This window comes from Schistosoma haematobium, chromosome 4 (assembly GCF_000699445.3).
Source record: "Schistosoma haematobium chromosome 4, whole genome shotgun sequence".
Taxonomy (NCBI): Eukaryota; Metazoa; Platyhelminthes; class Trematoda; order Strigeidida; family Schistosomatidae; genus Schistosoma; species Schistosoma haematobium.
Window position 1 is genome coordinate 40,582,879 of NC_067199.1, and position 72,089 is coordinate 40,654,967.

At 36.9% G+C, this 72,089-nt stretch overlaps 2 protein-coding genes across 3 annotated transcripts; one reads left to right on the forward strand and one right to left on the reverse strand.

Annotated features, from left to right (window-relative positions):
• Positions 1-1,569: 1,569 nt before the first annotated feature.
• HSPD1_1 (60 kDa heat shock protein, mitochondrial) lies at positions 1,570-4,833 on the forward strand (the record flags this gene model as incomplete). Of its 2 annotated transcripts, none has more annotated exons than XM_012944759.3 (5): positions 1,570-2,169; positions 2,204-2,566; positions 2,644-3,064; positions 4,298-4,476; positions 4,553-4,833. In XM_012944759.3, 5 exons carry the CDS (start codon positions 1,570-1,572, stop codon positions 4,706-4,708), a joined length of 1,719 nt encoding a protein of 572 aa, XP_012800213.1. In that variant the 3' UTR covers positions 4,709-4,833. The 2 variants fall into 2 exon arrangements, with proteins under 2 accessions (XP_012800213.1, XP_051067006.1); XM_051216416.1 differs by having other exon boundaries at positions 1,808-2,169; positions 4,298-4,513.
• Positions 4,834-8,569: 3,736 nt separating this feature from the next.
• On the reverse strand, positions 8,570-47,299 carry SCYL2 (SCY1-like protein 2; the record flags this gene model as incomplete). The annotated part of the gene is made up of 14 exons (XM_051219393.1): positions 8,570-9,397; positions 14,731-14,794; positions 16,129-16,351; positions 22,290-22,422; positions 25,661-25,774; positions 29,018-29,140; positions 29,999-30,175; positions 33,407-33,532; positions 36,607-36,723; positions 39,786-39,911; positions 43,953-44,195; positions 45,509-45,808; positions 45,841-45,996; positions 47,297-47,299. The coding sequence occupies 14 exons, from the start codon at positions 47,297-47,299 to the stop codon at positions 8,570-8,572; spliced, it is 2,733 nt and encodes a 910-aa protein (XP_051067007.1).
• Positions 47,300-72,089: the final 24,790 nt, after the last annotated feature.

Here is a 72,089-nt window from a genome sequence, read left to right on the forward strand (position 1 = left end):
TCGTATATCATCGTCGACTTAAATCACGTTAGTCAATAACGGAATTCAGATAAGTCAATTAACGAGAATGGCCTTTGAATATATATATTTTGTATGTAAAGTGAATGTAATAGAACAGAGCAAAATGACGCACAGAGAAGATGGCTGGAAAGCCAACTCTATTTTAGTCAAGCGTTACTCAATATTTATAGTCAGACAAAATAAAGCTACAGACATGTGATTAATGGAATAAAAAGGGCATACACATGTACGCTCATATAAAAACAATCAAGACTGACCAGCGAATAATTGACAAGGTCAACATATGACTCAAGTAGAATGAATAGATTGGTTTGTCCAAAAAGTAGAATAAAGTATATGGGCTTAAAATAATGACTGACACTACAGTTTCTCAAACTTATAAACTCTGGATTTCTGCTGAATCTTTATATCACTGTGTGCAAGAAACTTTGTGTTAACTTAGCTGTTGGAATTCCAATCACAAAATCATGATAGCAACATGGAAAAATTGGAAGAGGTGTAGCGGTAAATAAATCCCCCAAATAAATAGCTCTGTAAGTTTTCGACACTGGATGCTGACCACATTAGTTTTAATGGACTGAAGGCGCTCGGTCATGCATCCGCACCAGAATACGAGTGGGAACGCCGTTCTCAACTTCTATTACAAACACTAGCCAGATTAGATCAGTCGATCCTCAATATATTGATAACCTATCAAATATATCTTCGAAACTCATCGTTTCTGTCTCTTGATTTCACTTGGTGGGTACACTTCATATTAGGTGTTACTGGTTAAAGCGTTGTCAAATTCCAAATACCTTTTGCATCTTCAACATCTAAAAGTGAGAAGCTAGTAAAACTCTAACTTTAAGCATTATGAGCTACCCCATCTCGAATGCCCTCCCAGTCCAAGTGACGAAAGTCCTCTCAGTGGCTGGTTTCAAGAGGAGAATCAACAAACACGTATCACCTCCGGATTACCATCCCCGTCTTGAGCTAGTTGTAGCAGATGGAAGTCTCATAACTTATCTACCATTTTAATCATCACACACCAGCTTTTCCCATCTTTCCTTTTACAATTCTAGCCCGCTTTTTCAACTGCACTTCGGTTCGTCCACCCTGTCTACGCGACTAATTAATCGATCGATTTGTTCCTCCTAGCTTTCATTCATTCAAATTTTCTTCATTATTATTCACGTTGCGAGGAAGGAACTTCTTCGCTGGTAATATGACAGCCGATGGTCTGGTAAACTTAACTGCTACAAACTCACACTCAAAACACAAGATACACAAATACACAAAATAACCACCGAAGTGACTAAAACTAAAGGAGTTGAGGGGCTAGACTAACGCCTATTGGACGTTACTAAGGAATTGAAGACATTGTAAGAAATATAGTTAGTGAAAAAACAAATCGGTTTACAAGAGCTGGTCACAAATGTGTCAGGTATTGGTACATGCCTAAATTGTTCAATAGGGTGTATTTGTTTGAATGCTTCTCTAGTTACTTGTAGCTTCTCGGACGTTCCAGACATTAGTGGCGTGGTTTTGTGCTATTTACCGGTGACAATGCTCCGAGCGTTTGCTACATTTCGTGGTACATTGGCTCCTGCTCGACACAGAATTATTCAAAGGTCTTATGCTAAGGAGGTTAAATTTGGAGCTGACGCGAGATCAGCTATGTTGGTTGGCGTCGACATACTCGCGGATGCTGTTGCAGTAACCATGGGCCCTAAAGGTCGTAACGTTATAATAGAAAGCTCGTGGAAATCTCCCAAAATTACCAAAGATGGAGTGACCGTTGCCAAAGGCATTGAGCTGAAGGATAAGTTTCAGAATATTGGAGCCAAATTGGTACAGGATGTTGCTAACAACACTAATGAAGAGGCTGGAGATGGTACGACAACAGCTACTGTTTTGGCTCGAGCGATAGCTAAAGAAGGTTTTGAAAAGATCAGCAAGGGTGCGAATCCCATTGAGTTCCGAAGAGGTGTTATGTCTGCCGTTGATGCTGTCGTTAAAGAGCTCAAGTCTTTGTCAAAGCCAATATCAACCCCAGAGGAAATAGCCCAAGTCGCAACTATATCAGCCAACGGTGACAAGGCGATTGGTGACCTAATTGCTACTGCTATGAAGAAGGTTGGGAATGACGGTACTATAACTGTCAAGGTAAGCATAATTTTCATCTACTTGAACAACTTAGGACGGTAAAACGCTGCATGATGAGCTGGAGTTCATCGAGGGCATGAAATTTGATCGTGGCTACATTTCTCCATACTTCCTCAACACTGAAAAGGGGGCGCGATGCGAGTTCCAAGATGCTTTCGTATTGTTTTCTGAGAAAAAGATCAATAGCATTCAAACATTATTGCCAGCTCTTGAATTGTGTCATCAACAAAAGCGACCACTACTTATAATCGCCGAAGATGTCGAGGGTGAGGCTCTTACAGCTCTTGTACTTAACCGTCTGAAACTGGGTCTGCAAGTTTGCGCAGTGAAGGCACCGGGTTTCGGCGACAACCGTAAAAATACTCTTAAAGACATGGCAGTGGCGACTGGTGGACTGGTAAGTTCTTTTCATGTTGCATTTTCTAGATCTTTAGTTGACATGGAAATTAATATTTCTATTTCTATCTTATATAGGTATTCGGCGACGAAGCAGATATGTTCAAGTTGGAAGATGTGCAGCTGCAAGATTTGGGACGTGTGGCCGAGGTCGTAGTGACTAAAGACGATTGTCTGTTGATGCGTGGTCGTGGTAGTAAGACGGATGTCGACAAACGCATCGCGCAAATCAAAGAAGAAATGGAAGCTTCTAACAGTGAATATGAAAAAGAAAAAATGCATGAACGTCTAGCAAAGCTGTCTAACGGTGTTGCGGTCATCAAGGTTGGTGGAAGTAGTGAGGTAGAAGTTAGTGAAAAGAAGGATCGGTACACTGACGCACTTAACGCAACAAGGGCAGCAATTGAGGAAGGAATAGTTCCTGGTGGTGGTACTGCTTTACTTCGCTGTATTCCAGTCTTAAAATCTCTGGAGACCAAAAATGAAGATCAACGCACAGGTTAGTAAATTGTTCGCTAAATTATTGATATGTTGACAGTCAAGAAATAGACGATTACATAGTGATGAAAGGTACTTAAGTCTAGCTTAAGGGCCTACGTACCGGTCTTGGTACAGCGTGGCAGCGAAGTGACGAGTTGTTAGGATGAAAGGTTGCACTTGTTATTTTGTCTCATTGCTTTGTGTAAACGTTCATCTTACCATACTCTTGTCGATATATTGCTTTGCTCATTGTCAATGTCATCCTGTAATAATGTGATGACAAAATTATTAGCTCACCAGGTTTCCCTTGTGGTCAAGGTGAAGCATACGCTTGAGGGCGTCTAAATTGCTCAAGTGTTAATCCCACAATTATATGAGTGTTTTTAATCGGTTTGAGTGTTGCGTGACTGCGAAGTCGTGTGTCAAACGAACCGTAAACAAAATATCATTAAAACCTTTGTGCAGCCATTCGTAATTATGGTTGTTTGGGTATAATGAAACAATGTGATAGTTGGTCTGTAGGTTTGTGGCCGAAAAGCTACATGTCGTCAGACCAAACATCAAGTTTACGCAACCAGCGTCTTGTTTTTTCGTGGTTGTGCAACAAATGCATATGGTTAGTTTGTTTCCTATGAGTTGGGTTGTACACTTTTTTCACGGTAGTGCAATGAAGTGCGTGTTACAAGGTACTGATGTTTGTTTGTAATCAACTCAGTAGGTGTGTTGGTGCTGCTTTCACCCTCATTACTGTTCTGTCTGAATATGTAGGCAATATTTCCGGCTCATATCGAAGCCACAAGGTTTTCCTTGTGGTCAAAGTGAAGCCTAAATTTAAGGGTGTCTGAATTGCTTAATAGTGTTAAGCACGCACCTATATGAATGTCTTTATTCGGTTTGAGTGTTGCATGACTGAGAAGTCATGTGTCAAACGAACCGTAAACAAAATATCATTAAAACCCTTGTGCAGCCATTCGTAATTATGGTTGTTTGGGTATAATGAAACAACGTATTTATTGAATTGTGTGCTTGTAACTGTAAGACGTTTCTTCGGAATGTTTGTTTATCGCTCAACGTTTTAGCGTGATGCATTGTAACTTCGTAATATCACCATTAGGTCGATTTATGCGCAATGAATAAACTTTACTTTTTATAATACTGTAATAGCTTATCTCATATTTTCGCGGATGTGTGTTATGTTTTTTGCTGCAGTGCAATTTTTAGTTAGTCTTATGATTCAGTTTTGTGTTTCTAGGTGTTCAAATAGTTTTGCGTGCACTTTCAACTCCCTGTTATACCATTGCACATAATGCCGGGGTCAACGCGTCTGTTGTTGTAGAAAAAGTCATGGGCATGGGCCCAAATATGGGTTATGACGCTCAGAATGATGTCTATGTCGACATGATCAATGCTGGGATTATTGATCCCACGAAGGTAAGTACATATCCTTAAGAAATTTTGGTGAATCTGGGTATGACCTGTTAAATTAATTTCAACCTCTTCCATTTAGGTCGTTCGAACTGCTTTGGTTGACGCAGCTGGCGTTGCTTCTTTATTGACAACTGCAGAGACCGTAGTAACTGATTTACCGAAAGAAGAGTCAGGAGCAAATGTTGCAGGAATGGGCGGAATGGGAGGTATGGGTGGCATGGGTGGTATGATGTAGTAGCGAACTACACATATTTTGCATTTTGACGATGTTTTTACATTGTAGTTGGTTAATTTTCGTAGATATTCCACTTGTTCAAAGTCCCTAATTTTCCCTCAAATATACATAATTGATTTGATTAATGTCGTTATGCTTCTACAGCCTTGAACATGACTTGCACTTGTAAAGGTCGAATTTCGTTTACAGAAGTATGCGTACAATTCTGCGTTTTTGTGCGACGAGGTCCAGGGATTTGTTAGTCGACGTATAACATGGCGTTTGTTGTGTGATTTCTACGTAGTCTGCCGTATATTAAATTATTTCCGCATTTAAGTTGACTTGGGAGGACTGTCCTGTCTTTATCCACTGTTTTGCCGGTATATGTAACCCGCCTAAGCGACTTCTGCTGTGTTGTTTTTTAGGGTTTTGCGGTTGTATTTAACTGGAAATGTTAAGTTTCATGTCTTGACGTAAGGGTGTAGGCCTAGCATACTTTGTGCGTTTCATTCACGACGGTGAGCTCACGTTTGACCAGATCAGGAAGCTCGGTTGAGGGTTATGCTAACATGTGGCGGTGTCGTTTCCGCCCCTCGAACGGAAGATGGGTTTACCGCGCGGTGATCCGCTTGTCCTTCAGTTGGTGCATAGTAGCCACCAAGAACAGAATATACGGGGTTGCAATTATTTGTTTGAACACATTTTGGTAGGGACTGGCACCGAATGCATATGTGTCACACTTCCTTGGGTTTGTGTGAGGGCTGGGGTACTGCCCGGGCGCCAAAATCAGACTTCCGCTTCTCATCCTATCAGTTTCGTAAATAACCTTGCAGCAAGTAGACAGTGAGTAGTACTTCCCTGGCAGTTGCTGTATACGCATGACCATGTAAGATTATTTGAAGAGGGAGAGCGAACTCTCCCCACCCTCGGCCATATAAGGGCATTTGCGTGCAGTGCTTATGTATATGTACTAGCAAATAGGCAATGTTGATGTAATACTGAATTATTTATTCGAACACACAAATATTAGTACAAGGGGGGTGCCATATATATATGCCATACACAACGAGAATGGGAAGAGAAAAAAGGTAAGGTGAGTATAGGAAATATATGACGCCACAGATTAGTGTGTTGAGTGTAGTAATAATAATAGGGGAAAAGGAAAGGTATAACCAGGAGGATTCTTTCAGTTATGGATGATAACCACTTTTTTGAACAAAGTAAAATGTTACAGCCGGATCGCCACTGACTTCTGTTCTGAGCCATATATTATAACGTCTCTAGCCACTGTGTTGCACCATCTCTCAGACCCCAGCCGGGGGGTCGTGAAGGACCAACAGAAGCCAGCCCTTTGCAGCTTCCTTTCATACCACGACACCATTTCGTGCACTGACCACCTCCGCTTTTTCCAACCAGTCCCAGAACCGGCAAATAATGCACGACGTAGAACATGTTCAAGCCACCGAGGTCGGTGTTTCAAGATGGTGACACGAATTACATTATTGTCTCCGTGCCCGAACACACGATGCTGAACCTCTGCATTACTAACATGGTGTTGCCACTGGATGTCAGCAGTCCTTCGGAGACAACGATGATCAAACACAGAGTCGTCTAACATCCTCAATTCGGAGAGGCCAGGTTTCACAAGCATGGCGGAAAACTGCTCTCACTGACGCGTTGTAGATCCGACCTTTCACAGCCAGACTGGCATCACGAAGGCGCCAAAGGTGGCCTAGGGCATGATCAGAGTCCAGATAAGTACTCCAAAATGAGCGGCAGTCTTTTACACAATCACGCCAGCGGGAGCTGATCGCGATGTGATCAATCTGAGTCCAGGCTTGAGATGCAGAGGGAGGACGCCAGGTGGCACATCGGCAATGACTGTGCCGGAAGTTAGTGCTAACCAGAAACAGGTTGTGGTCTTTGCACAGTTGCAGTAGACGGTCCATGTTATCTGTCCTGCGACCAACAAGTTGAGAGGGAGGACGGGCCCTCCCCATTCTTGGCCGTACCAGAGCATTTAGGGGCTTTACGTATGGTATGCCAGTTTGCGAGGTAGTAAAGTCATGGATTTGACTGTTCTGCGTTGTATCCTCAGCCTGTGGGCTGATTAATTGGCTCAGAATTGATCGCAACAACGTATATGTATTCACTCTATCTATAGTTTAGTCCCTTATGTTTCCTACGGCTACCCATATCGTTGTACCATGGGGTTTGGCCTGATAATCTCATCTCGCTGTGTTGGTATAGTTTGATAACTCGAATTAATGTATATAAGTCCCGGGTTATACGTTACAAGTCACATTTTGATCATGTGTAAGATACCTGTATAATCTTCCGTTTAGGTGTTTTGCGATGTACATGCAAACGTGAGAATTTTTGGAAGAAAAAAACCAGTGGGGTCTTGTAAATGAGAATCCTGTTGAGCTGACAGTGAGATAAGACTATAGCGCAGTTGTCGAGATAAACAGCATCTGTTAAGTTGGAATCCCTTTTGAATGTAACTTTTATCAGTGATTCGAAATACAACTCGGCAAGTAAAAGCTTAACGGAATGTTTTCCTTTAGGAGTATTGCAAATTGTCTGTGCACTTTGAAGTAGATTATCTGAATTATAATCCTCAGTGCAGTGTGGTTGTTATTCGAACTCTAATTTAGTTACCTAGCAGGAAAAAATTAAATTTTCTAGTTATGATGTCGTGGTTAAGGTCTTGTGAGCCTAGTTTTATATGTACACTGCTAATGAGTCCGTGAATATTCACAAAATAGCTGTCTAGTAACCCAATTTTGTCAAGGTTTCTTTTAGATAAATTCGATTCCCTATTTTACGGACAAACGATACTTATTTATTCATCACGATGTTTATATTTATAAACGAGGAAAGAAAGCCCTGTCCTATTAGGGTTGTATTTTACAAAATCCTATCTTATAATTTGTTTAAGAGATTATAGTAAGCCCATTGAAATATTGTCTACTCAGTGTAATTTAGATATTTAATTCACTATGTAAAATTATGTGTGACTCAGATTGAGTCCATGTTTGGACATCAGTCTTTATCTACTCTCTTATTGTTTGTAAACACAGACAATCAGTAATTTATTTGCAAACAGTTAACACTCATAAATATATATGGGTTTTTTCAACACTCTCACACTCGCTTCCCTGTGTGCTAGTGGAGTTTTACTAATCATTAATAACATACAATTTTTACAACTGGTGTACTGGCTTTTGAATAGTCTCGAGTCAAATCATTCTCCTAGTAAGGAGATTTAGCCTGATTAAATAATCAGTTAACGGGATACTGTTTATTGGAGTCAGATATATAGAGAAATTAACCTCTACAAGATAACAGATATTTGATCAAAACAAATTCGAATCAAAGGACAAGGTAAGATATTACTTGAAAAAAAGTAAACAAACTAGGTCACCGTGCAAATAATTATTTAAAAAAATCAAGTATTGCATTTTTCACATAAGAAGATTAAAACAAAACAAAACCACATTTGAAAGACATTAATACTTCACATACTTACACAAACCAAATACAGACACGGGGTAGGAAAAAAATGATGGGAGTAAGTATATTAATAAAAAATACAAACAGAACATGGGCAGTCACAAGAATATCACAATAGAAATGAGAAGGTGATGGTAATGAAGAAGCTATCATAGCTTCCTATATCATCTACCTATACATAACATGCTGAGTAGAAACAGTTGTATTGATGCAACATAGACCATTACATTTAGGTCCGCGTACTTATCTACCTACACCTAAGAATTTGTTTAAAGTTACATGATAATATGTACATATATGAAAGAGAATAATTAATAATTCCTTGTGTTCTTGTTTTATTCGTTTGTAAAAATAATGAATTCATTGTCAGCTTAATAAATCATCTATGTCACTTTTGGATAATGGTTTTATTAGACTATTAGAATTTGATATATTTTGACTAAGCATTGTTGTTGGCATTGTAATTGATGATGTTGTCGGTAATAATTGATATGTAATTGCATTTGGAACAGCTTGTTGTTGAACATGTCTCATCACGTTAGACATTGCTGGATAAAGTGGTATAGCATTTAATGGGTTACAATTATTACTACTAGTGAATGGAATAATTGAATTAGGTAAAATAGTTGATTGTAACTGTTCAACATTATTATTCGAATGATGATATAGAGAGTTGCTATTGTTATTGAAAACACCGTTCTGTTCATATGATTGGTGTTGAATAGTTGGTGGTGTGATTAAAGCTAAAGGTATGCCTGTACCTATACGATTTGATTGTGTAGTAGATTTATTCATCATATCAGATGTGCTATTGATTGCATTCACATTATATGATATTAAAGTATTTGTTATATCAATAGGTTTTGGTTTATTCATTGTCGTCGTTGTCATCAACTTCATTGGTCCAGCGCCAGTAGCAGGTTGTAGTAATGATGGTGCTGATGTTAAATTAGACGATAAACGTTCAATTTGATCTTGTTTAGCAGCTAACTGACGTTTTTGTTCTAAGCTTAGATTAGTACTTTCATTGGTTATCGAACCATTGACTCCTTGAATTGACGATGTCGTTCCTGTAGATGATTTAGGCGATGTATTGTTACTGTTATTTGAATTTACAGTTAAAGCTGTTGGTAAAGGACTACGTTTTACGTATTGATCAGTATCATCTAAATAAGCGCAAATTATCCGAGTCATCTAGTCAAAATAAATAAATACAAACAGTAAACCATAACATCGAACTAAGAATAATGACGAATTAACAATTAGCTTCAGTGTTAGTAATTATCGACTATGCATAAATTATTATCCATCTAAATGACTTTAATCAGGATCTTACTTACAGTAGTCCAAGAACAAAGTTGTTTTCATGGAAACAGTAGCAAGATAAAGCAAAAGTAGAAAGTTTAGATCGAAATTTTAGCGCCACAAAAAATCTTAATTTTCACACAATGATCTGACTATTAGGTAGCGTGCTAATATTCTAAAATGTTTGTTGAACAGCTCAGGCAAATAAGAAAATAAGTCTTGTTGGAGAATGAAGGTTTAAAATCCCAGTCAAGCAATTCAATTTTAGAAAAATCCTCTCGGTCAACTTCCATATAGTTCATCTTTAATAGGATTAGCCATTTTGGTTCATTCTGTCTCAATATATTAGAATTCACGAATCGTACAAACTGAAGAAAACCTCTGTGTTTATATTCAAAATTTGCTAGGCATAGTAGTTAACTTCGCTAGTTTTATAAACAAAGAATGGTCTAACATTGATGAGGGGCGAGGCAAAATAAAAAATTGAACAAAGAACGAGGAGAATCTCAAACCGTGTAAACTCAATTGAACATAATTCTTCTATACAATTAAGAATCTGGTAGTGAACAGTTCTAACTTCAATTCATTGTATGCATAGTGGAGTGATTATTCAACGTGATCATTCAATAGCTATAGTTGTCTCACTTTCAATACGCTTGACGATTCCTCACCGACCACAGCTTTCCAGTGAACAAATAGGTGTCTAAGAGTACGAAGAACAGTAATTCCTACCCTTTCATTTTGTTTAGATTAAAACCCACAATTCTCAGTGGTTATTCAACTGATGTAAACAATCCGACAACTTACTATTTTCCAAACAGAATGAACAAAATATACTTAACTAATTGATTGCAGCAATCAACTTGACAATAATGACGATAAATTATGAATTATATAGTGAGGATAAATCACTAGCTATTGAATGTCAAATAACTACTCTGTGTAAAACAATCAGACAGATCACTTAACTTCTTAGTAGACTTTATAAGAAATCTTCTAAAGATTTGGTAAACTAATATTATAACTTTTATTTTACCACTATGATCCTTTGTAATTTTAATAGTTTTTGCATTACTAACCCCTACTGAAGATTAACTCATCATAGGAAATTCTTTAAAGTTACCCATTTTCTCATAAAGTAAACATGAAAAAAACTCAGTGGAAATTTTCTTTTCGATGAAATCATTTAATTAAGCTTTATATTTGCATTTATAGTTGTTTGAGAAATATAGTCTACAAGAAAAACGAAGAGATTGCATCATACGGTGATTTAAGATTTCAGATATCAAAAGGAGGTTGTGTAATGGTCAAGGGGTTAGAGAAGATATAGAGGGATGAAAATAGTTTATAAATCAGAAATATTAGATAAAACTGTCCACCTGAACGAAATGAAGAAAAATGAGAAACATATAGGTCATAATAACAATTGAATAGTAAGCATGAAATATTGTTCGAGGAAAATAATAAATGATTATAGTTTAAAAAATACAGGATAAAAAACATACTGTAGAAGGGAATTAGGACCAAGGAAGGATCAGAGGTGGGACGTACCGCTTTTCTACGCGAAGATTAAGCTTGAATTGGTGGGTAAATAACGCCCGAGCAGTGTATGACTTTTTGGTTCAATATCCTTTTGATCCAATTCTTGTGATTGTAAAAGACGACTCTTTTGGAGCAAAGTGCCCAGAGTTGATCAGGTGCTTCTGCTTTGAGCTTCGCACTCCCCTTTTAAAAGCCATCTCGGGTAATATTATGAAACGTGTTTGAAAAGTGATCGCTTTGTGCGGCCAATGTAACCTGCCCCATAAGAGCAAGTAAATTTATAGATGCACATTGATGTGGCTTAAAACGGAGGTTAAACCTTAACACAATCGTGAATGGTGGGCCGGCATGAGAACACAATACGAAGCTTAGCTGAATGGGTTTTATTGCGGGATTTCGAAGTCGTTAATTTAGGATTTCAACAGCCATATCTCCTCTAAATACGATATTCACTAAGAGTTTTATTTTGAATTATTAGTGCTCTTTCTGGACGCCTTGGCGTTAAGTTCACATAGAGGAATCTCAGTGGACAGCCAGTTCTAACGAGTGTCTGTCGAATTTGAAGTAGTTCGTCATCTCTTGTGTCATGAGAACATATACTTCTAGTCCTCGAAGATAAAGTGTGAATTAAGTTTCTCTTTATACCCAATGGGACTCAGATATGGAAATTCGTATACTGACCATTCCAGGTTGGCTTTTTATAGATAAGTCTTTACAAATAACCAACTGGTTTTCGTTACAACAGGACAACAAAGAGATGAAATTCATTTTTTGCCTATGCTTTCAATGTAAATTCAATTTTGTGATGACATTTATTGAATTGATTCAAGGTTTCGTTGAGGTCCGTATTTTATTTACAAATAATGAAAGTGTCATCTATGTATCTCCCTTATCAATGAAATCTCTCAATTATTGGTTGAAGTACCGTATTTTCCAGATTACCTATGAAACAACTAGTCAAGAGAGGGACCATTGATGACTTCATGGTAACTCCATCAGTTTATCTATAGAAATTATTATTAAACCTAAAGAGAACATTGAGAGTACATCGAAGAAGAAATCTCTTCTATTTGTCTATAGGCATATTTTTATCGAACTATAAATACGGATGTACAGATTAAGTGAATGTTTTCATCGAAAAGATAATTTTTTTTTCGCTGAATTCTCTTTATTTTAATACTCTAAAGTTCTTTTGAGTTCTGTCGTCGTGACTACTAGTGGAATTTAATAGTATTGGGAATGCGAGATACAAATATTACAGATGACACGGGATAACTGTTGCAATCCTTCAATTTCTGCTGAAATTACAAATTGAAATCAATGAATGAACTCTAAATTAATGGTTAGAAAGTATCATATTCAATGTGAGACTTAAACGTTCTGGGTTTTTGTATGACAGGATTGAAAAGGTAAACTTTCATACTTTTACTCGTTGTGATTTTTGTACAACATTTCCGTTTTTTCTTTAAATTCAATTCGATAATTATTCAGTATAATATTTATTTTGTTTATCCAGTATAATTCATTCGGTATAATATTAATTCAATTGTGTAATGATTGTTTAAGATACAATATTCTTGTATTTAATTAACATGGACTATGCTCAGCATGACATCGTTCGTTATAGCTCTGGATATTTGTTTTTCATTTATGTGATTTTATTCTAATTAATAATCAAAATAGGTGTACAAACCAATATATAATAATGAGTGTATCTTCGACTAGGGTTGTCGTCGTGTTTTATAGCGAATAAATCTTCATTTGTACCAGTCTTCTTGTTCTTACTTCGTGTTGTGAGAATTGCAGTGGTTTCTCGTTTTTTTCCAAGTATAAATAATAAGCGATTCTGACAACAATTAACGACGATCAGTTATAAAAGTTTGTGACAGGGTCAATTTACAAGTTTCAGTTTTTAATATAACTGTCTGGTTCCAATTGTAACTTAGATTTCAGTTCAATTTAAACCAAATCCTGTTTCCTCAATTATAAATATACTTCCGCTTTTATTTATCAAGTCGCTGTTACAACAAACGATGCGGTCAGTGGTATAAGAACATGTCAATTTCAGTCGCAGAAGTACAATCAATGCTTCAGTTTAGTAAAGATGTGTTCATCAAATCTCATTTAATACTCATCAGTGCATTGAAGGAACATATGCGTAAATAATCAAATCTGTAATTGGACTTAAAAACTGTAGATATATTTTACCGAGATAACTGGTACATTTCCTGCTGCAATAAGGAATAGTTTTGTGATTGAAGAGGTCAACAAATCCTTTAATAAGGTTAACTCTAGGTAATTTTCAAAGGTTCTTTTATTAGATTCATCTCATTCTAATTATCCAGTTACGTCGAATGAAATTCAAAATCATTGTGAGTCAATCAATTTCTTATCAAATTTCTAATGGTATCATATCAGGTGCTGACTATCCTAGTGACTCATTAGTTTCTAATAAAGTCCTTAATGAATTTGAGAAAAATATTTCAAATGAATCAAATTCTGGAGATATCATAAAAAATGTTGCTTGTTCTCACAATGTACTTGTTTCTAGTGAAGACCTTAGTCAATATGAAACACAAATCCTCAATAGTTTCAAATCTAATTATAGTTTTGATGGTCTCATATCAAATGTTATTTATCCTCGCAATCCATTCACTCCTAGTTAGTGTGAGAAATATGTTTTAAATGAGTCACATTTTAATAGCATTTCAGATGTTATTGTAGATATTGGGTGATCTCATACCTTATACATATCCCGGAGAATCTTCACTCAAAGCTATAACAAATGATTTGATATAAAAAGTATTTGTGAAGCAGTCCTGAAACCAGAATGCCCAGGAGTGATGTTCACACAGTAGGAAAATTTGAATTTATTCCCCAAGTCTAACAGTCCGAAATTCGGGGTAAGGCTTGATGCATGTGGTGGTAGAAATGAGGATTTATGTAAGATGAAAGCTGCTGAACTAGACGTTGGCTTAAAAGTTCATGATTACCTTAGGAAAATGAGGTCAAATGAAGATAAAAACTGTGTGAATTTCATCTTGCCAAAAATATTACGTATGATCAAACCGTGTTTTTGGGAAATTGTTTGATGAGCAATCATCAGATTCCAGTATTCGTTATAGTCATCTACAAATACCCAGCGAATCTTATGATATTTATCTTGCTTATTCGGACAAAGTGCATGTCACATACAAAAAAGTAAACTATGTTTCAACAACTCAAAGTCAGTCCAATATCAATATACCTGTACGTAGAATGCAGCCGCATACTGATCCTAATGAGTATGAAGCAAATACGAATGTCCCGTTCACATGTTTTGGAGACAAAGCGAGTCTACATGAATCACATACATTGTTACTGACAAACTGAAATGTAAAATGTGCTTATTCATATTATGAATGGAATAATGGCATCGTATTTTTACATATGAAAGTTGAAAGCACTACCATGTATAGTACTACACATACAGGTAGAGATCATATAAAAAGATCTTTCAAACATTATGCATACCAGTCGTAACAGATTTGAACTCGAATCAGGTCATCAGTACATATTGATGTAGAGTCTGAATCTATTAGCGAACACTTGAGATCCGTAGTCCGTGAAGAATACTAAAATTCAAAAAACACTTGACTGAAAACACTGACTGTAGTTTAAATTCTATAGAACGAACTTACCAAATCTGAACAGGAATTGGATGTGGCCCAGACACTTTCATCGATATTACCAATTCTTATCATGCTATAAAAGTAGGGGAGAAAGAAGTATAAACATGGTCAATATGGAAGAGACGAGAATATTCATTGTAAGAGAAAGTTAGAACCAACATAGAGCCTGAAACAAATGTACGATAGTCTAGGTTGTTGCTCGTAAAGTTATAGTTTTAAAATAAACAACTGAAAAGTAATACACAGTCACTGTTAATGTGATATGAAATACACTAACTAAAATGTGCAATTGCATTCTTCCTTAAATACTTTACATTCATTTGGACAGAAAAATCATTACGAGGTACTCAAGTTTTAACTGAAAAATTATTAGTATCGAGCAAAAGCTGCAACCTGTTGATGTACATTAGAATGGAAAATTGATCGAATGATTTAGCTAACTGATGTGAACTAACAAGAAAAAGAATTATTCCAACTATGTAACAGTATGATTAACAATGTCCTATTTCATTGATCAACAATATATAATTTATTCATACTTAATTAAGCCTTTTTCTATCATGCTATTAGGCTTGAAGAACGTAGTAATTTTAATTATAGTTTATCTGCTGTAGTGTACGCTACTTATGTTGACAGATATAAGTAGTATGTGACACCAATCAGAAGTGGAATGCCTGTCAGCAGAAGATTGATAAGATCCAATTGAAGAGAACAAGAATCCAAACAGAGAGCAACTGTTATAACAACAGAATTGAAGGAATGATGAAGCATGTAAAGGAAAACTCAGAGAAAATGTGCAAATAATGTATTTAGTGTATGGTTTTCATATTTTACGAAGGCAATCTGTGATTTTGTATTCAACAATAAATTGGTTTTCCCCACCTGAGTTCTCGTTCATTACAAGTGGACGAAAATAACATACTTGAACTAGATTATAAATCAGGAGTTTGATTGCTGCATCTCTGGTGATTGATGAAGGAATGTGTAAGAAAACTAGGATCCTAACCAGTTAGAGATATAAATTTACCAGTATTTATATGGAATAATCACTAAGACCTATGATGCACTGAATACTATCTTATAGAAATTACTCAATAATGTGAAAATTTCGATATTTTCAAGAGCTCTGATAACTGATTAAACCGAAAATACTGAACAAACATAAAACAATGAGGTTGAAGAAAACAGGTTAAAATTAAAATGATTGATTACAAGGGTTTGACGTTGTGTAAATGACGCTAAAATACGAATGATCCTCAGAGGCTCTAACGAGCTCGTCCTAGAAGCAGTTTGTATGCCTTGGTTTTTTAACTAATTATGTAAATGATACATCAATGTTTAATGGTCACAATTACTTTCAATTCATAAATTCGGATAAAATCCAAATATATTCTTCTTTTTCCTTACCTGTCCTCATCAGTTGCAGCGCCATGCAATTGCTCTAATTTAGCATATTGTTCACGTTCCAAATATGAACACATATCTCGTATTAATGATGCATAAGCGCTGTATTGCTTTAAATTTAAACTGCTTTCAATGGATAATGGGATAAGATAAGGCAATACTTTATTAGCTAGTTTTTCTCGACTGATGCCAAGTTTTTCATGACTAAATGCTAAGCGATATATACCTGTATAATAGGGTGGGGGAAGAGACAAACATAAAGAAACCTGTAGTTAGCAAACAAAGTTTCAATATTTATGTACACTAGTATTATTTAGCATAAAACCGAGATAAAGTGATGATTGTAGGAAGAGACCTAATGTATCAACAATGTTTATCGGGGTTGGTATTTGAACGGAGCGAATATTGGAGTAACCGTAACTTTTGGAACTATTTTAAGTTGAGTAATTATTTACATTTTTACTCTGTAATTTTTAAGTAACTAAATTATATCTGTATATACACTAGATTGTAAGTTTCCACTAAACCCACTAACTATTGCTACATATTTTACTATTCATTAATTAATGCTAATTAACGATTCACCTTTTGCTCTATATTCGGTCACTTATGACTTGGTTGTGAATTGTTATGTTTGAAGAGATTACCAGTTCACTTAATATGAAAACAGAACGAAGACTCTGTGAAACAATGACAGATAAGCTAGATATCCCATCGCGACCCTGTCCAGCTAACTAGAGAGAGAAGTCTAAGTTTAGAAGAGGGAAGCACGAACAACCACGACAAGTCTAGTTGGAAACACACTCATTTATATCTTGATCCATACACCCATTTTTGATTAATAATTAGGATGAAATCACATATATGATAAATAATTGGGGTTATAACAAATCATATGATGAGTATAATTCATGTTAGATTAATACAAGAATATCGTTATGATATACCGAATAAAATGTCATACTGGAAAAACAAAACAAATACTACATTGAGTAATCCATACATTGAATTAAAACGGGACTAATGTGGAATAAAAATCATAATGAGATCAATATAATTTTGACTTTTCATCACGTCATATCATGAATAAAGTATGACTTCTTATTTGGGGTTCTTTTTCGTCTGATGATTCATGTGTGCAAATTGCAACGTGTCACAAAGTGTTGGGTCGCAAGAACCATCATCATAAAGAATGAATCTCTATCCAAACCCTGGGCAAGATTCAAGAAAAGAAGAATAAGAAGATAGCAATTAACAACAGCCGAACAAGAGCAGTGTGGGCCGGAGCACAAGCTGAATATAAAGGAGCAAACGAGATAGTGAAGAATAGCATTAGAGCCGACAAGACCTAGCAGCGACAGCAGGAAAAGCTTCAAGAGAAGGAAATATGAGACAACCATATGACACAAATAAGAAACTGGAACGGAAATATAATGAACCAGAGAGACCAGTGAATGACAGAGAAGGCAAGCCAATGAATGAGATTCAAGAACAGGGGAAAAGGTGGATAGAACACTTTGAGGAACTCTCAAATAGACCAGCTCCATTGAACCGACCACACGTCGAAGTAGCACACACAGACGTCCCTATAAATGTCACCCCACCAATGATCGAAGAAACCAGGATAGCCATCAGGTAAAGCAGCAGGAGCTGACAACATACCAGCTGAAGCGCTGGAGTCAGACGTCGAAGTAACTGAAGACGTGCTTCGCACTCTATTTAGAAAGATTTAGAAAGAGGAACAAGTGCCACTGGCAGACTGCAAAGAAGGATACCTCATCAAGATACCAAAGAAAAAAATCTGAGAAAATTTGAGAACTACAGAGGTATCACAATACTGTCAGTACCAGGAAAGGTTTTCAACAGATTGGTGCTGAACTGGAAGAAAGACTCAGTAGACGCCCAACTTCGAGATCAACAGACCTGATTTCGTAAGGATCTGTCGTGCACAGACAAAATCGCGACAATACGGATCATTATTGTGCAGTCAATTAAATGTGATTCGTCGCTAAACATCAACCTTCTCGACTATGAGAAGGCGTTTGACAGTGTGGGTAGCAGGACATTATGGAAACTTCTTCGACACTATGGAGTGCCTGAGAAGATCGTCAACATCGTATGCCATTCATACGATGGACTACAGTGCAAAGTTGTGCATAGAGGACAGCCGACAGATGCATTCAAAATGAGGACTGGAGTCAGGCAAGACTGCTTACTCTCCCCCTTCCTATTTCTTTTGGTGGTCGACTGGATTATGAGGACCTCGACATTTGTGGTAAAACACGGAATCAACTGGAAGATTTGAACTTCGCAAATCACCAGATGAGATGTGGAAACTTTCATATGCCTGGTCAGCATCATTGATGAACAAGGAGGATTTGATGAAAATATAAAGTCGTGGATTGCCAAAACAAGGACAGAGCTCTTACAATTGAAAAGCATGTGGAACTCAGAACAACTGTCAGCCAACATCAAAGCTAGAATCCTCAATACGAAAGTCAAGATAGTTATACGGGGTTGAAACTTGGAGGTCTACTAAGTAAAGTAAGTTGGACAATGATGAAGTATTAATGCAAATAAGCTACAGAGTGATTGAATGAGAAAGATATGATCTAAAGTCTCCAATTATTGTATAAAATTACTATGAGGACCCAAACGAAATATCTCACTTTCCAAAATGACTGAGAGCATCAATTCATGATTTCATGAACAAATTTACTGTCTAGGTTTGGTTGAAGCAAACAGTTTTCCAAGCTGTTTCTTTACTATATAGGAGTGCACGTGGGTTCACCTATAACACAACTTTAAATCACCTCAGTAGATCTAGGATAAAGGCTTCTTCATTCGGTTTACTACATTTAACTAATCCCATTTACTTAGCCCTAGCTTTACTTACTTGATTCTAACATATGCTATTTATTTATTTATTTGAACACATAAATATTGGTACAAGAGAGCGCCAATATATATGCGCCACACAAAACAATGAGAATTCGAAGAGAAATAGAAAAAAAAGAGAACAATAACGAAGAGATTGGTGTAAGGTAGTGTGGTGGTAATGAGGGAACGCAAAGGTACAATCGGAACAAATCTTTCAGGTAAGGGAGACACAACCACATTTTACGAAGAAAGTAAAAGATTACAGCAGGATCGCCACTGGCTTCTATTCTGAGCCATATCTGATAACGTCTCTAGCCACTGTGTGGCACCATCTCTCGGACCCCAACCAGGGAGTCGTGAAGGACCAACACAAGCCAGTCCTTTGCAGCTTTCTTTCATACCACTACACCACGTCATGCACTGACCACCTCTCCGCTTCTTCCAACCAGTCCCAGAGTCGGCAAATAATGCACGACGTGTAATTCTCTGGGACGACATCCGTAGAACATGTCCAAGCCACCGAAGTCGGTGTTTCAAGATGGTGACACCAATTGAATTATCATGTCTGTGCCCGAACACACGATGCCGAACCTCCGCATTACTGACATGGTGTTGCCACTGAATGTCAGCAATCCTTCGGAGACAACGATGATCGAACACAGAAAGTCGTCTAACGTCCTCAACTAGGAGAGGCCAGGTTTCACAAGCATAGAGCAAAACTGCTCTCACCGACGCGTTGTAGATCCGACCTTTTACAGCCAGACTAACATCACGAAGGCGCCAAAGGTGGCCCAGATTGGCATAAGCCGCTCTGGCTTTCACTATTCGTGCATTGATCTCATCACTCACACCCCCACCAGCACTTATGCAGCTACCCAGATACACGAACTTCTCGACTACGTCTATCTGCTCACCATCCAGGGTGAGTACAGGATTGGAATCCTGCCAGTCTTGTAGAAGTACTTTGCACTTCGAAGGTGCAAAGCACATACCATACCTACGGACACTGATTGCCAACTGATTAAGTGCGGATTGCATGCCTTGGGCATTATCGCACAGTAAGACAATATCGTCCGCATACTCAAGGTCGAGAAGTCTTTCTCCAGGCAACAGATCCACACCACCATTACTTACATTCATCAGAGCTGTTTCCAGAATGTCATCGATGGCAAAGTTGAAGAGGAATGGTGAGATTGGGCAACCCTGCCTAACCCCACTACTCGAATGGAAGAATGGAGAGAGGTGGTTGTATGCCCTCACTCTGCCTGAGGTGTTTGTATATAGGGCTTTCAGGATGTTAATAAACTTCTCAGGCACACCCTTCTTCAATAGACAATCCCAGAGAACAGCCCTGTCCAACGAATCGAAGGCAGCCCTGATATCAAGAAACACTACGATTGTTGGCCTTTGATAAGTATGGCGGTGTTCTAACATTTGGCGGAGGGTGAAGATATGATCAATACATCCTCGACCAGAACGAAACTCAGCCTGCTCCTCGCGAGTCAATCTTTCTCGGGTTTTGAACAACCTACGAAGTATGACGGAAGCCAATAGCTTGGACGCAATCAGAAGTAGACTTATCCCCCGATAGTTGTTACAGGAACGACGTGAACCCTTTTTAAAGATAGGGATAACTATCGACTCATTCCAGGACGTTGGTACGCTCTCTAGTTCCCAAAGCTTGGTAAACAACGTCGTCAATTCCTTAGTCAAAAAGTCACCACCATCTTTAAAAAGAGCCGGAGGTAAGTCATCTGGGCCAGGTGATTTGTAACGGTTCAAGAGTTGGAGTTCCTTGCGGACTTCCTCCTCGTTTGGTGGCTCAGTCGTCACCGGCCATGGAGGGCAGGACAGTCTGACCGATGTTGCCGGAGCAGCAGGCCAGTTGAACTGCCCTTCGAAAAATTCTGCCCATAGTCCAAGACGTCGATGGATGTTAGTGATTGGCATCCCATCATCCTCGCAGATTATTTCACTCACACCAGACTTCTTGCGGCCAGTGACTCGGATGAGTTGGAAGAGCTTCCGGTAGTTACCAGATGCAGCTGCTGCTTCCAGCTCATTAGCACGCTTCGACCACCAGGCTTCTCGGTCCTTACGCAAGCTTTGCCCAATTTCCTTAAGTAACATCCTTCGTTTATGGTCAAACTCACGGTCACCCGGAGTAGACCGACGGGCTTCAATGAGTTGTAAGGAATCTGCAGAAACCCAGTGCTTATAAGCGGGACGTTTCGCGAACCCACAACTGACTGTACCTGCTATTTTCATGGCGTCATGCAATTGCAACCAATGCTCATCTATACTTTCCGGTGGAGTGGTAGCTAGCCTAGAGGCTAGCCCTGGTACGGCCGAGAGTGGGGAAAGTCCGCTCTCCTTATCGAAATACTCTCACACGGCCGCGCGTATACAGCCTCTGCCAGGGAAGTCCTACTCATTGCCTTCTCGTGGCGGGGGTGTTGTTTACGAAAATGAGAGGACGAAAAGCGAATGTCCGGCGCTTTAACCGGATCACAAATCAATGGTGGACATGGGCTCCAGTATCCTGCGGGAACAAATGGCGTATGAACCAATCGTTGGTCACCGGCTACCATGGGATTGCATCTCCTTACGATGCTCCACTGCCTTGTGGGTTAGACCTTTAGGTCAAAGGCTCGGGGAGTGGCCCCTAAGAAGCGACCTGCTTCGGTCTGGGCACCCGGGCAGTATCACAGCCCACACACAAATGATGAACTCTCTATGCCTAACATACGCTAGAGACATTTTAAAGGCATCAACAGTCAAATACTAACAACCTATGATTTTCCTAAACCTTAAAAGATATTTAATGATCACGAGGTAATATAGAGGGAACTTCTGAACAGTATACTCATCTTTTAGTAGGTGTACAAATAGATTTTAAGAGTATTGCATTTAGAGAATGTAAAGACTACCCGACGCACGATTTTAAGTCATTTACTGAGATGGCCGCATTACAATTCAGTAGATAGAATTCCTTTAACACTTAAGACCAGAAAACTTGGTGATGCTTAATACTTAGAGATCGATTAATTTAACCAAGTCAGTTCTATATGAAGTCAGTCACGATCCATAAAGCTCATAAGGAACCAGATGGAGTAACATCTGAATCCCATGGGAATCACCAGTTCACACAGATGAGTACCAACCAGCATGAAACTCTGCAGAAAAAGAGAGTTTGATACACTGAACAATGCAATAGATATATAATTCGATAAATATAGTTTAAAAAGAACAATTATTAGCTTTAAAAGAAATAGTGAACTTGCCCAGTATAGCTATCAAAACAGTTGGTTCACGTGATTTAATTTGTTGTAAAAATGGGAGAATATCATCCATTACAATCCATTTGTCTAAATGATCTAGTAATTTTCCAATGCAGAGAAGACAATTCATACGTGTCTACAATGAAACGAAAGTGGATGATATATATAAGGACCTAGATTTATGGGTTAAACAAATAAAGAACAATCTACGGAAAATTTCAACCAACAAATAACGTTAGCTAGAGTATCTATTTAAAATGTGGAACCCATCTCATCTGGGGTCGTGGTGCTCACAATCGTAAAAGGTTTAGGATTGGATCATAATAAATATTCAGGGCATCGTAGTTCCCAGTGGTTTTCTAGCTAACATCAGTTCATCATGAAAATTAAATACAAATCATAAGAATGTTTGTACAAAAATTACTCCTCGATAATGATAATAACAATAATAATTAAAATAACCATATACTCATCATTGACTAGTTTTAGGATACAGTTCTTAAAATTTCGATGGAAAGCTGTGACCTGTGAAGTTAAAGACATCTGAAGTATAACGATATCTTATCAATGACAGTAAGCGGGGATTGTACTATATCAAAAATTTAATGAGTTTGAGTATTTAGATCAATAACAGCTTATCATATATAGGGAATAAACTACAGAGAACGTTGAGTAATTACGGAAAGTGGTACTAATCAACTAGTCTCTATATGGATACATAAAAAATTTCCTTGGTTCTGCTTTCCACATATTTTAACGTTTAATAAATATTATAGAAGAAATGAATAAGCGGGACATGAAATACATAAATGTTCTTTTTAACTACATACAGAATGATAATATCTAGTCTACCTAATGCTTTAACGTAATAGATTCATTAGAAAATAATTCATAGAAAAGAAATTGACAGTAGTTATCGGTTTAGAATTAATCCGTTAATTAACTTATAATATATTGATAAGAGTGGTTAGCTTCATCACAGAAGTAGCAGAGATAGGGGAGGGGGGGAATAAAATTATGATATCGATAAGTGGGAGTACAATAAAAGCCGCAATCAGAGAGCAGAAAAACCAAACAAAGGATACGTGATTATTCGATTGTAGATCCGTAGAGTAATATTTAAGACACTCGGGTATGCAACCAATGGGGTTGTAGCTTAAAATCTCACTATACTAGTTTGGACTACTGTACTCGGTCAGCGTACCTAATAATCTCATATACAGCAAAGTGTCGTACACGAATTTGTACTTAATTAGTGAGTCACACTAGTTGAAATTCATTTGATTTAAAAGATAAATTATGCACTATATATAACTGATTGATCACTGAGTAGTGGCTAATGTCATGCTTGTCCAGTCATTTAGTGCTGATCGAATTCCATAGATTAAGTTGCAACGTAGTCGACAGGCTAAGTGACTCAGTATCACCCAAACTCTTTTGAGAAGTTAGGTAGTTGAATATGGTAGGTATGAAACCTTTGACTTGGGTTTCGTGCTAAATGACGCTTGTCAGCAAGGCGTACCTGTGATCGTGACTGTATTTCAACAGCAAATGCAATATGATGCAGTGTAATATCATTAAGGAAACTGAATAGTCAGAGAGAAAACGAATGTAACACTTTTTACTGGCTTACAACAATCGATTAGAGGAGTTACATAATGTTTTAATATGAATCTGGTGAATTTTGTCTAGTTCAGCAGAACCTAATACTTGTTCATGCGATTTATATTTTACATAGAATATACGTATCTATATATCCAAAGGTGTGTAGTGTGTGAAATTACATAAAATAATGGAAAATACACACCATTGTTTACATATAAAGTGGAGTATTTAACACTTGTCACCTGTGAAGTAGGAGAGATTTCTGTTTATCAACAGACGGACGTATATACTGAGCAGTAGTTCGTTCTGTTCTGCTTAATGGCTTTGAATAGTACACTTTAAGAGTGTAAGATATACGTAGGTAACTAATGTTTGATTACAGATCCCTTCGGATTATAGCTCGCATATGTTGGGACCACCGAGTGAGCATGTTGAGTTTAGACACAGGATACTGAGCAAAGATGGTGAATCGATTGGTGAGTCTTCATCAACTGAGGCTGTTGGGATATGTATTATGTACGTCTTATCACCGTGTATCTCGCATGCAATGTGGTCTGGTGCAGGAGCAGGTTAGAAGAAAGCTAGGGGTATCAGTCCGTGAACTCATTAACTATTGGACTGAGTCATATATGTAGGTGTTGACTGCCTACTTGTTGGGAATGTCAGATCCCCAGAACTCACTTGGTAAATGCCTTATTTTTGTAATTCTATTTTAAAAATTTGAATTTTTACCTTCATGTCGTATTTCCCATTTGGGAGGATCTTAAACACTACCGGTTCGTTGTCTTTTATTATGCTATTTTGTAACGCTTCCCAAAGACATTTAGATGTATATATACGCTTGATCTGTGCTTGTTGTCTTTCGTGCTTCTGGTTGCTTTTGGAATATATTTCCATCTTGAGAACTTGGACTTCTCTCTCTAGCTAGCTGGGCTGGGTCGCGATGGAATAGCTAGTTTATCTGTCATTGTGTCAAAGAGTCTTCGTTCCGTTCTCAGATCAGGTGAACTTGTAATCTCTCAAAACATAGCGCCACTTGAGATTGGGATCTACACAATCTTCGTTCCTAAAGTTTCGAGACACTGAGTGACATAACTCAGAATCGATTTCCATGGTGCAGAAGCATTCATTCTTTGTTTTTCCTTGGACCATAAGTTTTAAACTTATCATGACATTGTATAGGCCTAATCTTTTCTACTACTAATATTGCTGTTACTACTGCTACTACTACTCTAATTATTGTCTGGCTAATTTCATCGCACAGCTTCAGTCAGAGACGTTACCACTGACCTATCCGGGCCGCGACCAACCTTCTGTAGGACTGAGATGTGATCATAATAGATTGATCGCTGGGTGGTGATCAATGTCATGTGTGTCAAGTCCATTATTTTTATTATTACTATTACTACTACTATTATTATTACTATTTATTATTATTATTACTATTATTATTATTATTATTATTATTATTACTATTACTACTACTATTATTATTACTATTTATTATTATTATTACTATTATTATTATAGTGGTATATCAAATTAACGCAACAAACAGTAGAAAAATTATTTGAGGACATTTATAATAAATTAGCTTCAATTATAATCCAATGTATTCTATATGCATAGGTTAGTAACAAGTCGATCACACAAAACATTAAAGTATGTAAACTACACAATGATCCTTGAAGTACTTTAATTATTCGTTATTTAGCTAATATTAACGGTGATAATGATAATAAATCACAATAAATCTTTAAGACACTTACAGATAAATATTCTGTGGATAAACATAAACGTTGTATTCGAGGAATGAGAGAATTTCTTAATACAGTCAAGTCCATTGCTTTTCCAATAGTTGGTAAAGATTTAAGACATAATTCCTAGAATATAATGACGACAACACAACAGATAAAACATCTATACAAAAATAGGTTCTTAATAATTAAACAAATACTAGTGGTTAGGATACAAATATTTGAAGATTAGTATTGTTTGAGAATCGTTTCCAACATGTTGTAGTGGACTATTTTCGAGATAATTTCTAAGTCTTCGTATATCACTCATCCTGATAACTGTTACTAAATAACCCCCAACGGTGAATACATCTCAGAAGACAATACGAAGCGTTGACTACAGTTTATTATGGAACTGAGTAGATCACTAAGTGACAAGCACACAAAGGGAATTCGAACAGAAATGCGAATGTTAGCGAGCAAATTAAGAGTCGAATGAATTGATAAGATTCAAAGATATATATAAACGTTGCCTCCACTGGGCTTACCTGTTTCTCTGTTGAGAGGTTTGTGATAATTCGGGACAAGAAGACAAGTTCACATTTTCTCTAAATCAGTGTAAAGTTCCATAACATTAATTTTACTCCCAGTGTGACATTTTTACATTGGGTTTATAATTAGTAATGGGAACCACTACAGTTCCCAGGACGGAAGGTAAACACAAAAGGCCGGCGCAAAATGAATATTTATTGACTCTCTATAAACACGTTCGCAAAACAAGTAGTTCGAAACCCGTCATCATTTAACTAAATATTCCTGGTTCCTTGATACCTCTCCAAACTACATGCTAGAGCTCGCAATGTTCGGAACCTATGTCAAGTAGGCCAATAGGCCTCTTTAGATAGGATTTTAGATGTTGCTTTAGAACAGGTCTGCGCCAGCGCCTGAACTAGTGATCGGGAGCGGCGTATTTGAGCACACCGACCATTTTACATACCTCAGAAGTTTCATCAGCATTGATAGGTTGGCATGTGATATAGTCACGGAAAGAATCCAGGAAGCCTGATTAGCCTTTGAGGATTTGTGTTGTCTGTAACGTAGTCGAGGCACCCACCTACCAACTAAACGACTACTACGCTATGCAGCAGACCACTCCGTTCTAATTTATGGGTATGAAATATGCCCTTTAAAATAGAGGATATTCTCAGTTTACTAGTATTCGATCACAGGTGTCTTCGAAACATTAATTGTGTATCTTGGAACCGACGAGTGAGCAGTATTAATGTCAGGCTTAGAATAATAGGTAAAGATGAAAAACTGGTTGATTAAGTGCCAAGTTTTCACCAACTAAGGTGACTGATACATGTGTCACGTACTCTCACCCACCGTCTACTTCGACCAGCGATGTCGCTTAGAGCATGAGTACGTTGGAAGAAACCTAGGGGTTGCCAAACAAAAAGACTGTATTAGTCCATCAAGACACTAACTATTGAACTCAGACATGTCAACACATGAAGACTTACGAGTTTTGGTATGCGGAATTATTGTAAACAATGGTCGGAAACTTGAATGACACGGCTCAAAATCGTTTACAATGATCCAGGTGCATTAACACCTTTTCTCTCCCTATATTTCAATTTTCTAAATTCTTCATAATTTTTTTCTATCATCTCACTAATTTAGATCTCCTCGAATCGTATCTTCGACACTGATATTCCTTACTACTATTATCACCGTAACTACCTCTACTACCCTAAGATTCATCCTGACAACTAGACCTCGCTATGCTAACGGGCTATGACAACTTGAACCGATGTACGCATAAGCCAGGTTCTAAGTTCTGTTTGACTGACTGATGGATGTAGTGCCTCAACTTTCCAGACAAAAGCTGGTAGCAGAATGAAGTAAAAACCTCTTAATCCCTTGAATATGTTAACCGACAAGAAACCCCGAAAAATGTTGATATCACGTTAAGGAAGTTATGAGTTTAAAGAAGCCGAACCAAATAAGAATAAACCCACATGGACGATACTACCGCCAATACTTCGAAAAAAGGATGGTTTTGGAACGGAGAAGGGTAACTGGAGAAGATAGAACTCATATAATTACTATAGGGTAAGTTATTACATCTATTTTTACCATGTAATTGTTAAGTAATTTATTCAAGGTGTTTCCATATTGTCCTATTTGTGTGCTTTTATTTAATGAGTTAACAGATGATATACGTTATAACATTCAAAAATTATTATTTATTAATTGCGGAACTACTGCTGATTTTTGTGTTACTTTTGACTTAGTTGTATATAAACTATGAATTTTTATTTCTGGTGTGCTGTGCTCATGTAATGAATGTATATAACTCTATGAGTGCTTGGGTCATAATAATCGGTTTTTCGGCATGCTGTGTATAACTTCTGATTGGCTGTTAGGGTAAGGGGAAGCTGAGTACTGGAACAGTTGGAATAGGTATTCTTGCGGTCAATCATGGTTATTTTTTGTCAGGTGAATCATGTTCATGGTTAAACAAACGTCACAAAACTAATAGGCGTACAACGTACTAGTATAAGCAGATATATTTTGATTCAGTTTGGTGGAGTTTTTGTATGATTTTGGAGGTCATTTTCATCTTAAAAAGCCATGTACTGAAGATTAAAGCATATTGAACAGTTCTTCCATTTAATTGTGAGACTTTCATCACGCAAGTTCACTCAAGACTGTACTCATTTTCGATCCAAGATCTTGTGAACAGCAAAATACTATTCAGATACTAAGTCGCAAAGCTAGTTTAAATGTTCAACTTCAATAACCAAATAATACTAGTGATACGTTTCAATAGCCGAAATAAAGTGCTTTTATCACAGAAAAGCAGGGTCTAGAGTTTGGACCGTTAAATGATACTTGGAAAGAATCAGTTAATCAAATAATTCGTAATCAATCCTATTGAGATGAACAAACTGATTAACCGTGTTAGGTATAGAAGAATAATCTATACATTATTTACATCCCACTGTTGATTATATTAACATTAGTAAACAGAAGTAGTGAATCTTGTCAGGTATAATAAAACCAATAAAACCTTTCATAGTTGAGTTTGTAACCTTGATCCAGACTGGAAAGAAGAGAAAAAACTTACAGAAGTATTCATTCATTAATAAATCTTCGAAAAACTTGCATAGTTTAATGCAGCTCTAATAGGTCCGATGGAAAATAATTAAAACGTTATTAACGTAATTTTCACTCAAAAAGGTTTGATTATGAAGCTTAAATTATCATTCTTGACATCGTCGGTGCTTATTCTGTATGAAGAAGATTCATATTACCTGATAGATTATAGATGTATGATAATAATAAAATGAGTATATAGAAAGGAATAAAACAAGATGAACTAACCTGTATCATCTTATTGTCAATATCCAAAGCTAACTGTAACATTGGTAGAACATAATTACGAAACTCTTTGATTGGGAATTTCTCACTTAATATATGTATATTTTGTAAAAATATTAAGATAATCTGAAATAGAAAAGAAGTTTAACATAAGGGGAAGAGAAGAGGAAATAAACAAAGTAGAAAGACAAGCATTTGGGTTTGAAAGTCACTTAGATCAGTTGAATATCAGTCTCTTAATAGCCGTTTGAAGAAATATGAAATATGAATTAGCCTCGGTTAAAAAGCGTATAATAAGCAAATAGATAAATAAAATTACGGGAAACTAAAGCAAAAATCATCATTTTTCAAAATGAGTAATATTGAATTTAGAAATGTGGACTACTGGATCCAAACCCAGTAGTTTCAATGGTTAAGCACTTGTCGAGAGCTAAAGGCTGGGTTCACCCTCCTCAGGAATCCCGTTTTGAGGTGAAATGGCTGTTTGGTGTTTTATGATTTTTAAAGATACCCTAAATGGGATCAGTCTGTGACGAACACCATGCACAAGTAAATTTAATCTACAGAAAACCCCTCTTTATTAACACAGAAAGTTGTTTTGCGCAAATATACCTTCAATGTATATAATATGATATCACATTATAGTACTTATGAGTAGTCAAACTATTTGCCATACATTTTTTCTAAAACATAATTTTTCGACTTTAGATAAAAACATTGCTGTTCTAAGGTTCCTGTAAGATACTTCTGCTTGATTTTATGTTATAATGTAATAATACAATGGTCAAACATAGGGAATCAAAGACAATTCTCATCTCATCGTAACATAATTAGTGCAATAGGGTGTACACCTTAACAAATCACATGAACCTGAATAGTAAAGTTTAAAAATTCCTGATTACTTATACTTATCAAGAGATTATTGTTGTTCAACGTCATTTCACTTTCTGATTCAGTTTACATTCAGTTGAAATACAAACTTACTTGAATAGGTTCTTTCATTGACATTACAGGAATAAGACGTGGTAGCATATATTGAATAAACTCGTCTTGTGTAACTAAATCCAAAATTTGTAAAACAGCTGGGAGAATAAATGGTACCATATGTGGATTGGAAAAATCTTCAGCGATTTGTGGAAAAACACGAAACAGACATAAACGCTAAGAATAAAAAATAATATATGTATATGAATAACAGACATGGATACAGTGAAGTCATTACATAAGAATCATAGAAAATTCATTTTATCTAGTTAGTTCCCTTTGGTGAACTTTTGTAAAGGAATAAACATTAAACGTGATCAGATGAAGTGAGTTCATTTCGTGTAATATGAAGTATTGATTTGTATAGATAAACAAAATGTTTTACAAATGTAATTTCGGGTGTTATTATTATTATTGTTATTATTATTAATGGCTTTATTCGATATTATATTTTGATACAATATAGAATTCTCAGCACAAGTTCGTATAGTTCACCCATGAAAAGTAATTATAATTACTTCTTGAATTCTATATATATATATATATATATATATATATATATATATATATATATATATAGTTCCTTAAAGTATAGACTAGTTTTTACGACTCATCTATCAAGAGCCCAGGAGAAATATATATTGTTTACCAATGTAAACTATGATGTTAGAATAAATAAATATTTTTAATATCCCAATGAGTAGAAAATTTAGATTTTTCTACAAATTTTACTTATTTATAACAGTCTACCCAATGCTCAATTTATTCGAAATTATCAAATCAGACCTTGGTAATGATACCTATGATGTTAGAAATTATAATGTTGGACTTAGTGACTCGTCATGGATTGCTGACTGGAATTGGATGGAAGAATATGGGAGACGATCAGTTTATGACATAGAGCCGGAGTATGAAAGATTGCGTAGAACTTATGAGTTAGGGTTCTGGAGATGGTGCAACTCAATGGCTTGAGAACCCATTAGAAATATCTCAAAGTGGAAAACAATGAGAATCCTGCTGTAGTTTTCCTTTACATTTTTTACGAAAATAAAAAGGACTCCTTCGACTGAAAATGTTTTTCGGTCATATTGTTAACTGAATGATGTCTTCTGTAGCGTCATTTTTTCCATGTATTAAAGCTTCCTCCTTTGTGTTCTCTTCAATTGAATGCCTTTTGTTTTTTTATTAACAATGTTATTTCCGTAGGCTGTGTGGCGCTACCTTGTTTTTGTGCCCAGTTGTATCACATTTTATGCATATTAAATGTGTATTTAAAACTGGCTGAGAAAGGAAATCCGATTAACAACTAGCAGACATTATTATTTAGTCAGAAATTAGATCAACAGACAGCAAATAGTTGCGGCGTTTATAGATATTTGTTGGCTAAAATATGGTGAATATTCAAAAATTTTAAATTGTCTGCATAATCCAAGTAGTTGTAGTTCAGTGAGGAAATACTTCAGGATTTGCAAGTATCTTCGAGATTTAAAATAAACCGTGCTGTGGTGTGAATCATGTGATTTTTTACTAAACTTGATGAACTGAATCATAAAGTGCACAACGCGTAAATCACACAATTATTTGAGACAAATACATCTGCTATTTCATCATGCCCGATTAATTATATCACGTGATACAACCACCAATTACAGACACTGACTTATACGACCAGGCTAATGACACAACAACCTTTACGAGCAGTCTAGAATTTTTATTGGTCCTCTGAAATAGTAGCTTCTCTCCTAACACCACCGGTTCAGTCCAGAAGGTCAATATCAGCCTCCGCGATACGAACCATATATTTCAGACATACTGGGTTTATATACAAACAAACCAGAGCGCATCGTATCATAAAATAGAAAATAACAGTCATACAACATCAAGTCAAAAAGTGGCTGTGATTGTGATAAACTGTTACCAATAAATTGGGAATAACTTAAGGATAGTTATTCGTATAATCGTAGTCAATAAGTCAAATAAAAGCTTATAATAAAAGGAATATGAACACACATATAATATAGTTACTTAATAGTAATAATATATACATGCCTCCAAATGCTCTGGTACGGCCGAGAGTGGGGAGAGTCAGCTCTCCCTCTCGAAATGCTCTCACATGGTCACGTGCATACAACCATTGCCAGGGAAGTCCTACTCACTGCCTTCTCGCAGCATTAATGTTGTTTATGTAATTGAGAAGACGAAAAGCGAATGTCCGGCGATTCCACTGGTCGGTGGACACGGAGGAACTATTCAAGGGAGTTGGGAAACCCTGATTCCAAACCAATGGTGAACATGGGCTCCAGTATCCTGAAGGACGACATGATGTGTGAACCAATCGTCGGTCACCGGCTACCATGAGACTGCATCTCCTGACGTTGCTCCACTGCCTTGTGGATCGAACTTTTAGATCGAAGGCTCTGAGTGTGACCCCCTAAGACAACGACCTGCTTCGGTTTGGGCACCCGGGCAGTATCCCAGCCCTCACACAAATCGAATGTTTTATGTGGCACATATCCACTTAATGCCTCCTTGTACCAGTGTTTATAAGTTTAAATAAAAGAAAGTATATATATATATATATATATATATATATATATATATATATATATATATATATATATATGACAGCCTGTAAATAATTCCTAGTAGTTACCATTCCCTTATTCTTTGTACGGATATAACAACATCAAATAAGTATTTATTGAATAATCTGTCCAAAAGACATTAGTATAACAACTGACAAAATGAAATGGCACTATCTTGTCCAAATATAATCAGATTGATCCATGACAACAAAACATTCGGTAGGTAAGTAACCACTGTTATGAGAGGCGATTCAACTGTGAATTAGAAACTTTCGAAACTATTACTGTACAATTTTATTTATGAATATATTGACTGCATGTTTACCAAGTATTTTGGTTTGTTTAGTTTCGTATTACCCTAGTTCCAAGCTTTTATTTGGACCGTAAATTGTTGTCATAGCATTTTCCACTCATAAACTAGAACCGATTATTTGTGTACTCTGCACTCCGTTTTCCCCATTATTAATGTTATTGTTCCATGTTATTTATGTTACTCAATTAGTCTGCTACGTATGTATATAGATGAATATCTGAAACATAATAACGATTTTGAGACTTGTGATCATAGGTCTAGTGTTCTTCCTATTTGTTCAGAGCTAGTTAGAGTTACGTTAACCGTCAAGCATATAGTATCAGTCCTCCTCGTGCTTGCTGTGTATTGGTTGGTGCTAGGACAACAAATATGTTTGCCCATTATCCAGTCATCTTCGAAACACATAATAAATAGTAGTATTATATACTTTATAATGATACTGTAGCTATATTTTAAAGTTGGGCTCAACGATATGTAGAAAACTATCACCCACTCATAAGAATAACTCACTTTTGGCAAAGTATGAATAGAATTTGGCAAAGATTTATAAAACTGTGATCTAGATAAATTATCCAATTGATACATATTATCCACACTTCGTAAAACTGACATTGATGCGTCTTCAAAATATGTTGTCTAAAAAATACCACAAAAAAACATCATGTATGAAATAAGTATTGGGAAGATCATATAGCTAAGAATTTTAATGTGACGGTGTGTCACGAAGAAACACTTGTCAATAAACAATGAAGACATTTTGATATACCCTAAATTTATGGTGAGATATTCTTAGCCAGCATTTCTTAAAAAAAACAAAGATAGGATAGTCTCTTCCACCCAGTCCCTACATAATCTAAAAAATAGGCACTGCTAAGATCTACTGCAGACCGAAATTCATTGAAATAAATAAATGTCTATTGCTCATAGATACGTTTACAGTATCCTTGAAGGTAGCTTAAAGGTTTTTGTTTTCAAAACGTAACCAATAAATCAGGAATGAACATTACAGAGTACACAGTGAGTTGGAGAGGTTCGGTGAAGATAAATGGATAAATAAATTTCTAAAAAAAAACAATAAAATGATACATGCTGTAGGCGAATTACAAAGACTTCACAGTCCACAACATATATGGTATCTAGATATGTTAAGCCTGAACACCGGATATTGTTAATATTGAGTTCCTTAACTGACTAACATCCTATAAAACCTCATCAGCAAATCATTCAAGAGGTCGGATATGATTGATATTTCATTTCACGGCAAGTTTAGTTACGGAGGTTATTTACATTATTAAGTCCAACCACAGAGTATTAGTGACCTCTAAGCAGAATTTCAAAATGAGAAATATTTGTAAATTCGGCTGATTAGATTATAAAATAACATAAATAGTTGACTTATGGAGTTTAAAAAGAAATGTTGATTGGGTTAATCTATTTTGGATATTTTTCGGTTTTAATAAAGTTTCCAGAGCTGGGAATTGACATTTTCTAAGACAGTTATTTTAATCTCGCCGAAAAAGCTGTTGTTAAACATTGTATACACATTATTTCAGTAAAATACTTTAATATTTTACTCTGACTGTACTACTATGATATGAAAAATATCAGTCATCATAAGAACATATCGCTAGAAACTAAAACAGGTGTGAAAAATCCAGAAAAGTATATTATTAGCCCAGAACAAATTACTTGTCAGCTGACTATCGACTTTCCCATCGAATCATAAGGGAGTGGAATTCATTACCTCAGCATGTGGTTGGGGCTCCATTCGTCGACTATTTCAAAAGAAAGTCGGATGAACTGAGAGACCATCATTACTAGAACTAACACCGGCCATCAAGCCTCCTGTCCTTTCCAAATTGAAACTGAAATTTGTGAGCAGTTGTACCAAGTTAAAAATTAAATGAGAAACTATTTTATCTTATATGAGATAACTGGAGGGGATATATGAAGAGGGGAAGTAACTCATTTACCAATTACATAATGATGTAATCGAATTTGAGCTACATTTGTTATGTGTGTTTTAGTGATTTCTGTCATAAACCCAAACAGAATTAGACAAAGAGGAGTTTAAACCTACAAGTCTAACAGTTCAAAACCCTCCGTTTTAATTCTCAAACCACCACTTCGCTTTTATTCCAAGTTGTAAAAAAAAGATGAACAATCATCTCGTGCTCATATAATATTAGTTGGTTCATCAAAACCTATCGATGATCTGTTTGAAGTTAATTTTAAACCACTTTAGTCAGTAGTATGTTTGAATTAATGCTAATCACTTACATGTAAAAGTATATTATATACATAAAGAAGAAATACATTTTCTCACAAATTTCTATGCACCATTAGATGACCAACAATTCAAATAAATAATAAAACACGATAAAAATAAGAAAAATGAGAACAATTCAATATTAATATCTTTATGGTCAGTCAGTTACAACGTAGGACCAGGCACATTCATGCATCGGTCCAAGTTGCCACACCTCATCACCACAGCAAGACGGACATCGGATTCATAGAAGTAGTTAATTCAGAGGTGGTAATATATAAAAGAAAGATTGCATATAAGGATATAGTACAGGAAGAAAGAATTAGTTTGTAGAAAGAAAGATATGAAGCGATTTTTAATCTCACGGTTTAAGGGAAGACAAAGAGTATATACACCTACGCCATTGTGATTGATTTTGAGCCATGTCACCCAGAGTCTCCAACCATTAGTTACGATAGTCACGCGGACCCCAACCAAGTAGTCTGCATCTAGCTATCTTTATGGTCTTGAAATAGAACAGTGATTAATTCATGTTTAAATGAAATTCAAAATATCTGTTAGTAAACTAAATATGTCAAATTCTAGTGATTGAGAAACAGTGCTTCCATGTTTTCAATAGTGATCTAACTTAGATCGACTCATGAATTCAAATGTGAAAATACTACAATCTCCATAAATCACCTTACTGAAAATAAAATACGTCACTCGTTCAATTTTGACTCAACTGTTAAGTGGTACTTCACACATAAACATAGGTTCAAGAAGGCACCAAATAGATATGCGCCACATAAAACATTCGATTTGTGTGAGGGCTGAGATACTGCCCGGGTGCCCAAACCGAAGCAGGTCGTTGTCTTAGGGGGTCACACTCAGAGCCTTCGATCTAAAAGTTCGATCCACAAGGCAGTGGAGCAACGTCAGGAGATGCAGTCTCATGGTAGCCGGTGACCGACGATTGGTTCACACATCATGTCGTCCTTCAGGATACTGGAGCCCATGTTCACCATTGGTTTGGAATCAGGGTTTACCAACTCCCTTGAATAGTTCCTCCGTGTCCACCGACCGGTGGAATTGCCGGACATTCGCTTTTCGTCTTCTCAATTACATAAACAACATTAATGCTGCGAGAAGGCAGTGAGTAGGACTTCCCTGGCAATGGTTGTATGCACGTGACCATGTGAGAGCATTTCGAGAGGGAGAGCTGACTCTCCCCACTCTCGGCCGTACCAGGGCATTCGGGAGCAAGTAGTACTACAACTTATAGGAAGAGATATTATTGACAATTCATTTAATAAATCTATCTGTATATTGATTATAAAATTTTCGAATAGATTGTAGTTTTTTTAAGAAGGAATCATATTATTTGGAAAGAATGAAAAGATTATTTCATGAATAAGGAATATATATGAAAAATGAATTAGTTATTGTACATAAATCTTACTCTTAAAAATTGTACAGCATCTGGTCGAATTTGTGGATCTGATGACAGCATCATTTTGACATATTCTTTCAGATTATTCGGTAAATCCAATCCTTTGCTGGATAATAATGATGGGAGCTTATTAGAAAAATGAACAAGAATAAGAAAAAAATGTGAAAGTTGTGTAGCTTATTTTTGATGAATTAATGTGTACATTTTTGAGTATTTGTTGAAAATAATTGTTACAATATCAATTGTAAGCTGCCTTTTAACTTACTACTTATATTTGTCTTTTGGGTTGACCATAAGTAAAATTCAGTTAACCATCAATGGGTTATTCGGTTGTGTCAGAAATGTCTTAATAATGTGCCCACTGCAACCCATAAACTGTAGTGTTATGGTCCAGTATTTTATTTGTTGCGGACCTGAAAAATAGTTGTGATAACAATATGAGCTCGCGACCAGGTATTTGGCCTATGGGATGGATTTAGGAGAGTCAGTGCTTCCATGACCTAACGACCGTGCAAAAAAAGCGATTTAATGCGGTTCTATGTATGAAAACATTGGCAGCGTGGCAACAAAGAGATTGTAGAACAAAATAATATTTGTATCATTTAACTAGATCGATTAGATGATGCAGCAACGGTGAAAATAATTTCAATCTATCTAAAAACGTTTTATTGAAACGTTGATTACAAAGTCATACATACAGACTACAATACTCTCAAAACAAGAATATTGAGTTGTTCGGTCAATCATAGAATTTATTTTGAAGCATGAAGTGAGCATATATTTGATTCATGATTTGCGTGAAGTGAGATGCGTTCTTTGTATCGAATTTATTACTTTCGATGGAAATAAGGAGTGGCAGCCAACACAAACGGTTGATTCAAATGAGCATTCTAAATACGAAATGTAAAAAAGTGCAAGGGCTTTGAGTTTTTACGATACTTTTGAAGTAAGTACGATTTTCTGTTATCATTTCATATACTCATCAATTGTCCTAAATTTATAAAGCAAAGCAGAGAATATTATGATACTTAGAGAGTATTATTTTGTATCATGTCAACTGTCCATCATATTAGCAACGCGCCCGGAACTAACACATCCAGATAGTCCAAATATTGGAAAACTGAATAGCAGTTTAGGTCTAGTATGGAACTTTCTTAACAGTACACACAACCAGACATGACGTTAAGCTCATAAAACTTCAGGCTATGCATAGCCAAAATCTAACGATTCACATTTTCATCATTAATCCAGAACGATCAGTGAGTTATAAATTGATTGGCAACTTCCTTGACTTTAAATATTATTGCTTCTCATTAGAACTTTAAGACATTTATTGTTAGCTAATGTTAGCTTATGTTCTACGGTATGATTGTATCTCAATGGACGCCTCTTAGCACGCGTATGTGCACGAAGTTTTAATGATAGACGAATATGTATACATCTTATGAATATACATAAGTTAATGAACTCATTCAGACAGGTGTATACACTCCCTGTCTTCCCTTAAACTAAGAGATTAAAGTCACTTCATATCTTTCTTTCTACGAACCAATTCTTTCTTCTTGTACTATATCTCTATATGCAAACTTTCTCTTATATATTACTACCTTTGATCTAACCACTTCTATGAATCCAGTGTGCATCTTGTTGTGCTGATGCGGTATGGCAACCTGGACCGATGCACATATGTGCCTGGTCCTACGTTGTAGCTGACTGACTGACTGACTGGTGCTTGTTGGGGCAGGTGACCCTGGGTGGATTAATTGCTTTCTTACTGAGGTATCGCATTTGATGGGAAAAATTACTTCTCAAAGTTTACAAAATCCCCACAAAGTATGTAAATAAAATAGGCTGGGTAACTACATATATATTGTTAGTACAATTTAAACCTCGATGATGTATATGGTGTTTTTTTTTACCCTGATATGTAAACAATACAAACATTTATACATAGTTCATACTTGGTATCAACGAATTTATAATCTAGATCACTAACGTTTCATGAAAGATGATCTATCGTCTAACGTCCAATCAATGATCACAGATCATCGTTTTAATTAAGATACAGCCAGAAAATTATCGCTTACATCTCACAAAAATGACGAGGGAACTGTGAGTTGATCTATCTAATAGCTTAAGGCACCATACATGTGTATTATTTGTCTGAAACTTTGCATCCTTTGCATTCACTGAAATTCCTAATGGGAAGCGCTTTAATTGAAGGCTATTAATTCATTCTCCTAATCGTATTCGTACCAATAATAGCGCATTTGTAACATTTAGATCGTTCTTGTTTTGGAATCCCTTGAGTAAATATAAAATTCCCAATATTTGCGTTCTTAACACCAGGGTGTCATTTCTGTTGGTCTAGATATCATCAAATGTATTTAGCAAGGTATTAAACCGGGGTGAACTAACATGGTATAAGTGATAAGTTGTTAGATAGTTTTCGCATAATAATAAGTTTTGTCTCGCATTTTATATGGAGAGAAACTTATCGAATAGCCTGCAGTTGTTTAGTTCTGACGTTTAATCCAATGTAATATTGATATATCAATCCAGTGATCATCAGAATAGGCAACAAACAAAAACTGAGTACGTTGTCGATTGAAACCTATTTTTTTCCGAATTCAGTGTCACAAACGGACCTTTTAAGAACAAAAAATTATTCGACGTGGATACTGACAGTTCGTACACCGCCAAAGTTAATTCACCTACCACCTATTCTTATATATCTCTTATTATTTTATGCATATTTTCTATAGTGGCTTAAGATATTCTGGTTCACGATTCAAATAGTCAACGAACAAGTTTCTAGGTTGCTTTTTACATCCAACCCACAGGTATGTATCAAAAACCCAGAGGAGTTGACGGAAAATATTAAATCTGAAATTTTCTCCATATTTACTACCATATATCTTTGAAAAAACATTATCGCTCTTCAATGGAGTAGTAATATCACCAAAATATTACTAAGTAATAGTGTATCTTTGCTCGACACACGTAATAATCACAAGCCAAAAAGACTAGGTAGATAGCAATGTCAACATTTATCCAATATATATTTAATACTACAATAAAATCCCATATATTTATTTGTATCTCACTAGATCTTTTTTGTTTGCTGTGGAATACTTAAAAAAACTAAATATGCACAAAATTCTCGTTTAAAAGATCATACTACTTACTTGTTTAATAGTTCGTTTGTAAGCGTGATAATCATCTCCAACATCCAAAATGGATTTGCCACGATTGAATAGTGCACAGATTAAAAGACCGAGCGAAAACATATCACTTGCACCAGTCACTTCACCCTAATAATTTTAATAATATAAAAAAATACTTTGGGTGTTGTGAAGAATTTGCATTCTTTAAAAAATGATAGGTGAATTACAACAGAATAAATTAACAGTTTAAGGGTTGTGGAGATTGTCAAGTTTTTGATTGAGATCATTAACCGATTGATGTTAGACCACCATTGAAAACCTGGAAGCACTAGACGGCCGTTTCGTCCTATTGTGGGACTCCTCAGCAGTACGTATCCACGATCCCGCTCGCGGCCCTGAATTCGAATCCAGGGCCGCGAGCGGATCGTGGATACGTACTGCTGAGGAGTCTCACAATGGGACGAAACGGTCGTCTAGTGCTTCCAGGTTTTCAATGGTGGTCTAACATCAATCGGTTCATGATCTCAATCAAGAATAAATTAAGTATGGATGGGGTTGTTTCTAAAAACGAATTAGTAAAAGGTATCACATCGCATATTATTATAAGGGCTCAAGTTCTTGTTAAAAGAGAATCTTCTATGTCATCAACTATGTGAATTCACGAAGGAAGTTATTGTGAATGGACTAAAGTTAACATTTAAACTAATGTCAAGAACTCTGCCCCAGAAAACAAGCTTAAGAGTCAACGAAGTTAAAAGTATATTTCTCGAAGTGATCTGCCAATATAGAAGCGTAAAAACCATTAATCTACATTGAAAACAGTAGAAAACTGAAACGGGTAGCACCAGAAAAATACTTGAAAGACGGGTAGCAACCTGAAAAGGGAATATCGCTTACACAAGCATCGTTATTTTTTGTTAGACAGTAGTAACTTTTAGATATATTACAATACTAAAATTTTGAACAGAAAGACTAAGTCTAGTTACCTGTTCAACAGAAGTTTTTAGATGATAAACACCCCCCACCAAAGTAAACAAAATGAAGTACTCCATTTCGATAATCGCAACATGATTATCATGAAATGATAGCACCAATCACTGGTTTCACTCATATAGTAAGTACACAATTATAAACTTGGATTTGAGCCACACTAATTGTGTGGGGGCTAAGAATACTACCCGGTTGTCAAAACTAAAATAAACGGGGCAGGGTTCGAGCTTGTGGTGCACCAGTTGAAAGCCAAGTGTTTTAATCAGAAAGCCGCCGCTCTAGGACCTATATCAATAGGGTTTCGAATCCGACCTATTAAGCATAAATCTATGACGTCTTAGATAGGTACATCTGTATTCGAAAACTTAGACGACACACAGTCATTTCGTATGACATGTCTAAACCCTTAAAGTTATCAGTTGCCAAACAATCAAGTCATCTACATTTACAAACTACTCTCCAAAAATTGACAATTCAAAAAAATAAGTAGAGCATTTGATAAGATATTAGATATGTAACAGAACAACCGTAGAGAAGTCTAAACTAATAACTGACAACAGATTATCAATATTTGCCGATTCTTATCAATAAGAAATCGATGTACTCGTTTAATGAATGCAAAGAAAAGTAAAGCATAAAATATATGGACATATATATATGTCAGTCAGCTACAATGTAGGACCAGGCACATATATACATCGGTCCAAGTTGCCACACCTCATTATCACAACAAGATGAACACCATATATAATGTCAGTTCATTAAAACTATTGATTTGAGACAAACATTTCATTCCCAGTTCAAAACAACTAGCTTATGCTGTGCAGAAGAGCAATGAAAAATCAAGTTCGTTCGTAATGGAAGAGCTTTCTACATAAAACTCAATTAAAAAGGGGGGAAATATTAGAAAGAAGTGATCATATAACCTAATTAGTTAGATTTGTTGGTTATAAAAGTTTAACTTTATGATACTATTAATTCTGTTCGTACATTTGGTCACTGATTATTTAATGTGAAGTACTGGTCAGTTTAAATTACTCAGATCTGACTGTTTATCAATGTAAATGAAACATAAAAATCAGTGTATTCAGGAATAATTTTGATAATAATAAATTTTCATCTATCGTTTTCGCCTCCTCCTTTGTAACGAGCAATATCATCTCTTTGTTTATAACACTTTATGGTATATTGTTCATAAAATATCATTTGGTTTCTGTATGCATATATATGATTTAGAGAACACACTTCATCGAGTATAAAAGCGGTAATTTTAACTGTTGATAGTAAAGTATAGTTTTGCGATGACTATAGGTGAATATAACCAAGTGATCAAGCGACAGACAGACTTAACAATCGTTTTCTTGGATAAATTGATGGTATGTTTTCATCAGCTTAATTTATTCTGATATCTACGTTTCAAGAAATAATCTTTTGTACGAGAAGGATAAGCATTTTCATTTCATCGCTTCTGTGGATCACTTGCTTCTGTGAAGTACAGTACATCAACCATACCAAAGGGTTGATTTCAACACAGATATAGGCGCAAGTTTTAGCATGATTTCAATTAAAAGTAACAAGAAATCTTTCGGAACCTGTGATCAAGCTAACCAACATACTGTTTTTGACATTGCTAATAAGAATTAATCAAAATCATCCGAAGCTACTTCCTTTTTAAATTTTCATGATAGCGGAAGTTTTAACAGCGTACTAGATGAATGTTCCTTTGTTTATGGAAACCTGATCACGTCTCACCTACTTTATTTTGAGCATAGATTTTACGCAACTCGTCTTCCATATACAAAAATCGGGGCTTGAAGACTGGTACATCAACATATGTTGAGTTATATATATATATCATCTAATTCGTCACCAATCGTCATACAGTCTGTTTGAATTGCTTTCCTGGTGCCAATATGTTTAGTTAATTGGTTACCGTTCACAATACATCATGGTTGCAAACTCACTCCTTTTCCTTGACTACACTGCTTGTTTTCTGCCAGGTCACAACTAAATCTGTAGTAATGTTTCATAATTCAGTGTCTCAATACTACTCGGACATATAAATCTGTAACGTGTACATATCAATATTACATTTAGAAGCATTATTTTGTAGTTATGGTTTTCGAATATTTAACTAATGGTATGGTTTATTAGTTTTTTACATGTTATTTTGTGTTTTGACTTGACATGATCAATCAATCTAAGGTTCATATACCCAACTTTGAGTCCCATTTTGTGTGTGTGCATGAGAGCTGGTTAAACTGTCCGGGTACGTGAAGTGACTGAGGTGGATTGGTGTTTAAACGCGAGATAAAGTGCTTGGAAACCGATTTTTTTACTACTAAACATCACCATTATCTCGGAAATCCTGTTTCCCTTCGTTATTTTTCTAAATTCTACAGCTTACCTATTACAATTAAGATAGGTTTGAAAATATTTCATATTATGAATACTGATACTAACTAGTTATTGAAAACCGAAGAACCAGCAAGCAAACGGGTTACAATTACTGAAATTAGTTAAAATTTCATAATTACGTTTTTTTAAGCGTCAAGTTGAGAAATAAGTTTGTTAATAAACTACTCATCTCTCCGATGAATTTTTCCAGAAGTGTTTACATATTTTTTGATATAATAACCACCATTTATGGCAGAAATGAACGGTTTAAGGATATGTGCACCACAACAAAAACTTGGCGATTTCATGGATTATGAACACTTCACATTGATATATACAACCAAAACTGTACAAGAAACAAGACCAAGAAATATAAATATTGATGGACCAATTGTATTAGACAGTTAATGGAGGAAGAAAGACAAAAGAACCAGGCACAAACGAAAAGGAAAGTGGGGAAATCTCAGAAAAAATTTCAACACATAATTCGAGCAATTAACAGGTGTATTTTAAAGTGTCTCCGCTTAAATTCTCTAGCTGTTACGACTTGATTTATGTTACATACACCAGTTGTGTTAAATGTCTAAATTACCTAAATCTTAAGTATCTAGATCACTGTCTTTACACTTTGACGATTCCGAAAAACAGCGAAACAAATATTTAGTGCTCTCAGATTTCTAATGGTTAGCTTCAGCTGAAACTGAGTTTATGCCAAAAACTATCTTCGGGTTACACCAAACTTTCATAAACCCCTCATTCACAATGTAAAATTCGTGAGCATAATCCAAAAGAATTACTTACCTGAAGGATCGCCTCAGGGCTACTAGCATTAAGATTCAATTGACAAGTAGGCATTAAATTAGATTGCCAAACAGGTATTTTGGCAAGAGATTGTCCTGATTTTTCGTTCTGGTCTGCTACTTTTGAAAATTCGAACCCACCAAGTTTCCAAATACCAAAACGATTGATTACTACTGATTCAGGAGTCAAGTTTAAGTGTAAACGATGACAATCAGAGTGTAAAAAATCCAGTGCCTCTGCAAGCTGAAAGTGAAAAAGAAACGCAATCGAATTCTTTCAGGACCGTAACATCTAATCATCCATATAGTGTTGACTAGGCTAGAGATCATTAAGTTATGGAAGTATTTTTGACGCAATCAAAGAACGAAATGTATGTATGAAGCGGGTGGAAGGTGATGATCAATGTCTGGCTGATTAATATTAATCGACCAACGAAACTGGGATTTTCTTTACAAAGGATGAGCTGAGTTGTGGAAAGATTAGTTTAAAAGTCAGTGAGGTACCGAAAGAGTTTAGTTTGGACTTCAGGAAGTTGAATTCGCCTAACTTTCCAGATAAGGTTGATTAGTATATAATGAATAAGACTTAAAAGCAATTTTCAATTATCATCATTATAAATCATCAATCAAGTACAGCTTCGTGCACTTGGCTTTGAGCCATACTGCGAATGTGAGAGCTAGTGATACTACCCAGTGCTCAAACCGAGTTACATGGAGAGGATTAGAGGCTGTAACTAAGTGGCCGAAAACTGAACCCCTTAGCCACTGAGTCAGCACTTCACAACTTCTTATACATTACTTCAAATAGATAACACAAAATTGTGTACTTTAAAAGAAATATGTAGTGAAAATGTCAATTCGTGCTATAATTTTCATATCGACGACCGCCAAGAAATCTTTGGTATATGAGTACAGAATCAAGTGTTCCGTCTTACTCGTTATGTTTGCGTAAATGACTGACCTAAATATGGTAGCGCCAAGTTTCAAGATTAAAACATAGCTTTTAAAGATAGCTGAGTGACATGATAAAAATGTTTGACTGAACGAGGAGAGGTTAAAGAAATAAATGAATTTTCCATGATTTACATAAACATAAAATAATAAATGGAATTTTACTTATGAGGCCTATTTTGAGTCACATAAGCGAAAACTCCCTAACCATGAATCTTAATTATCTCGCACACTCCTACCAAAGGACCTACTTTCCCGCAAACCTTGACCAACAATTATGGGCTTTATAATTTGAGAAAACTTTTGGATTGAACCATTCTTAACAAGACTACATACTAACCAACGTAGCAGCTAGAAGTACTCTCAAAATAAGATGATCGCTGGTTGGCTGTTATCCACTATAATTTCGATGTTTGACTGGTAGTTATATTACATTGTTATAACCGATATTTCAAGACTAGTTGAAGTAGGTATCGAGTTGTTGATGAAATTCATGGAAATCTCTGTTAATTTTGTTTAACTTTTATTGGTGTATAAAACGAAAAAGGCGTGAAGTATTGAATACATATATGAAACTAAATGACTGTAAAAAATATTTTAAATTACCTGCACCAAACCATATTTAATCTCAGTATCTGATAAAGAAAAATCCATAGACTCGTTTGGCTGTCTAATGTTTGAAGAGTCTCTTGTCAATACACTATTTAGTGAAGTAAACAATGGTTCCGTTGCATAAGCAAGACTTTCACGTGATTCCTCTAAAGGCTGAAGAACTGATACTATTTTTGGATGCTTAATCCTCATCAACGTAGACACACCGTATTTAAGTATTTCAATCATAGATTCTCGTTGCAACTTTGGATAAGACTCTAACAATTTTTTTTCCATTATCCATATAGTGGCTTCCTGTGATAAGGGACGAAGGTGATGAGACTTACTTGATGAGTAGAACGTTTTTTAGCTGAATACAATTTCCATAATGAACCTGGACCAGTTTGACCAATTTGTTTTTCAATGTCATACTCTCGAGTTAACGGATTGCCAGGTAAGGCACCTGATACTTTTGTTTTTAATTTGTTGAACACAGAGTCCATCTGCAATATTATAGACAAAACTAGCATAAAGATGAATGTTTATTCGCTATATTGACAATGATGAAAATTAGGCCACTTATGAGCCGCAAAATAAAACGATACATATCAAGAATAACGAGATGAATCACTTTATTCGGTCTGTATGAGAAAGTTCCACTGACTCAATTGAATCGTACGTGTAAATAAGATCCTGAAAGGCTTTACAATGAAGTTACCTAATACTCAGTTTGATATCACTGTTATTTTTTCAAAAAACATAAAGAGAGAGTACCTGATGCAAGGCATTAAAAAAAGGTCCAGAGGAACATTTTTATGGAGAAACAAGAAAAAATCACATAAAAGTAAGAACACGAATACTAAATTACAAAACCAAATGAGAACGCACAATTAAAAGCACACTGACGGAAGGGTCGTACTTTCCTGTCATAATGACACAGTGAAGTTAGATCGGCTGGACTCCAATATCTAAAGTTTTGGAATTCTTAAACATTCTCTATGTTTGTCATTGAGATATGGACATTATCGCCATTATGGGCATGAAATAGAATTCGTATATTTAGCTATATTCGAATATTATGGCCGTGCAACACATTATTGGGCTACCGGAGTTTAAGTTATACACATTCCCTTCCTCGTGGGCGGAAGGAATTCAGTGTTACAGGCAAACCAGTGACCAGTAGACATATAGATGACTATCGAGAACCGAACTTAGAACTGAACACAGAAGAGATTGTAGTCACAACTGGTGGAGCTGAACCTTATCCACTCATCCTAATTCACCACATTATATTGTAACCGTACTTTGACCCTAATAGATAACCGTGGTTCCTCAAGGTCAGTTTGGTAACACCCGAAAGGCACCCACAGATTATGACAACGCTTAGGAGACCAAAGAGTAACCCAAATATACGTAGACTACAAGTCCAAAAAACACTTTGTCTTATGACGCTAAAGTCGATAAACAACATCTACAACAATGTAGCTTCTCAGAAGTAGTCTTCAGGAGCATAAAAGACAAAACTCAGTCAACAACTTCGTTTTCCATTGTAGGCTGACATAAGTTAACATTTTTGGAGCAGTGATAAGCAGTTATAAATATAAATCCCAAAAACTGAATATAGTGAGCAGCTTGATCAGTTCCCAGGCAACCAATAAAGGGGCAATAAAGCGGACGAAAGCGTAATTAAAAAGGGGAATATCGACATTTTGCCTTCCCGTCGATTATTTAGAGGAAATGTCGATTTTCCCCCCTTACGTCGTGTATTTGAGAGAGATTTGTAGACAAATATACGTAAAGTACCATGTTTGGATATGGCGCCTCCTGTACTTATGTTTCCATATACGTATACAAAATGACGTACTGTTTGATAGAAAATGAAGATTCTTATCACTAACAAAAGTGAGGTAATGCAGGCACATGGATTTGCCTCAGATGCTTATATTTTTACTTTGTTGTTTGTTCAGCTAAAGTGTTCGTAGGTGTTTGGTGGCCATCACATATGGCTTACGACATGCAAGTAAGTGGCATGGTCTCTGTCCTCTATGTTCACTACCACTGTCCTATAAGATACGTCGACATCACCGTTCGAGTCCAGGCGTGTATGCAGCGCGTTTGCGTCCGAGTAAGTTACGTGTCCGATTGCGTTAAGTTTTTGAGATTAGATAAGATCCATACTGTACTGCAGAACACATCGCCCGGTATTTCCGACTTGAGTGCCAATATGAAGCAGCTACTTTCAAAGTCTTGTGAGCGTAAACACCCGCGAAAATTTGATTGCGACTGTCAAGTCAGCAGTTCCCTTTATCATCTGAAGAGGAACTGGGAACGTTGGACGTTTGTCTTCAGCAGGAAGAGTTAAGTGACAGATCTGTAAGCCAATAAAGTTAATTTGATCATTTATTTTTATTACAGATGAGCATATTGACGCGCTTAATGGATGATAATCGTTAAACGGCAATCGATATATTTTGTCATACATCACAACACCTGAAGTTGCCGGTCATTTCACGCTACTTGGCACTTCACCGAAAGGAGAACTTCAGAAGTGCAGGTTTTACGGCTGCTTACGAAGTACGAAATGTTATTTTTTTAAATTCAGGTGCATTAACTAATCGGTTCGTCATCAACTGTCAACGAAAAAGACCTTGCAAAACTGTACGATGTCGCGACGCAACGCTATTTTCACGACATGAGAGACAAATTACAGCAGCGTAGTTGAGGAAAACAAGAACAGGTATGTACTAGTTTAGTGTGATAACTACTCTCTGCTGCTCTATAGGCACAGTCTTCAGTGTTAACGAACATAATCTTAAATGAAGCTTCAAGTAGCTAGTTGTGTAAAAACATGTCATTTAGATATCGTTATAACATTTTCTGTTCTTTACATTTCAGAATTTACAGGATTATTTTGATTCGCAACAGTCAAGCAGACATTACAAAAATAAATAACCAGTGGAATATTTATCATGTTCAATTTAGTTTTCGATAAACAATCTTTAAACATGCACTTACTTTCTTGCTTGCATATAAAAGTCTTTAACTAAGTGTTGGGAAAGCCGGTTTGATTTTAACTGCACTTGCAGTTAAGTACATGTGCCCAACAAGTGACTCATAACCTGTTTTTTCTTTTGTGGATCTTTTCAAATTAAAATAAAACTTGACAATTATGTAATGACTGATGCTCTAGCATCTGCCAACTACTCATGATGTCTTACAGTATTACGTATTTTTCTTTTCAGTAAATTTCGTGTGGTGTTATGGAATTAAAGGCGAACTCACGAGATGTGTGGGGATGTGACAAAGGTTTTTTAAAAGTGGAAGGCAAAAAGTAGACAATTCAGTGACGTTTGAAAACAGAGCGACATAAAGGGGAAAATTCCCATCATTTCCAACGAACAGTCGAAAAAGCAGACATTTTGGCGCGTTTCACCAATAATTCATCTTTATCTCCCAACGCGATTTCCCCTTTGTTCGCCTTTATTTCCCCTTTATCGGTTGATTGGGTTGGCGAGAAACGCACTTGGAGTAGAACCCTCGATGAGGTGCGCATTAGCTCTCGGCTCAAATGGCTTCCAAGTAATAGAAATTGCCTAACAAAAGGCATTGGTTCAGACAATCCATTATTCAATAATTTTACATCGATGGCCGACTATCTTGCCGTGTTGTTACAGTGAACTAGCTTCAGATTAAACCGCACGTGAAAGAGTCACTATTCCATTTATTAATAATAATGCAACACACATTTATAAGACGAATGATTTTCGCATCCACTTCTAAATGTCAATTTACGCTTTAGGGACTTAGTTTTATCGAAACCATCTCGGTAAAAAAAACACCGAATTTGTACATATATTCTTCAATTAATAACATTAGTAATCATTCCAGTTGTTTTTGCATGCTTCTTGTTATTTACTAATAAGTTACTGTTTGAATATCATCATTTGATTTCCCAAGAAGTCCTCACCATTTGCTTGATACGGTCATAGTTCAGAAAACACGGTGCAGTTTATATGATACTTGTTCGCGTTCAATCAACTCTCACAATAGGGGACAAAATTAAGGCTCATATAGAGGAATAATAAGGTTACTGTGAAATATGGTGTCTGTTTCACTGGTAAGATTTCAGTCACACTCTCCTGAGATCAGTACTTCAAAAGACGGTAATAGCCATAATCTTCCTTAAAACAATGTTGAAGGTGCCACAGGTATTCGGAGTTTGACAACGCTTTAACCAGTAAAACCTAATATGAAGCGTACCCACTAAGTGAAACCAAGAGACAGAAGCGATGAGGTTCAAAGATATATTTGATAGGTTATCAATATATCGAGGATCTACTGGTCTAATCTGGCTAACGATTGCAGAAGATTTTGAGCACGGCGTTCCCACTCGTGATCTGGTACGGATGCATGACCGAGCGCCTTCAGTTAGGTAAGTCCATCAAAACTAATGTGGTCAGCATCCAGGGTCGAAAACTTACAGAGCTATTTATTTTGAGGATTTATATACCGCTACGACTTAAAGAATGATCAAAATTGTGCATAAAATGTAAATAAAACGTACTACACGGAGGGTAATAGAAACGCGTATGAGCACTGAACAGTAAATAATAGCAAACTCCCCCTAAATCAAACAGGAAACATGCTTCAAAATCAACCTCACGAAATAGAGGTTTTCAGTCCACAAAGTATCAAGCGAAGTGTGGTAGTCCAATATCACAAGCACCGTAAGGGCAAAGTTAAGTAAAACAAAGATAAAATGGTTATTGAAAAGCTTACTCCTACCGTTAATTTTTGGTACTTGACTTCAAATTAACCATCAAAAGGTTACCTTTATGAATCACAGAATGCTTCGTCAAGGTCCTATGGTAACAATAACAATAATAATTTATACTCAACTAACGGTTTGTTACATGAGGCATGCCAGTTTACGGGCAAGATCAAATTGTTATGAAAGATACAGTTTTCACTGTAGTAAATTACTCAGCTGTGTTGATATTTTATAAGATATGAATGTAGGTGGCTTTAGTAAGACTCGTATTGTCAATATCACAGTTAGCGCGCTTAATGAAGGTTGCGTTGCGACGTGCAACTGATGGTCGAGAATAGATCCATGTGAAGTTGAGGCTCCTAGATACCCCAAACTTGAGATAGTCATGACAATTTGATCCTGAAATTAGATAATATCTGGGCATTAGTTTGGGGTTTATTGATCAATTACTCAGTGGGGGCTTGCTTTATGATACAGGTTAGAACAAATTAGAGGACGGATAAGAATATTGATCACCGGTCATTTGGACTCAATACAGCGATTCCATGATCGGATGGCTGAAGAAACTCTCTGATATTTAGAGCTGTAAAGCAGAACAGTGCAAACATTTGGATAAAACCTAATGCGCTTCTGGAGGGCAAGATCAAATGAACGATATTTGTGGTTGAACCACCACTTCAGTGACTGAAATGTGAAAAACACTAGCATCGTAAGGCTTGAGGCCGTCAAGTTTCCTGAATGAACTGTACGTGAAAGTTATCTTTGGGAGTTTCGTATTTCAATGTCCATAACTTTTAGCGGGACAGAGATTGGAATAAAGCATGCTCCACGCATGATTGCGTCCGTGCACGCTGATTGTCTAATTCTTATTTAATGAGCCACAGTCGATACTTGAGGAGCACTCTAGAATCTTCTCACGTAAAAACTATAAATATACTATCGTTTTTCTTATTGCGCTTCTTACTTCCATCTGCCCTTGTCATTTGTAATATAATTTCTTTCCTGTTCATCTGTGTTCTGGTCTAGGGACTTGTCGAGTGAATTGATATCCAAGAACACTACGCAATAGGAATAGTTGGGTTGTAATAGTAGAGAATCATAACAGTGACGACAGGAAAAAAGAAAAACAAATTCAAGATGTCCAGGTCAGAAAACCAGCTCGACGGAATACTACAACAACAGCAAGCACACAACTTGATGAACAAATGTGGTTGTTGGATACTCTGAATCAACAGCTTGACATCCACCGCTCGAGTCCACACGTTATTTAAAGTACGTCTTGTGATGCAGTTGCTAGCAACATCCTGAAATTCATCTATCACCCCGAAAGTGGAAATACTGTTCTCACCTGTTTAAAACGTTGGGTAGACACAATTATAATAAAATTATGTAAACAAGACGACGTGTGGAAGACTAGATTTTTGGCCCATAAGTTGAAAAACAATGAACATGTACGTTATGCTGACCATATATTGCCAAAGTTACCCCCAGAGCTCAGCTTTGAGATGGTACTTCAGTTGTCAGAGATATTCGGTGAATCGTCCTCACCGTTTAGCATTTCATATCAGTGTCTAAATATAGCGAAACGAGAAGCCGATGAATAAGGTGCTTTAGCAGACGTCGTCTGTCTTATCAACACAACATCCACCAAACTATAGCGCAAAACTAGACAACTGTAAAATGTCTCATATCACTCCACTTTTTAGAGGCTGATTTAAATAGCATTCAATTTACCAAACAAAGAAAGAACAGAATTTTAACGGATGGTCAATAGGTTGGTAGTTACGTAAGAATCAAGAGATGAATGTTGAGAAGTTATTAAGTTCAGAAGCAACAGAAACAAAATTACAAAAGTTAAAAAAAAACAAGTGGAAGAAGTATGAAAAATAGTTCTTTTGAAGGAAATCTTAAACTGATGGCCAGGGCAGAGAAAGTGGTTGTACGAATCTCTTTTGAATGCAAAGGTCAGGTTTGTGAACATGGATTGCGATTGCTTCCGCAATGTGCAAGAGGCGCACTCGTAAACCATGTAGCAAATTAGATGGGATATTGTAGATAACCTTAAAAGCTTTATTCAATTCGACTTGATGACCTGTGTCAACCAAGTGAGAGAGAATAGAACTTTTAATCACTTTTACCTGTCCTTTGTTTAACCACGACGGATGATGTTCAGTAATGCGATGACGGACTTGCCGAATTGTACGCCCAATATAACTGGCTCCACAGGAGCAGTTGAAACGATAGATATGTAGCGTAGCGTCGAGTTGGGGTTAACTATGAACACCGCTACTAAGAAACACGTGCCAAATAAATCAGAAGGCGAAGTTTGAACGTAACCAAATAGATCCATGAAATCCCCGAGAAGCCAAATACCAGAAGGCAATTAATGGACCAAGTCGATGTTTATTTGCTGGCGATCTCGTGGCATCGAAAGGATACCGAGATCGTGCCAGGATACAAGCTTGGTTACAGAACGTAACCGAATTCGCGCGAAGTTACAATCGAAGTGTCAGTATAAGAATGGAAGCACAAAATAGCTGTCATTAGCACAGTCAAACAAAAGCACATTAAAACAAACACTGGTACAGTTGGTCATAATAATAATTGTTTTTATTAAACCAGTCGTGTTCTCGTGATAAATGTGAGTCACTACAGATACACATAGATTTGGCAAATTCAGGCAATATGTCTTTGTTGGCTGTTCTTATCTTGGGATAGTTATAGAAGATTGCATTTAATCTGGCAGCATTAAATGTTTTTTGTACGGCTCTTCTTAGTTTCTGAGTCAAGATTTCTTCAATAGTGTCATTTATGAATTGTAGTTTTATGAATAGTACCTCCTTATGGACGGTGGGTATCTTTGTCCTTGTTTTCTTCTCCATCATATGTTTGTCGATGAATTTCACGGGATACCCATTCATACTAAGTAGGTTCGGAATATTATTCAATTTTTCTTCGATGGTGTCTTCAGAGCAAATCATTCTAGCCCGATGTGTCAAGATCTTTATCAAGTTCCTTTTGTATCTGATTGAAACTGCACTATGGAAATGAGTGAATTGTCCTGCTGCAGACTTTCTGTGTACCTCACTTTTTAAAGCTCCGTCTGCTCTTCTTTTTAGTTGGACTTCTAGAAATGATATACTGTCGTTCTGTTCATCTTCTGATGTAAAATTAATTGATGGATGAACATTATTAAATGTATTAAGTAAATTGTCCTTATCATTTTCTTTTTCTAGTACTATGAAGGTGTCGTCTATATAGAGATAATGAGTTGGTAAATGGCTAATTATGCTTTTAAGTGGTCTGTTTTCCAGTTTTTCAAGGAAAATTTCAGCCAGTAGAGGGCCCAATGGTGATCCCATGGCAACTCCATCTAGCCGTCTATAGTGTTCGTTGTCAAATCTGAATTGTACATTTATTGTACATCTAAGAATTAACTGTTTTATCGCGGATGCTGGAATCGGGGTTTCTATGCGCCTCTCTGTTAGTTCGTTGCAAATAAAATCAACTGTTTCTAGTAGTGGAATGTTAGTGAATAAAGATGATACATCAAGTGATAACACGAAATTATTCTTGACTGATAGATTTTTTATGTTCTCAACAAATTCAAAGGAATCCTTGACACTATGCTTGACAATTTCTTTGTGTAATGGTTGAAGAATTTGTACCAACCATTTTGCTATGGTATGATACGCTGAGTTATTCATATCTAAAACTGGTCGAAGGGGTGAGCTACTTTTGTGTATTTTTGGTAGGACATATAGTCTTGGTGTTATCGTTCCTGTAGGTTTCAACATTTTGAACACCTTTTCTGAAATAAAACCTTGTTGTTTAATTTCTTTCAATGAATATGTTAATTGCTTTTCAGTCTTACCTGCTATGTCGTTCTTCACAGCCAGTTTCTAAAATTTGCTTTTATCATTTAGAAGGGCTTTCGTTTTGTTTATGTGGTCATTTTTATCCATGAGTACTATCCCATGTCCTTTGTCCGGTTTCATGACTAATAAATTGTCATTAGTTTTCTTAGAGCATAAAGATTTTCGAATTGAATTTCTTCTTATCTTAATTCCTGACTGTCCTTTGAAATTAATTGTGGCTTTCATAGCATCATTCTTAATTATTATTGCACAAATATTCATACTAATATCCGGTTTCACTCTGTATACTATTACATAAATCTAAATGTATTCATCCGAGTGCATTGAAGAATTTCTATTTTATTTTTCTCAATTTCTGGTTTCCTTCTGAGGTCGATATTCATTACACAATTATTATTCTTATCATGGATGAACCTTTTCACTAGGTAATTTCAATGGTTAAGATCATGAGTCAGTTGAAGCTAGACCACCATGGAAAACCTGAAAGCACTGGACGGCCGTTTCGTCCTATTGTGGGACTCCTCAGCAGTGCGCATCCACGACCTCGCCCCTGCGAGATTCGAACCCAGGACCTACTGGTTTCGCGCCCGAGCACTTAACCACTAGACCACTGAGCCGGCATCCAACGGTGTTAATGTCTAACTTCAACTAATCCACGAAATTGAGCGACACATTCACCGTTGTCTTCAGTGAGTTACTATCTCACAACAGACCTGGTTGAACTCCACTGGTCACTACTTCTCACTAGAACTCCAGGATATACCTCGTGAAGTTAGACATTAACACCGTTGAGTGCCGGCTCAGTGGTCTAGTGGTTAAGTGCTCGGGCGCGAAACCAGTAGGTCCTGGGTTCGAATCTCGCAGGGGCGAGGTCGTGGATGCGCACTGCTGAGGAGTCCCACAATAGGACGAAACGGCCGTCCAGTGCTTCCAGGTTTTCCATGGTGGTCTAGCTTCAACTGACTCATGATCTTAACTATTGAAATTACTACAAACTCCATAAAAAATTTTCACTAGGTGTCCACTTCTTTTCTCTCTCTTCTTTTCCTTCTAAATAAATATTATTTTTAAGATCATGGAGTTTGTAATTAAGACAATAACTTGTGTTACACTTAAATTAACTTCTCAGACCCTTTTTATATTCCCTATGCATTTATGACTCATACATATTGATATTTCGTTAACTGAGACTTTCATAGCATCACTCCAAACTATAACTGTACAAACATTTATTCTAGCATCATACCTCACCGCGATAATAAGTTATTTTTTCTTAATTATTTTTTATTTTATTTTTGTTACTAATTATTCTAGTTCTGTGTTCACTAACACGCCCATTAAACTATTTGCATATTTCACGTCTCCTTTATTTCTATTCCCTTATTTTCTCCATTTCCTTCTTTAAACTCAATTCAATATTCTTCTCAATTACACAGACCCGATTTATTATTATTAATGTTCTACTATTATTACTCTAAGTTTTTTTAATATGGCGAGTATGATGCTAACATTATTGAAAAAAGTGTATTATTGCATTTTTGAAGAAACCCGAAGTGGTTTCTTCACAACACTTATGTACCCATAAGATGTTTGTGAATAATAATAATAATGATAATAATAATAATAATAGTAATAACAACAGTAATATAGTGCAGTTCCAATCAGATACAAAAGGAACTTGATAAAGATCTTGACACATCGGGCTAGAATGATTTGCTCTGAAGACACCATCGAAGAAAAATTGAATAATATTCGGAACCTACTTAGTATGAATGGATATCCCATGAAATTCATCGACAAACATATGATGGAGAAGAAAACAAGGACAAAGATACCCACCGTCCATAAGAAGGTACTATTCATAAAACTACAACTCATAAATAACACCATTGAAGAAATATTGACTCAGAAACTAAGAAGAGCCGTACAAAAAGCATTTAATGCTGCCAGATTAAATGCAATCTTCTATAACTATCCCAAGATGAGAACAGCCAACAAAGACATATTGCCTGAATTTGCCAAATCTATGTGTATCTGTAGTGACTCACATTTATCACGAGAACACGACTGGTTTAATAAAAACAATTATTATTATGACCAACTGTACCAGTGTTTGTTTTAATGTGCTTTTGTTTGACTGTGCTAATGACAGCTATTTTGTGCTTCCATTCTTATACTGACACTTCGATTGTAACTTCGCGCGAATTCGGTTACGTTCTGTAACCAAGCTTGTATCCTGGCACGATCTCGGTATCCTTTCGATGCCACGAGATCGCCAGCAAATAAACATCGACTTGGTCCATTAATTGCCTTCTGGTATTTGGCTTCTCGGGGATTTCATGGATCTATTTGGTTACGTTCAAACTTCGCCTTCTGATTTATTTGGCACGTGTTTCTTAGTAGCGGTGTTCATAGTTAACCCCAACTCGACGCTACGCTACATATCTATCGTTTCAACTGCTCCTGTGGAGCCAGTTATATTGGGCGTACAATTCGGCAAGTCCGTCATCGCATTACTGAACATCATCCGTCGTGGTTAAACAAAGGACAGGTAAAAGTGATTAAAAGTTCTATTCTCTCTCACTTGGTTGACACAGGTCATCAAGTCGAATTGAATAAAGCTTTTAAGGTTATCTACAATATCCCATCTAATTTGCTACATGGTTTACGAGTGCGCCTCTTGCACATTGCGGAAGCAATCGCAATCCATGTTCACAAACCTGACCTTTGCATTCAAAAGAGATTCGTACAACCACTTTCTCTGCCCTGGCCATCAGTTTAAGATTTCCTTCAAAAGAACTATTTTTCATACTTCTTCCACTTGTTTTTTTAACTTTTGTAATTTTGTTTCTGTTGCTTCTGAACTTAATAACTTCTCAACATTCATCTCTTGATTCTTACGTAACTACCAACCTATTGACCATCCGTTAAAATTCTTTTCCTTCTTTGTTTCTTACATTACGCAACGTAGCAACTTCTTGATCACTTTGAATATTAATAATCCTCTTTCTTCCATTTAATCAAGGTTAATTTAAATGTGATTATGTAATTATTACGTAACGTATGTACTCGATGAGGGTTATATTATTATTGAAAAAAAATATATATTAGTGTAGAGCCATGATGAAAAACTAATTGAAAAGAAATTTCTTCGCTCAATTCGTTGCTCTTTTATTTAACAATAGATTTCCACATAGGGAATGGAGCGGAATGAGACTGGTGTAAGTAAAGTTGAATGTTCTATCGTGACACCGACTAAAAATGCGCCACAATTTTGTCATTGCAGGGTTTGTTTTAAAGACCAAACATTAGACTCCAGGGGAACAGATAAGTAAATTCTATTGTGTGAGAAAATGTAATGTTTAACCTGATTTTATAGTCAGTTATTTAGATATTATTTAAACCAGTCTATGAATGGTTGTTTTATACCATTCACGTTCAGTTTGTTTATCAAACACTTGTGACTGGCTCCATTCAAATCGTCTAAGAATTCCGCGATGTTTCGTTTTATTTTTCCTTGCAATCCAACATAGTGGTTCACCTGAAAACCACAGTCTGCAGATTAGTGATGCTAGAATATTCCATTCGCAAAACATGTCGTTGAGGTAAAAAGTTTTTTAAATGACAGTTGGTAACGTTGGCCATCATATTTCAGTGTTTTCACTACCTTTGAGAGTATCGGATGAAGTGCTACTAGTTGGTAAATTGAAGGCTATTTAAATCAGCCTCTAAAAAGTGGAGTGATATGAGTCAGTTTACAGTTGTCTAGTTTTGCGCTATAGTTTGGTGGATGAGGTGTTGATAAGACAGAATCCTCTTGTTTTGTTGTAGCAGAGTGAACCACGTCCAGGCCAGAAATGTCATTATTTAGGTGCTGCAGTTTCTGATACATCTGTCCATTGCCTAGGTTTGTAGAATTACGATCTGCTTCGTTATTAGTACCGCTCTAATAATAGACGTAATCCTAAAATTGTAGATTTGTCATGATGTAACTGCCTAACCTATAAGATATTATGTGGAGGTCACATCATTATCTACCTTAACTCATCGTATTGTAACAACTATCAATATATGATGAAGGACACATTTAAACTGCCAAGCCGAGCCATGTCATGCAATGAATTCGAATTGATTTAATTCTTTCCTCCCGCCTTCTCCATCTTTGGGTTTTTCTCCGCGTTAAATGTTGACTATCTATTTTCCCAGCTGTCTCATATTCAGCTTTAAGTATTGTGTGGTTAGAGCCCAGTGCCACTACAGGTTTACTTCTGAAACGTCTTTTGAGTTACAGGTAATTGTCTCGTTATTGTGAATAGCATACATTTTTTAAAGTGCTTCAAACGCTATTTTTCCTGGAATGCTGCTTCATAGCCTTAGTTGTCGGTAGGGTAGTTAGGACCTAACAACCGAACAAATCCAGAGGACATGCGACCGAATGAGCATTTGGAATCGGAAACAAAAGCGTTTATCACTTTGATCTAATAGTGAAGTCTGCACTGTCGACTATTTTGTGCACTGGTTTCTTGTTTGCACTACCTGCCTATACGTAGCATCTTCGCTGGTTCGTTTGTATCCCTCGCAATGGTGCCCTCAGTGTTTCGACCTTTGAATGATGCGATTTTCTATGAATTCAGGTTGGTAGTAGACTTCGTAGAACATTTGCGAGTCAGACTGCTTTGTAGCAAGTCAGATCCTGTTTAGTAAAAAAAGTGAGCGTCCAAACCAAGCTCAGGGCAGGGTCTCCAGTCTCTCACCTGTCGACTGTCCAGTACATGTTGTTGGAATGATGTTTCAGTCCAGTTTGCCACATAAAATGTAATCTTGTAATGGCATGATTGAAATACTGTCAATTAAATATTGTTCGCTTGCTTATGTGCGTTACAAGAGTGAAAGTGTATATCTACTCCTCTACTGAGTCGCTGATATAACGTTCTCGAATAATTCTAGTTATTGAATGAGACTAAGGAACTGAACTTCTGAAAACTTGTCACGTTCATTGTACACCCGCTCAGTGAAGTTGACTTTAAAGCTTGTCAAGATTGAGATGTGAATGTTTCGAAGACGATTTAAGTGGGATTGTCCCTGTTGTATACAATTGTCGAACTCGATGTCAGCAGTGGACTTACTGAAAGTGACTCCGACGAGAGATTTCTACGTATCAAGGTTTATCTCTGAAGATCACGCAGATTCGCGAAGACTGATAGACTTCTTAGCATACACTTAATACGCTACCAAACAGAAATTCAAGTACAAGAGAGCTCAGTCTCCTATTCCGGTTTTTCTGTGTTCATAAAACAGAGATATGAAAAGTAATAGGAGTTCATGTTCCGTCTAATAAGATGCTCGTGCTTCAATTAATTGTGAAAATTGGTATAAATCCAAAAAGAACCGAACTAAACACAAAATATTGCAACAAACTCTGGAGTGTACATGATTCTGTTTAATTTTTCACTAGGTTGATTTAGTATAAATCCGAAAACAATATATATCTCTCGCGAGCTTGAGACTGAAGAAACTTTGTAACTTAAGCTCACCGGAATTTTCCGGAATTTTGAGAAGCTAAGAACTTGATTGCCAGAATATGTGTATTTACTTCGATTAAGCTCCAGATTTGAAAGCGCCTGGTGTTTTAACGAACCTAATTCACTGAAGAATATAATCGCAACTAAAGCTTGTTAGTGAACCTTTATAGACAATCATAAAAATAGTTGTTCACTTATTAGCATCGTTTGAGCTAACAAGCTGACTGTGAATAATCAGTTTTACGGAACAGTACACGTGATTATCAATCAATAGTCTAATAGAATAATTACTTAACATGGATAAAAATCAACCTATCAATCTTTAGTGAATGTGAGATTTATTAACAGACTAAGTTTTGTTAATTGACTCAACAAACGTAGAATTTTGGTCCAGGCCGATATTATCACACTTATTTATGCTACTAAACCAATAAACCTATGTCACAACCGTAAATTTACTTTGATACGATTGCCTAGTCTACCAGGCCCTACCTGGAATTCACATCATTATCTGTGCTGTCTCGTCTTAACGTGGCAGTAATTGGTTGAGGCTAAGAACTTCAGACGAATACATTTGGGCTGGAACGAGTAATATATTTGATATGAAAGCGATAGGCTACACAGCGGTGACCACATTTGCATGACATAGCCATGCTACAACCATTAAGATTTTCCGTGTTTCCAATCACTGACCTCTAAGCTTACTTAATTACTTACGCCTGTTACTCCCAATGGGGCATAGGCCGCCGACTAGAATTCTCCAACCCACTCTGTCCTGGGCCTTCCTTTCCAGTTCTATCCAATTGTAGTTCATTTTTCTCATGTCCATCTCCGTTTCTTGACGTAATGTGTTCTTCGGTCCTCCTCTTTCCCTTTGACCTTGAGGATTCCGATCGGGGGCTTGCCTTGTGATGCAGTTGGGCGCTTTCCTCAATGTGTGTCCTATCCACTTCCAGCATTTCTTCCTCATTTCTTCCTCCTCTGCAGTCCCGTTTGTTCTCTCCCACAGTAGGTTATTTCTGATAGTGCCTCTCCAACGGATCCGAAGTATTTTGCGTAGGGAGCTGTTCAAAACACTTGTATCTTCTGGATGATGATTTTCGTAGTTCTTCGAATTTCCGCCCCATACAGTAGAACTGTTTTGACATTGGTATTGAAAATTCTGGACTTGGTGTTGGTTGACAGACAGTTGTTTTGACTTCCAGATGTTCTTCAGTTGTAGATGTGCTGCTCTTGCTTTGCCGATCCACGTCTTCACATCCGTACCAGATCCACCGTGTTCATCAATGATACTGCAAAGATGTGTAAAGGTCTTTACATCTTTTAAATCTTCTTCGCCAAGTTTGATTCGATTGGCGCATGCTGTGTTGTATCGGAGAATCATGCTTTTGCCTTTGTGCATTCTGAAACCTACTGCTACTGAGGCTGCTGCTACACTGGTCGACTTCCCCTCCATTTGTTGTTGCGTGTGCGATATAAGAGCCAGATCATCTGCGAAGTCTAGATCGTCCAGCTGCATTCTAGCTTTCAGACGAATAAATCTTTACAAGATGACAAAATATGAGTGCTAACTATAAGATGATCAAGCAAAGCATAAGTTTTAACAAAGAGTAGTGTAAATGACAATGACATGAACTTCTTTCAATATTAGGATAAATTAGACAGTGATGTTTACAGTTTGGAGAAGAATTTTTCGCAAAATTAACACTTTCTCTTACCATTTCCCAAAAATTACTTAAAATTTATTTTTTTGGGTGCTCAGAAATTTATCGCAAATTTTGGAAGGGTTGTGTTAAAACTTTTCAAGAAGGGCAGTGATTTTGTTTTTGTTGTGATTAGCCTCGCTTTTGTGTACTTGTTGCATCAAAAATGTGGACAACCAAACTGCTTGTTTCCCACTGGGGAAGGAATGCAGTACGCTGAGTGTAGAAAGTGGTTCCATAAGACGTATGCACGTCTAAGTCCTACCGCATACAAAAGTTGCGCGAAGCCTAACTTGCATTGGTTTTGTATCTTTTGCTGTACCAATAAGACGTTACTAATCCAGGAGGCTATGAACCTATCGGCTTTGGCCTGTAGGAAGAGCGATGGCGGTTGTGCTGATAACATGAGCACTGACAGTGAAGAATGTGTCAGCGTAGTACGTGCTGCTATAGGACGCGTTAAACACCCGACTGTGATTGACGGAAAAGCGAAATCTCCGTTAACATCAACGAGGAGTGAATTACCACTTGATTATGACATTGGCAATCAAACATATCTAGTGGAAATTGAATACCCGGATAAAACTGTCACAGCTCCAAATAGTCCCGCTGTGTATGTTCTGAGTGATGATAAATGGACTTCAGTACGGAGAAAAATAAATGGGAAGAAAAAAGCTGTAGGCAATAGGCGGCTGGCTAAAAAGTCATTGGTGAACTCCGATTCTGATTCACAAAATACACTAACAAAGTCTGATAGTAAGAGAGAACTACACCCTGGTGCGACTAAGAAGAAGAATCTAATCTCATCGAATATTATTGTGAGTAATTTGCTGGGTTCAAAAGAATGTGATCCCCAAATTAAAAACGCGCATGATTTAGAGAAGCTCGGAGAATATATTCGTAGCACCTTACCAGATAACTATAAGGGAGTTCAGATCGAAAAATTGGTTAGAATAGGTAAGAGGACGTGACATTGTTGAACCCCGACCATGTAGACTCCTGAAAGTAATCCTAGGATCGGAGAAGCAGCGTGATCTTCTGTTAAATAGCGCTCTTAGTCATGACAATTCCGGAATTCGAATAAGACCTGATATGTCTCTTGAAGATAGAATAAAAAGGAAGAAGGCACAAGCTGAACTAAAAACCGGTCGACAAAACGGTGAGGAATGTCTCCGGCTAGTGGGTATTCGGGTAGTCAGTTCTTGGAAGCGAATGCTACCTAGGCCTGTCTGGATAGGCCGTTCTACTTAGGAGTTTTATATGCCAATGCTCGTAGTCTAAGAAATAAATTCTATGAACTAGAAGCATTGGTGGACAGATTAAAGCCACTCATTGTAGCAGTGACAGAAACTTGGTTAGTCCATGACTTAGACATTACTCCAGAGTTATCCGTATACCACTACCTAAGTAGTGATAGACATAGATGTAGGAAAAGAGGTGACGTCCTTTTATACATAACCAATAACATAAATATCCGCTCCTTTGCTAGCGAATCACATGATAACGGAACTTGTGAAGTCACTAGTTGTGGACTGGCTATCGGATGCGGTACATTTATGCTCGGTGTCATCTGTCGCAGCCCAATCGCCCAAGCTGATGACTGTATTTTAGAACACATTCATCTTTGGAGTGAAAGTACCAGATGCTTGATAATAGACTTTGATGCACATGGTATTAGTTGAACTGAGATGACCAGGGAAGGACCTATAAACTCCTCTGATAGTAGGTTCCTAATAACAATAATGAAGCATGCATTAACGCAACATGTATCCAAACCCACACGTTTTGGTGCTAACCAAGGTTCTTCTCTGTTGGACCAGGTAATCACTCATGGGACTGAGGATACTGACGACCTAAATATTCTTTCACTGTTAGTGAATAGCGATCACGATGTTTTGTCATTCACGTTTAGAACTAGTGACATGATATATGATCAGGTTAAACCCCGCCCAAATGTATGAAAGGCTAACATATCAGCCATTCAGGAATGCACTGCTAAGACAGATTGGTCTATAGATACTAGTTTATCAGTTGAAGAAGCATGGTCTGTATTCAAAGGTAAGTTTAGTTTAGTTCATATCTGGTACCGCATAGACCGAATAACAGTCCACCATGGATAAACAAACCAGTCACGAAATTTCTGAGAAGCAGGAAAAAGCATTGGAATATGTTATTCTCTACTGGCTTAGAACAATACAGATTTAGTTATTGTGAGATCAGGGACGCTTGTAAAGCATTAATAAGTAAGACTAGACGGTCATGTGAAAAACAATTGGTTAGGGATTGTAGATATAGTCAGAAATGGTTATTCTCGTATATAAAAAGGCGAAATCTCAGAAGCGATGGAATTCCATCACTCTTGATACAAGAAAATCCGTCAATCTTGTCCAGGAATGACATGGAAAAGCTGAAGATCTATCGCAGTATTTCAGTAAAGTGTTTTCTATCGGTGGTGAAGAACGAACAACGATTTATTGTGATTATAGCGGCTCGTCGATGGACCCTTTAGTTATTGAGAAAGGCACTGTCTTAAGGCTACTTCAGCATCTGAAACCAGGTAAGTCCAGCGGTCCTGATGATATTCATCCTAGGATTGTGAAAGCCATATCGGATGTAATTACTGAACCTTTGGTGACACTGTTTGACATATCTCTGAGGTAGTCCAGACCGCCCAGAGACTGAAAATACGCGATAATAAGTCCGGTGTATAAGGCTGGGAGTAGGGATTTAGTTAGTAACTATGGCCCCGTTAGCTTAACTAGCGCAGTTTTAAAACCGATGGGAAAAATCATTCGGATATCTGTTATAACTATGTTGAAGAGCATATTCTTTTATCCAGAGAACAACATGGTTTTCGGAGAGGCCTATCATGTTTGATAAAACTTCTCATTGCAAGAAAAGATTGGACTGCTGCAAAAGATCCGAATATTCCTGTAGATGTGAACTTCATAGTTCTAAGTAAGGCCTTCGATAAGGTCTACCATTCTGGTCTTAAATTCAAACCGGAAAATTTTGAAATCCATTATGCAGTCGTAGATTGGATAAGTAACTTTCTCCATGACAAGAGAGGAAGAATAAAGGTTAATGGAGCTCTCTCTTCGTGGGTACTTGCAAAAGGTAGAGTCCCCCAAGTCACAATTCTCGGTCTTCTTCTCTTTTCACTTTATGTAAATGAATTGCCAACTGTAGCGAAATAAACCGTTCTACACTTCGCTGATGAAATAAAATATTGGAGACCCGTACACAATATGTCAGATAGAATAGTGTTGTAGCGGTAAATAAATCCCCAAATTGAATAGCCCTGTAAGTTTTCGACATTGGATGCTGACCATATGTTTTAGTGGACTCACCTAGCTGAAGGCGCTCGGTCAGGTATCCGCACCAGATCACATGTGGTAACGCCGTGCTCAACATCAACCGCAATCGCTAGCCAGATTAGATCAGAGAATTCCGATATATTGGTTATCGCCAAATACACTCTTCCGATCTCCTAGACTCTGTCTTTTGATTTCTCTCGGTGGGTACAAATCATATTAGAAGGTGTTACTGGTAGGAGCGTTGTCAAACACTGAATACCTGTGTCATCCTTCATTGGTTAGCCCGACGTGATCTGGTACACCTAATTGCAACTGTGAGTCTGTTCCTTTTTGGGATTTTTATATATCATTGCCTTATTTTTTATTTTTTTAAACATTGTCATTTTTTTCTTGGATATATATATTTTTCCCCTCGTTCATTATCGTACTTCATATTTCATCATGACTGAACAGACACCCAAAGTACTCAAGCCTAAGACTTTGTCCCCGCCTTCGTTTCAACTCGTGCCTTTCTGGCCCGACAACATCGAAGCCTGGTTCTGCCACGCAGAAGCCGACTTCCACGAGCAAGGCGTCATCGACACACGTGCACAATTCCTCGCAGTAGTCAAGGCACTGCTGCGCGAATTCAACAGGTACGTAACACCTAGTATGTTTACTAGTGATGTTTCCGAACCTTACTCGCCGAGCTTCAAAAAGAAGACACTGATGTTCAGCACGAGTTATCGTCTACAACCCTTAAACTACGCATCAAACAGATGGGAACAGGTAAGGAAACCTTACTGTGTGACACATCTACAGGTAGGGATCACCCAACCGTGCCGAAACATTATCGACGCAATGTCTTCAATGCATTGCACGAACTTTCTCATCCAGGCGTTCGTGCAACCATCAAGCTTATAGCAGAACGGTTTTGCTGGCCTGGAATGAATAAAGACGTGAGGGAGTGGGCACGCTCCTGTGTAAGCTGCCAAAAATCTAAGGTTATCAGACACAATAAATGTCCCTTAGGCTCATTTAAAACTCCCGATGCCCGTTTCGACCATGTTCATCTGGATTTGGTAGGACCTTTACCAGATTCAAATGGATACTCTTACCTCTTAACTTGCATAGACCGTTTCACTCGATGGACAGAAGCAGTACCTATCAAGGACATCACTGCTGAAACAGTGGCCCGCACATTTGTCGAACGATGGGTAGCAAACTTCGGTTGCCCTTCAACCATCACCACAGACCGCGGACGTCAGTTTGAATCTGAACTTTTCCGTCGTCTGACCACACTTTTAGGAACCACTCGCTTCCGAACGACTGCCTACCACCCACAAGCAAACGGGTTGGTAGAACGTTTTCACCGACAACTAAAAGCTTCACTACCAGCTGCAAACGTTTCACAGTGGACCGACGCTCTTCCACTCGTCTTACTAGGTATCCGCAATGCAGTGAAAACTGACATTGGATACACTGCGTCTCAACTCGTTTATGGAACGACACTTCGACTTCCAGGAGAATTCGTGGATCCTTCGTCCTCTTCAATGAACATGGATCTAACCTTCTACACGAACAGGCTTACAAACGCAATGCGTTCAGTTAAACCTGCTTCCACTCGACCTCAATCAACTGATGTTTTCGTTCAACCTGACTTACGATATAGTACACACGTTTTCGTTCGTCGAGACTCGCATCGACGACCCTTCGAATCAGCATACGAAGGACCCTTCAAAGTTTTCAACGCGAACCGAAGTACTATATAATCGATAAGAACGGAACAAACGACAGCATCAGCATCGATCGCTTAAAAGCAGCGTATTTAGAAGGAAATCCTATTCACGTCGATTTTCCTTCGGTAAAATCGCACAGCACGACTCCTACACTCATAATTCCTCAACCGACAACCAACACTAGCGATGATACTCCGAATGTATCTGAAAATAAACTTAAAACGACGCGTTCTGGAAGAAGAGTTAGATTTCCAGAGCATTTAAACGACTATTGCACGTAAGACACTTCTCGACATTTGATATTATCTCGATCTTTCTTTTTACGATATATAATATTAAAAAACAATTTTAATATGCTTATATATTTATATTTTTATTTTAAAAAAACAGACAAAAAAAAACATTATAAATCTTTTTTTAACGAAATTACGTGTACATGAGTTTATTTTCCTTTTTTTCGCCGACATTGTGTTTTTACGCACATACGAGTGTATTTCGACATGCACTTACATTTTCTTTTTTCTTTCCAGGACGGCTGGAAAAGAACGATGACGTTTATGAGGAACTGAAATTTTCATTCTACATTTTCTTTTTTTACTATGTTGTACCTCGGTCCTATATAGTAAGGAAAGACAACCAGACGCTGCTACTCCTAGCAAGCTATCAGAAGAGTGTTTACCAACGACGAACTCACTGGGTTTAAACTTCTGGCTGGCCACGTCTTAGGGTCATCACTAACCCACTAGGGGGGGAGTGATCTGTAGCGGTAAATAAATCCCCAAAATAAATAGCCCTGTAAGTTTTCGACATTGGATGCTGACCATATGTTTTAGTGGACTCATCTAGCTGAAGGCGCTCGGTCAGGCATCCGCACCAGATCACATGTGGTAACGCCGTGCTCAACATCAACCGCGATCGCTAGCCATATTAGATCGGAGAATTCCGATATTTTGGTTATCGCCAAATACACTCTTCCGATCTCCTAGACTCTGTCTTTTGATTTCTCTCGGTGGGTACAAATCATATTAGAAGGTGTTACTAGTAGAAGCGTTGTCAAACACTGAATACCTGTGTCATCCTTTAGTGTTACAGGATGATTTTAACTGATTGGTGGCATAGATGAATAGGTGGTCACTAGAAGTAAATCCTAACAAGGGTGTGGTGATGCAATTAAATGACTGTGATGATTCGTATCACTACACAATATGTGGATTCGTGCTACCCAAAGTAAGAAAGTAAAGATTTAGGAGTCATAGTAAGGAATGATCTTAAAACCACCAGTCAATGTAAGGCTGTTGCTGCGCAGGGCTATAGGGTATTATGGTCTATTCGTAGGTCTTTCCAGTATTTAGACGACGAAATGTTTAGATTATTATACCCGATTTTCGTGCGACCACATTGGAATATGGAATTCAAGTAGCGAGTTCACGTAATATTAGCACCTTCTGTTGATATATTCAAAACGAGATTTGACCTACACAGTGCTACAAACTGCAAGGATTAATATAGGTCGATAGACCTATCCTTGATACTGAAGAGTGTTTGTTTAAATTTATGGGGAAGTAGAACAAAATGGTGTGTTTGGCAGCGCTCCAGGGGCATCGCGACAGATTTCGCGTCACTTTTTCATTTCTGCTTTGTGCACAACCAAATTTCGAAATGAATTATGAGTAAACTCGAAAGTCTATTTTCCGTCTTCATAATTAGGTGAAAAGGATTTTTCCATTTTTCGTTACATGGTATCGCGAAGTCCTTGAAAATTCACTATTCAGGTGCTGCTATAATAGTTCTTTCGTGTTTGCATCGCAGACTAGCAATTATTTCTACTTAGATATACACTGATGGTAGACAAATCTTTTATTTTTATATGAAATAGCATGATTCAGTCATATATCGTCATAAAAATTGTATTGTCGTCAAGGCTACCAGACTGCGTTACAACTAACGATTTATCGTTTTTCCCGTCTTTATCACAATTTCGGCTGATTTTCACCGTTTTGTTCGACTTCCATTGGCGGAAATAGGTTGATAGTGAAAACACTAGGTGTATCGGGTGTTGTAAATATTATGTATATGCTATAGATGATAATAACACATACCAAGATGTTAATATCACCTCCTACAGTCAGATACAGTAGCCACCAAATTATTATATTGCAGGAAATAAATCATAATCATGCGGAAGAGGTATAATTATGTGAAGAATTGACCAGAGACCAAGCTAAGATAGCATTACTACCTCTTGTGTAGAGCTACAATGTTTTGGCTGCCGGTATTATTGCAAAAATACCTAATAGCAGAAATAAGAATTGATATAAATCTGTCACGAAAAAGCACTGAAAATTACGATTCGATAGTCAAGGTATCTTGATCTAAGGTGACCAGGTTGTGTGAGATCCTATGTGATGATCTTCGGAAATCAACCAAGGCCTGTCTAGCTTACGTGCTGATGCCGTAAATGACAATTACTCATAACTTACGTGGGACTAAAATAGAATATGCATCAAGAATTGCAGGTTGCACAGGACGATTCAAAGTAAATTCACACAGTAGTCTTTATATATATTCATCGTCTAAGTTTACGAAGTGCAACCTATCCAAAGAATTAAGTAATACAATCCGTGTATGTTGTGACTCAGACTTTCCTAAGCAACGCAAGAGATAAAGGAAATAAGCGTGATTGACTATCCAAAAGAAGGGTATGCTAAATGCACTTTCGATCTGTAATTGAATACTGGTTTCCGTTTTTATACTAGTTTCTGGTAAACATTTATACTGAAATAACTTTAAAGAGAGCAAGAACAAACATTGATGCAGAATAGTATGAATTCATATTATTTCGAGGTTTCTCGTCAGCTGCTTACAAACCAAAATTGTGATAGAATTTTTTACATGGAGATAGTGTGAAACAATTGACACGAGTGTAAATAACTGAATTCCAATAATAACTATATATATATATATATATGCCAGAAACAGGTCAGAGGTAAAAAAAAGGGTTAATTCAGGTTGGTGGTATAATAGTTTAGTGAAGTTCACAAATTGTGTGATAATTAGAGAGATTAATGGAATTGAATAATGATAAGTTAGATTACGTAATAATAATTAAATAGAATCTGAAAAGTTAAGATAATTTAAGAGGATCGGGTGGTGGAAATGTGTGATTAAAATTTTAGTTCAAGAATTAGGTAATAGGGGGGAGTATAAAATATCTTAAAATAAGTAAATGAGTAAAATAACCAAATAACCAAAACACAAACGGAAACAAAAGAGATTACCAGGGTAGTGATAAGTTTATTAAAGTCTCTTTTTGAATGCATAAATCCGGTTTCAGTTTCTTAATTGCAATGGCTTCAGCAAAGCGGAGAGTGGTAGAACTTCTTTGTGTATTGGTAATTTTAAACGTGTGCAGAATATCGACGTATGCCCGGTATCAAGTAGATGCCGAGCTATTGTACTGTTGGAAGCTTTAGTCCCTCACTGCGTCAAGTTCTTCGGAATATGCTCAGAAATAACTTTCCTGTCTATCTTATTTCCAGCTAGCTTCGCAAGTGTTCACAGACCTAACGGGCACAATTCCTAAGAAATAGAAGTTATTTATTAATGGATCATTTGTGCTGGATTCAAACTTTAATAAACGTTTTAATTTATAACGCACCAGTCTTTTAATTACGGCAATTATTATCTATCGTGACAGGTTGAAAATCGAACTACTAGTATGGTACACCATGTTCAAGGTAGCAGTATTTGGTAAACGGTATGTATGACTAATCGCGTGTGCGCCAAACTGGTAATTATTAGACAAGGATGCGAAACAACATCCCTGTCTGACAGCCACATAAGACTGCACAGTACACTCCCTGCCGTTACGTTATAAGAATAAGTCAATAGCCATATAAATGAATTTATGTAAAACTAAAAAGATTTTAATATTAGAACTTCTTGTTATCAAGAAGCATAGCTATTGTCTGTATTAACAATGGATTCTGACGTTGTAGCTTCATCATTAGCACCGATTGAACTCATCACCTGTGCGCATATGTCTTCCGATGCTTCGAAGCATGAACGGATGAGTTTACTTGCCAAAGGTTCACTAAGAGCATGGATTGAGTGGTAGTTGCCAGTGAACTTCTCTAGCATATCATCACTCTCTGCAGAGATTGAGATGTTGTCCAGCGCACGAAGAACCAGGTCCATTATGTATTTTCTTGTCCACCGGTTGCTATGTCGAAATAAGTCTACAAAACTTATAGAGATAAAGGAACACACATACCTCCACGAATCAGATCTTTAGAATGTGCATACAAAATATGACCACAGGGCAGCATGTAGTCATTGAAACGCTCACAAGCACATCATGCACATGAAGTATCAACAACATACATCATACCCTTGTCGTAGCACCGGATGTATTCTCCTTCTATAAATTCGTGTCTCATTGTCCGAACACGTTTATAATTTACAGCCACAATTTTAGCTGCAAAAGATGTGAACTCATTGGAACCTGGAATTAATGATAAATTTAACTATATTTCTTACCTGAAGAATTGAAAAACGTTGAAGATCCTTTACAGCGTCATATGGGCGCAAACGTAGGTCAATGTCTGTTTTACTCCAAATTTTCCAGAACGTCAACAGCAGGGAATCACCTCTTCTGAGACATTCTTTTAGGTGTTTATGAGCACTTTCGACACGGTTGTTTTGTGGTTGCCCAGGCTTAATACATGTCGCCGGTAACAACGAGCCCACATTGACTTCCTGGTAATCCAGTAATCTTTTATGTAATCATACGTCCGTGGGAAATGCGTCCTTAGATGTTCGTACTTTCGAGTAAGTCTGAATATTATAATGCGTTATGAAAAGCGAAGCTCACATATCAGACCGTCTAGTCTTCACAAGGTGTTCCAAGCATTTGCGCACATCAGGATTTCGGGACTACAGAAAATAATTTGTACAGCTAACACATATCTTCCTGAAAAACGCTCTCAGGACATGGAATGAACAAAGTATTATGTTAGAATGACTGTGCGTAGACTGCACAGCTGAAATTTCGGTCGCTGCCGAATCCATAATGAAAGCGCGTGTAGCATAAGTACCGCACATTATCTCTTTAAAACATTCCAATAGTTTTTCGACATCTTCGCGTCGTTCTTGACTGCAAAGAGCATACATAACAGTGTGCCCTTGCTCAAGACTATCAGTCACCACTAGCTGGAACAGTGGAAAGCTTTCAGATAAATTTATTATTAATCGTTACTTACCCGACTTTATTGGTATGATAAGTCGAATCAATACATATTACCTCCGGGAACGCGTGGTAAACAGATATTTGCTCTCTGCGGCTGAAGCAAATCATAGACATGTTCCCATTTTCATTGAATACTTTAACTTCAGTATTTGCTTGAACGCGCTGTAAAATGTCATTGATATTTTTAGTGTCTAAACTCAATTAATTACAATGTGAGTTCAACAACCTGGGTACAACTGTGAACGCATTCTGGCGATATCATCCTTGGTAAGCTGTTTATTGAACTTCCAAGAAACTAGATACCGTAAGCTATGAGTTGGTGTATTACTCAGTAGAAACGTTCTTAAATACAAGCGTTCACTTGACATCAGCTGTCGTTTCGATGGATCGACAGAAATATATCCTTCTGTGCAAGGATGGTTGTGCACGGTTTTAATAG